We start from the raw sequence: 66,649 nt of genomic DNA on the forward strand, positions 1-66,649 counted from the left end.
CTGTAAGCACCAATATTTTTTTTAAAAAAGGGCTTATTTCTTTAATATTTCCAACTGCTGCCCATGCTCCACTAATTACCCACGCCATCTGTAAAATAAAGAGATTCCATCAGTAAACAATTAAGGTGGGGGCAGCATATTATGGGCAGCAAAGGAGAACAATATTAAATGGGGTCTATAGACCAAAAAACAGAAAACACAGAAAGAAAAGGAGGTTATCAACAAGGTCATAAAGAAAAAAACGAGAGCAAAAACCGAAGATACAAACGTTACCAAAATCAGGGGTAGGGAGGAGGAGAGAACAAAAAAAAAAAACAGATTGTAAGTGTGGAGAAAAACAGGGGTTCCCCATCTCATTTCTTTTACACAGTCAATGTAATCAAGGGAGCTTTTCCTCACATTTTTTCTAAGGAGCAATGCGAAAGAATCAATTTTCGGTATTACGCATATTCTTTACTTTTAAATGTTTTGTGTGTGTATGAAATTGAAATGCAAGTAACGACACAAAATAGGAGATACAAGCTCACCGAAACTGTTCGAGCCACCGGAGTCCAGGGATGGAGTGTTGGGTTTCCTTCGGGAACTTTGCATAATAGTATTATGGTTAGTTCTTATTTTAGGGTTTTGAAATAAAAATAAAAGAAGAGGAGGTGATGGGTAGCATCCATCGAAGAAGAAGAGAGTAAAGAAGTGAAGAACGACGCTGGTGGGGTGTTAGCAAATGAAGATTAGGGCAAATTTTCATCTAAAGTATATATATATTATTTCATTAAAACGGCCGCGTTTCAGTGGGTTAGTCAACCCGTGTTTTGTGAGTGGGATAATAGCGTGTGAAATCCATCAGTTTTAGAAATGATACGTTTTAGTCCTCAAATATAGTCTTTTAAGTTTTTAATTCGGTCTTTATACTTTATTCTCTTATAATTTTAGTCTTGAATGTATTGTATTTATTATGTTGTTTAGACATCACTTTTAATTTTTTCAAGTTTCGTTTTAGTCTCGATGTCGAAGTTTGCATGTTTATAATTCTGTCTATTTATTTTAAGTGCATTTAATTTTAGTCCTAGTGTTAATTTCTTTAATTTTCGTTGTTTAGACATTAGGATTCTATATTTTTACATGTTAGTCCTGTAGGCTGTTTTGTAATTTTTTCTATTTTTTATGCCTGATTTTAATTTTTTTGGGTTAATTTTATTTAGGTCCTTAGGTTGTGCGTGTTTTATATTTTAGTTAATAGTCTATTCGCTTCTATTTTATTTCGAATTAAGCTTTAATTTTTGATTTATTTTAGTTTAACCCTTTTCATGTTTAATTTTAGCTTAGTAATTTAAAATTTATGCAATTAGGTCCCCGAACTTCGATTCGATTTTTGATATTGACATAATTAAATAGGTTAAATAGAGCTTCTATTTTAGCTTAGATTTCAAACTAGTCTTTAAATTTAGGGGATAATTCGAGTTGGCCCTCGCATAAACGCTCGAGGGACCACTTCGGTTATTCGATTCAATATTAGAGCCTACATTTTTAGGTTTCAGCTGGCATGATTTTCAAGCTTCAAGATGACAAAGTCAGTGAAACTGTGAATGACAAGTCAGCTAATGTTGATATGGGAGATAAGGGAACAGAGAGTAGGGAATTAAAAGGTGCCACATCTGATCTTGATTCACTGGATGGTGTGGATGAAAATGAAAAAGCAGGTGACACTTATGCTGCGGAGGAGGTGGAGGATAACATGAATGGTGAAGCAAAAGATTCATCAGTTGCAAGGGACATAAAGCATAATGGTGAGATTGATGAACTGAAAAATACGATGTCTGAGCTAAGTAAACCTGTGGAAGGGACAGTTGATTCTGCATCTGGAAACTTATCTTTTACGGAAAAGTCCACAGGTGAGAGGAATGAGCAGATTCAGGCTGGTAAAACTGATATGAGAACAGAGCCTCATGATGGTTTTCAATCTCAGCTTCCTGATGAAATGGCTCAAGATATTCATTTTTTGACCGAAAAATCTGAAAAGAAAGCAGAGAAAGATCATAAAGATAAGCAAATCACCATCGTGGCTCCAGAGCATGAAGTGCAACATGCTCCCAGGATCTTCTCTGTCTTCCAAAAGCGAAGAGTTTAGGAAGAAAGTAGACATAGATCAGGAGCCTAAGCCAAACACCTATGTGACTAGAGAAGGTGAAATTCTACCAGCTCCAGCATCATCAACACCTGTTAAATGTACAAATCCTGCTACCCCTTCTCATCTGCTGGCCTTGGGCGTGCTGCTCCGCTATTGGAACCTGCACCCAGGGTGGTGCAGCAGCCTCGTGCAAATGGAAGTGTCTCTCAGGCCATTCACAACAATTGAAGATCCTGGTAATGTTGAGGCCGAGGAGAGTGATGAGACACGTGAACAGCTACAGTTTTAGGGTTAAGTTTTTGCGGCTTGCAAAGGCTTGGGCAGACTCCCCATAATGTTGTTGTGGCACAGGTTCTATACAGACTTGGATTAGCTGAGCAGCTCCGGGGGAGAATGGGGGCCGTGTCGGTGCCTTTAGCTTTGACCGTGCAAGTGCTACCCTGTACAATTCTGGTGCTTGGAAAGACAGGAGTTGGTAAAGTGCTTCAATTCAATATTGATGAAGTCAAGTTGGTATCGATGCTTTCCAGACAGGTACAAAGAAGGTTCAGGATGTTGTGGGTACGGTACATGGTATTAAGGTCCGTGTAATTGATACACCAGGCCTTCTTCCTTCCTGGTCTGACCAATGCCAGAATGAGAAGATCCTTCGCTCTGTTAAAAGTTTCATCAAGAAAACACCTCCAGATATTGTGTTGTACCTTGATAGGTTGGACATGCAAACCAGGGATTTTGGTGATATACCCCTCTTGCGTACCATCACTGAGATCTTTGGTCCATCTATATGGTTTAATGCAATTGTGGTTTTGACTCATGCAGCTTCTGGTCCACCTGATGGTCCAAATGGTACTGCTTCTAGTTATGACATGTTGTCACTCAACGTTCTCATGTTGTCCAGAGGATTCGTCAGGCAGCTGGGGATATGCGGCTCATGAATCCTGTTTCGTTAGTGGAGAATCACGCTGCATGTAGAACAATAGGGCAGGTCAGAGTATTGACTAATGGTCAGGTCTGGAAGCCTCATTTGTTGTTGCTGTCCTTTGCATCCAAAATTCTGGCTGAAGCAAATACACTTTTGAAGTTGCAAGATACTCCTCCAGGAAAGCCTTTTGCTACTCGAACAAGAGCACCTCCTTTACCTTTCCTTTTTTCATCACTTCTTCAATCAAGACCAAGTTAAGCTGCCTGAAGAGCAGTATGGTGATGAGGATGGATTAGATGATGATTTGGATGAATCCTCAGACTCTGAGGAAGAACCGGAATATGATGAGTTGCCACCTTTCAAGCGTTGACTAAAGCACAAATAGCAAAGCTTAGTAAAGCTCAGAAGAAGGCAGGAATCTCGGTTACTCTCTTGGGTGATGCATTGTCGGCTGGTGTGAAAGTTGAAGACAAATTGATTGCTAATAAGCAGTTCCAGGTAGTCATGACTGGAGGTGCCATGACTGGTCGTGGTGATCTTGCTTATGGGGCAGCTTGGAAGCCCAATTGAGGATAAAGATTACCCCCTGGGTCGCTCCTTGTCTACTCTTGTCTATCTATAATGGATTGGCATGGAGATCTTGCCATCGGATGCATACAGTCACAAGTGCCCATTGGACGGTCTACAACCTAATAGCTCGTGGCAATCTGAATAACAAGGTGCAGGACAAGTCGGTTTGCGACTAATAGTTCGGAACAGCTACAGCTTGCTTTGATTGCTCTCTTTCCATTACTGAAAAAGCTATTTGATTTTCCCCATCAATGCAATATGGGCAATAATGAGAATTAGGATGCAGTGGATAAGACATTTTAAAATGGCCATCTCTATGTGGGTCTTTGAAGAGTGTGAGTGAAGCTCTGAAAGTAGGGTGCTGAAATTTTCCATCATTTTTCTTTTAATCTTGCTCTGATTATATAGTGATTGTAGTTTCTTTGTTTAGATTTTGCATAATAGGTTATTTTTTGTTCCCATGAAACCATGTCCAATCAACAAGTGCTTCTTTTCTCACTTGCCTACATCATTAATATATATGGCTCAACTACCAACATAAATGATTTATGTGCGAACGTAGCACAGGATTGTAATATGGCTCAAGATTGTATATTCTTCTGTTCTGCTCATTAAAATGACGGTCAACTGTGAAACTCTAGCTTGATAAAACAACACAAATCTTATTAGCGGAGAGCTTGAATATGTATTAAGCCTGAGACTACTTTGCCGCCGAGCCTCCGACACAGTAGGGGCATTTGGTACACATAATGCAAGATTATCCATTCGAAATGTTATATTATCTTGTTTGGTTTGATTCAGCAGAAATGTAAGTTTATAGTGTCTGATTGGAGGAATATAAGATTATTTAGATGTATATCATATAGTTTTTTGTATTCAAATATTTATAATTTAATATTAAAGTTTTACTTTTTGTAGAAAAAAATACATTTAATATAATTAATATAATTATATCGAATTTATATTTTAAAATAAGTTTATAAGTATCATATTTATTTATATAAAATATAATATAATATGAAAAAATAATGTTGTGGGAGTGGATAAAGATATTGTTTTTTAATGTATAAGGTTCATTTTTTAATAACTCAAAGTTAAATATTATTTTAAATAATTATTTTTTTACAATAATATCATTTTCATCTCATCAAATTAGAAAATGATTAATATATTTAATATTAAAAATATAAAATAATTTTAATACTCAAATTATAAATATTTTACTAAATCAAACTCTTTGTATATTATATTATGTTTATAATTTTGAGTAAACATCAATAATAAAAATTGAGAATTATTCATGTGAAAACAATTTTATTATTTTAGGGTTATTCTTATCCAAAATAATGAAAATGGTATAATATCTAAGAATTTGAATGTAATAACATTTAACCAAAAATACTATTATCGATAATAAATTATTACCCGATAAAGATCATTCCTCTTAGTAATAATGATATTTTCCACGAACTCAACGTCCCTTTAATGTATTATATGAGTACGACCTTCGTAAATTCATATCATACAAGGGGTTTCCTTACAATTTACTTTTAACACGGCCGTGTAAAAAATTTGAAACGAACGACTTTCGAGATAATTTTATAAGATTATATTTTTTAATATTTCAGCTTTGGGATATATTTTTAAAAGAACAGAGTTAAAATCAAATATAGACGAGTTACACTTTACAAAAATATAAACTATTATTTTTATTATTATACTAAAATTAAAGAAATTAAATATGTAATTTTTAATATATATTGAATTGCACGTTATGTTCGTATTAAATTATATTTTCAATATAATCTAAAATATTTAAGTCTATATTTTTTATTATTTTAAAATTAAAAAATTGAATAAATAAAGTATGATACATATAAATTATATTTCATCATAGTTCAAAATATTATAACAATGGCCTGGTAGTTGTTGGCCCTTTACCGGTGATCCTGTTGAAGCACAAACAATAACATCTGGTATTCGGCTAGCGGTCAACCTCCGATACCGGCAGATCACGGTCGAAAGTGATGCCTCCAATTTGGTTGTTCAATTGCTCCAGCGTCGGATTGATCTATCAAGGTTGAATCACGACCAGAGATTTAAATAGTGATCCGCGACTGCAATAGCGCCCTCGATATAGCGGTAGCGGTGCCCTCTGAAAACGCTATTATTTGACCGCAACACCTGTAGTCACCGCAATAGCGTCTGCTATGCCCGCGATATAGCAGTAGCAGTGCCTTCCAAAAACGCGACCATGATTTGAATATCTGATCACAGTTTGTTTTTAAATACTTCTGTTTTTTTTCATGAATGCCTAGATTTTATTTTCGATTATGTACTACAGGATGCTATTTCAGTTAATATTAAAGACGTCTTCTTTCAAAAATAAAATTATTGAATTAAAATTAAATGAAATTTGAATAAATAAATTTTAATAAAATTTGAATTATAATTTATATTCATTCACATTCTTTGTAGTTAAACTATTTTAATTTATGGATAAATATTTTTGGATATCTATTATTTGAGTTCACACTAATTATGTATTTTCAAATTTTAATATTTGAATTTAACTTTGGATTAAAAAATTATACAGATTTGAACATTGTTCATTCAAATAATAACATATTTGTATGAATTCTAGTATCCAATATAATTTAAAATTTTATTTTGTATATTCAAATATTTAGCAGATAATAATATTTAATTAGAATTTAAATAACAATAACAATAAAATAATTCAAAAATAAAAACATATTTTAATCTTTAGATACAACTATGAAATTGAATAATTTTAAAAATTATAGATTTTCAACCCGCTGTAATTTGTAAGTTGAAGCTAACATTAATGAAAAAGAACAGAGCTATGCTTGAAGACCCGTATTTCCATGGGTTTGGCCCATGAAGAAAGGTATACATCCATTTGGGAACAAATTTAGTTGCTCTCCATGCGCGTTTGGTCTAATTACTCGTTGTGGTGCTTTGAGATAAAGTTCCCTCTTTTTGAGGGTTTTCTTCATTTGGTCATTCTCCTAATATAACTTATCCGAAAAGAGAGGGTTTTAGAAAAAAAGGTGACGACGGTTTCTCTGCAGTTTTTAAACACTCTTCTGCTAAATTTAATCTAAATTCCAGACTAAACTTCAATCTAAATAAAAAAAAGATGGGTCTCAAGCAAGAAGATATACTTCTCAATAACAGCACGAAGAAGTAATTTTTTCTTCCATATTTATGTTATTTTTTACCAAATGTGATTTTATTTTGTTTAATTTCTAACTTCAATTTTTTGTTTATTGGGAAAACCCGATAGCTTAAATGCTTCTAAGATAGCAGTGGACAAGCAAAAGCTTGCTGCTCCAATCAAAACAGCTATCGACAAGTTTTAACTTCTCCCGGAGTTTTTAAAGATGGTTTGATGTTAATTTGTTATTTTTTTCTATGTGAAGTTGTATATGTTTTTGAACTGAATTTTGGGTTCTGGGTGAATAGGTTAGAGGGTTAGTGAAGCAGCACTTGGATTCATTTAATTATTTCGTTAATACTGTTGGGAAGCACGGTCTTTCCCGCTTTGTGAAGTTAAGATAGACACTTAGAGATTAAGGATATTAAAGAGAGCACAAGAGTATAATTCTCCAATTTGGAGATTCTTCCACTATACAAAAGAATAGAAAGATTACAAGGATGTGTTCACAAAATTTGACTCACACTTGGTGGCTCACTCAAGCTTGAGGATAAAGACTTCCCAAGCTATCTCTCTTCTCTCTCAAAGAGGCTCTCTAACTCTCTAGTTTCTCAAGCTTGAATTTCTTGGATTTTGGATGGTTAGGAATGAAGTCTCTCACCCCTATTTATACTACTCCACCTCCACAATGAATGTAACACCCCAACCCGTACCCGACCCGAATACGAGTCCGAGATGTCACATTAACTTTTAAAAACGATATTGTTACAAAATATTAAAACATTTTAACTCATTTTAAGAAATGAGATCATATATTGTTGAATTGTGTTTGTTATAAATTTTGAGTAAAAAACATATTTATGAACAGTAAATACGGTATGAACAATACCGTATGAACAATGATGAACATTACCTGCTACAGTACCCGAATGTTAAAAATTTCCAGATTATCAAAGGGGAACCGATTCCCCTGCTACAGGGAATCAATACCCTGCTACAATATTGCTACAGTACTGCTACAGTACTTCCGTAAAATACGTATATAAAACTCGTAAAAATTTAACCATTCATTAATATACATTTACTATTACATTTATACGTTTAAAACATTACAGAAGTCGATCAGAGCATATATACTAAACGACTTTATTTACATGCCAACACCTATATCATATAAACATACATACTGTGTAAGGTTCTTCTGATTTGATCTTTGAGCAGAGATATGTTGTTACTTTGAACTTAGCTTTGATCCTCATGCTTCTCAGTACCTACGTGTAAATCACTTACAAGCTAAGTCATAGACTTAGTGAGGCATAAACATAATAATAATGCATTTAATATACATATGAACATATAATCAAATCATTCAATCATGTCACAAGTATTTTAGTGTAAACAATAATAATACACTTACCTTTAATAACCATTTATAAGCCCATGTACATTATTGAGAACTCGAGGTATGTGAGTACATTGAGGTTGTGCACTATTATGCTGTCACCACAGCTCGTATAAATGTCCCGAAGGACCTATCCAGAGGTCACAAGGAACCTCGGTAACTATCCAGAGGTCATAAAGAACCTCGACAACTGTCCATAGGTCCCGAAGAACCTAGGTAAACTGTCCATATGTTCCTTAGAACATATGTATACTGTCCATATGTCCCGAAAGACATAGGTAATTCTGTCCATATGTTCCATAAAACATAGGTAAACCCTCGATTCTTGGCATGCCAACTATACCTATAGCTCTCATGTTACATAACATGGGCATTATCATTTATATCATTTCACACATTCACAGGCACATTTCACTTTTCATATGATTTCATAATCATATGTCAATTTTCTTATAACACTTCTCTTGTGTTCATATGACATGTAAATCATTGGTATCTCTTGTTCTCATATGATTCCTATACATCACATATATCACATTCATAACACATATTCATATAAGCTCACGGTTATTATCACCTATCATGACATTTCACATAAATCATGTAACTCATATACTTTTCATATAACCATTACATACATACACACATACATGTCATCATTTATGTTTTTATCATACTCCTATAGTATTATCCTTTATTTCTCTTAGCTCTTGTTCATATGATCTCTTAGATTCATACAAAAACACATCAATACATATAGTCACGTAAATCACTTTTGTATAACTTATATCAACTTTTCATGTCATTTCACACTTTGTTACATTGCTTATATTTTACTCTTATGTCTTCTCATATACATATATTCTCATATACATATCAATAACACATATACTCATGAACACATATAAATCATAACAAACACATACTTCTATGAATTCATGCATTTTACTATTAGAAATAGACTTATCACAAGTCTTATTTTCCATTGAACATCATATACTAAATAATGTGCACTCACCTTAGCCTTGTTTTGATTCAATCTTAATCCTTTGATTATTCCGGAACTTGTTTAGGCTCAATATCTACATAAATATAATATTTCAAAACAACTATCAGAATCCTAAACTATAAACTTGATGTTAATAACTTAAATCGGTTTAATGAACCAAATTCCATTTTTTTCATTTAGGGGGGAATCTGTCCCCCCTGCACAATCTGGAATTTTCGTTCAAGCCCAGAAAATCATTGTTCATTGCACGAAAATTCTCTATTTCCACTTCAATTCTTCATATTTCATCCCCTTTTATATTCTTAACTCAAATATACATACTTAAACTAATTTATATCCATTTATTTCATCTTAAACCTCAAAATTCTATTCTCCATATAGAAATCAATAATCATACTAAATTTTCCATGTTATCTAAACTTAATTCTAACACTTCTAACTTCTTATTCTCATAGATGACAACTCAAATTCAACTTAAAATTCAACTTATCAACTATATTTCAATATTTCATTCAAGAACTCAAAATCTTTAATCTCTCCTATACTTTTCATCTTATTGTTTTAGAACAAATTAAGCTTTCCTTAAGCTTAATTATCATCTAATGATCAAAACCCAACCTTAAATTTAACCAGAAATTAACTAAATAGAAGACTCACCTTTGAGCTTGGAGATACGGGAGGAGAGGAAGAAGGAAGAAGAAGTTATGGAGAAATCTTTTCCTTATCCTTATCCCCCACATAAATATATATATCATTATCATATCATATTTTTAATTAATTTCTAAATAAAATGACCATTTTGCCCTTCACTTCATTTAATAATTACTAACAATAATTCATAAAATATATTCAAATAAATCATTAAACTATTCAACCATTTTATTTTAATCACCAAATTCTGAAGTTTTACAATTTAGTCACTAACCCGTAGTTTGGGATGTTACAATGAATGGTGGAGATTACTTATATCCAAGGGTAGAGAATAATTATCTGGAATGCTCCACACACTCTAGGAAGCTCTACACACTCTAGGAAGCTCTACACTCTTCCACTCCCTTCCATATTCTTCCATACTCTTCCATAAGGTTCAACACATCTCTAGAATATTTTAGAGGATTCTACACTCTTCCACAAGCTTCTAGAGAGTTATACACTTCTCTAGAGTTCTCCGGAATGTTTTAGAAAATTCTACACTTCTCCAGAAAGCTCTAGAATTTTCTAGAACCTCTCCAATTAAGGAGAGATCCAACAAATACTGGGATAAAGAAGATTGTTCGTGCCAATGACCGGATTGTAGCCGATCTTGACCCCAGTATTTACCTCAGGTTTGAAAGCATTTTTTGTTTATTTTTTGGGTTATGATTGTTATAAATTATATTTTGCCAACTAGCTGATGCAGGTTCCGTTTGATTGTAGCTAGTTGTTATTATTATTATTATTATTATTATTATTATATTTGCTTTTAAAAGCAAGATATAATCTTTTGAACAGTTAAAAATAAATAAAAGAAAGGCTGTTTTGGAATGATCACATGCTATATTACTTTTATATGGAATATTAACTTCGGATGTGTTATGGCTTAACTATTTTCTGTTTGTAATAAAATATGAGGAATTTTATTGTCAGTAGCATTTGAGCAAGCTAAGAGCAAGCGATGAAATAGTGATATTAACAACCTCAGGGAGCCTTAGCTGTTTTTCTTCCATGCTATAGTTTGGTTGCCTTGTATTTGGTCCCTGGAATTCTGGTTATGACTTATCTGCATGCAGTGAACTAAGTTTCCTATTGGCATAATTTGGATTTAGACTTTTTTCCGCCTCTACTTCAATTGTAACTGGTGTTCTGGTGCAGGTTCAAAGATGTTAGAATTGGTGATCCCTCCATGACGGTTGATGGGATCAGTGAAAAAATCAATCCTCATACATGCCGATTGTCAGATATGACGTATGTACTAAATACATTCATACATTTCTATGTTCAACTATTTCATATAGGCATTTTTGGAATTATTGAATTTTTTCCTGGTGTTATAACAACTGAAACTTTAAATGGAATAGTGAGTAGTGCATATTGTTCTCTTTCATCTTGCTAATGTGGCGTTAATTTAAGGTATTCTGCACCGATATTGGTCAGCATAGAGTACATTCATGGGAGTCATGGGCAGAAAACTAGACTAGAAAAGGTACATCAGATGCTTTTTTGATGTGTGTATGATGCAGAAAGATAGGTGCTTTGAATGTAATATAAAATATTCTTCCTTGCAGAATAATCTTGTTATCGGAAGAATGCCCATCATGCTAAGGAGTTGCTGCTGCGTGTTGTATGGGAAAGATGAAGCTGAACTTGCAAGGCTTGGTTTGTGTTCACTAAACTCAAAACAATGGTTGTTCCTTTCTCACTTTCTTATTATATAATCTAAGATCCTTTCTCTCTCATTATACTGCTTAAACGTATACCCCCTTTCATTTCTTCCGAAAATCAGAAACACCACCCTTTGTTTTGTTATTATTGCTTTCTGTTTAACATTTACATTTATTGCGTTTTTAACAATCTTTTTTCAAAGAAAACGTAATAAAGCACCTTTAGTATGAACGTGGGATCTGATTTGTTTTTGGAAAGATGATGTTTTGATCGTAAAGATATGGAAGGATCTATTTTCATTTTTGTTGGTGTCATAACAATTTTTATGAGAAACAATTGTTTATTGTTTTAAAAACAGTTATGACTATTTATTTTGAAAAATTGGTGGATTTGGAATTACTTTTTACTAAATTGGATAGAGTCTCCATCGACCTTTGGGTTAGGAGGGTCGAATACTTAAAAATGTCTTTTAAAAACAATTTTAAGAAAAATCATTTTTTAAGACAAAAGCTGGTATGCGTCACCAAAGATTCAATTAAATGGATTCGGAAGTCGGTTACGCATGGGGAAGGATTAGCACCCCACAACGCCCAAATTTTGGTACCTAAACGATTATATGTTATTTAAATATCGGGAATTACAAACTCGAAAATATATTTAAATTACGATCCTTTTATTCATTCAAATTTATTTAAAAAATGTCAAATTTCGAATAATTAATTTCTTTTTGTGTGAATAATCTTCGGGAATACATTTCCTTTGCAGTTATGATACTTTCCCATAAATTTCTCTCACAAAAGATGTTATTTAACAATTTTTCGCAAATATAAAATACCATAAAATAAAACAAAATAAAAGTAAAAAAATAGTGAAAATACTCGAAATAAATAAACGTAGAATAAATAAAATTATTGAATACAAAATAAGCATTTATAAGATAAATCCTTGAAAAGATACATTCCCTTGTATTTGGGAGATGTTTTCGTAGATTTCTCTCAAAATTAAATTTACATTTTCAAACAATAAGGATTGGAAACATGCAAAATAAAAATAATCACAATAACAAGCAATAAACATATTTATTTATATGTGATACAAGTGAACACATAACAAATAAAAAGATACACACAAAATATAAAATATTCATACATAAATGACTAAAATAAAAATAAGTAAACATTACAATCCAAAATACAAGAAAAATAAGTACATAGGATAATTTCCGGGACCAAAATGATATTTAACCAAACTTGAAGGGCTAAAATAGCTAAAATAGAAATTTAAGGACTAAAATGGTAAAAATAGAAACTTAAAGGGCTAAATAAGTAAAAACGTAAATTGAAGGGGCTAAAATATAAATAAAATAAACCAGACTCCTATAATCGAAAATATTAAATAGTACAGGTACTAGAAGCGAAAATAACTCATAAATAAAGCTTAGGACTAAAATGAACTAAACATGAATATAACAAACCCAATGAACAATAAACCCAAAACACATAGGCATTAAAAATGGTGACTAGAACGAACTCGGGGCAAAACATATGCTTTAAAACATAAAATACACAATTTTACACATTCACAAATATTAGGACTACAATAGAATATTATGCAATTAAAGGTTCCAAAATCTAAATATAAAAAAATATTATAATCCAATTATAGGGACTGAAATAGGAAATAGTAAAATCATGAAACAAATATCTAAACATCGAAAAGTAAAAAACAAATAAGCAAATAGGACTAAAATGAAACACAAAACAAATAAAGTGCTCGAAATAGAAGAATGAAACTTCATTCAGTGATATAATTACATGTATTACAAAGATAGAGGGACCTTAAATGCTATTTTACCATTTTTTAAAAATGCAGACCTCTATTGGCCTAAACAACGTTGTTCGGTGTGTGGGTTATATACCCCACTTAAGGGTTAAGAAACCCTATCCTCTCATTTGTTTTCTCAGCCCCCCAAAACAGAGAGAGAGTCCCCAAAGACTCTATCAATTTTTCTTCATCGGAGAGGAAAAACGTCCGCCGTGGATGGCGCCTCGCGGCGGCGCACGACGGCCCATGGAGGTCAGAACAAGCCAAATGAATCCAAAATGCTCTCTTTTCCACCACTTACCCGAAAATCACCCTCACTCGACCTAAAAACACCCACAAGCCTAGATCTAGCCTTTACCTTTCGAAGAACATGCAACTCCAACGACCCTTGGGTTTCCCGATGCTTCCCCGTCAAAGGTAAGGGTTTTGTACTTCTCTTTTTTGTATTTTTTAGTTGTTGATGGATCTTAGACTTTCCTCTCAGTTTGTTTGCTTTGGGTTCGAATCTCTCACCCTCGTTTTTCTCTAGTTTATTTCTCTGGATTTTTTCTTTTTCAACACCGAATCTCTCCCCCTCACTCTTTTTTGGTTCGAATATGTCTTCTTTTTTATCGTTGCATGTGGAGATCGATAGTGGGTAGTGGGTATGATTTAATCCCGTAATTTTCGGGATTTATTTTTCTTTTTGACTTTTGTTTGATTATTTGGTAGGTTTCGGTGATGGCTCCGATGGTGACCTCGGCTTGAACGACTCTTCGGTGTCTTGGCAGCGGCTCACGCGTAGCCAGAGAAGTCGAATTGTTGTTGGCGGTAGCTGTTAAGGGATTAGGGTAGAAACCCTAATCTGCTTAGAGTTTAGTTGGGCCGGATTAGGTCGGTTCTGGGTATTGGGTCTGGATCCTTGGGTCGGGTTCCAGTTGTAACCGGGTTGGAGTACTCTGGATCTGGTTTAGTGTTGGGTCTTGTTGTAATGTGGGCCTACAAACATTGTAACCAAAATTGTTAATAATAATAATAATTATTATTATTATTATTATTATTAATTATAAATAATATTTATATAGACCCAAACAAAAACGAGTGTCTACAGCTGCCCCTCTTTGCACATTCTTGTGTTAACAAGAATAGGGCAAAGACGAAATAGACAACCAGTTTTTATCCAATGATCTTTTTTTGGTTTTGAAAATTTAATATTGTTTGATTTGGGGAGACAACAATGCTCATACGTGATGAAGAGTTCGGGTCGTCTAAGGGTGACAAGACTCCTACATAATGAGGAAATCTAGACAGGAGATGACATTGCTCATACTATGATGAATCTTGGTCATCTTTAGGAAGGGTGATAACACTGTTCATACTATGATAAGTCTTGATTATCCATGGTTGACACTGCTCATATACGATGAGTCTTGGTCAGATAAAAGTGATAACACTTGGTTATCTAGAATTGACACGGGTCCTACGTGACGAGGAGATCTAGTCATGTGATGACACTGCTCATCTGTTCATGAGTCTTGGCCATCTAAAGGTGATAACACGATTCCTCTCTGCTAGGGACGACTGGTTATCTAAGTTGACATAACTCCTACATAATGAGGAGATCTAGTCAGGTGATGACACTGCTTATCTGTTCATGAGTCTTGGTCATCTAAAGGTGATAACACGGTTCCACTATGATGGGGACGGCTGGTTATCTAAATTGACACAGCTCCTACATAATGAGGATATCTGGTCAGGTGATGACACTGCTCATCTGTTCATGAGTCTTGGTCAGGGAATTTTAGTTTCAAAAGAAACTGATTCATAGATGATGTTTCAAAAGAAGCTGTCTCAAAGGAGACAAAATTTTGTTTCCTAAGAAACAAGCTCAAAGATTTTTCTTCAAAAGAAACTGTCTCGATTGAGAAGATACTTTGTTTATTTCTCTAATATGAAAGTTCAATTTTTCACCATCCATAGTTTTGATCATTTCCATTCTAAACGGTGGAACCATCATGACAATTTCAAAGGACAGAGTAAGGTCGTCTCCCTTGCCTAATAGCTGGAAACTGAAAGAAATTTTTACCACCGGGATTGTGGTTGAAGGCTACTTGGCATTGATGACTGTCGTCTTCTTCTGGTTTATGCATGATACCGACTTCTTCTCAGACAAATTTGGTGTAAGGTCTCTAAGGGACAGGGAGGATCAAATGATAGGTGCTTTATATTTACAAGTACGCATTGTGAGCCAGCCTCTAATATTTTGACTATATCACGTAGCTGGTCTTATGTTGAGCGTTTCGGATTGCTACTGGTCACTGCCTTTGTTATTGCACAATTGATTGCTACTTTATTTGATGTATATGCAAACTGGGGATTTGCAAGGAATGTGATGGGGATGGGTCGGTGTCATATGGCTTTATAGTGTTGTTTTCTACATCCCACTTGATCTAATGAAGTTTGTCATTTGTTACATCTAAAGTGGAAGTCAGTGCGGAAGTTAGTACATTACTCCTAGCGATTAGATGATCATAGATAAGAATCTACTATTAGGTTACTCCTCGGATCAATGAATCATCATTTAAGTCTCGAATGTTGCACGATCTTTGAGCAAGTCTCATTTTGAACTCTGAACTCCTTTTAGCCCTCGGTGCATGTCTTTGTACGCGACCGCTTGACTGAAAACTTTTATATTTTCTTTGAGAAAATTTCCACTTGAGTATCCTCTTGCGGATCAACACTTTTGCATTATGTCATAACGATGCAATGCAATGCAAAGAATGATGAAAAATGACACAATCAAAAGAAAAGAAATAAGTTAGTGTACACAAACAAAAGAAAAGAAATTAATTAGTACAGGTAAGATAATCGATACAGATAAAAATGTTATTCAAATATGAATAAAACACCTACCATATCTACCCGAACATGCTTTAATTAAATAACATTCCTACCCGGACATGCTATCTACCCCCAATGATAATTTTCAAGAAAATAATCCTAATCGCATGATATCTAGTTCGCATGCTGTTATTCAACAGAATTTAGAGTAAAAATAAAAGGTTTAGAAACACTCCTCCTTTGTGTACACTTAATTTAGGTACCTATTGACGGACATAGGTTCGACATGAATTTCATAGGGGTTGATTACTATGGCTCACTATATACAGTGTTTCAGCTCTATGAGAAAAAAGTACTCGAATTGTCCTTAATGTCGGTGCCCCTTGGGCTGCCAAACCCTCAATCCTAGCCCATTACAGGTTCGTGAGGATCAAGTTCAATTCGTGAGGATCGAGTTCAATTCGAGAGGATGTAACACCCCCAACCCGTACCGACCCGGATACGAGTCTGAGGTGTCACATTGACTTTTTAAAACATTTTCTTGTATAAAACAGTGAATAATTTTAAAACTTTCACTAAATAAGACTGGATAATTTACATAAAATAAAATCATAAGATTTTATAAAACTTATTAGTGCATAGAGGATTCAAATCTTTATTTACATGCCAACTACAATCAGTATTACAAAATACTTACTATTAAATTCTTTTCTGATCTGATCTTTGGAAATGAGAAACTGACATGTCTTGCTTAACTTTTATCATTCTTCTTCTTCTCGGAACCTACGTGTGAAACAATCACACGCTAATTCATTGACTTAGTGAGGCATATAAAGCATATAATAGAAACCATAGAACATTTCATATAACATAATGCATACATGTACATATACCATCATTATCATGATCTCTATCATTCTCAACATCAATATCATTATCATGATCTCTATCATGATCAACATCAATATCATTATCATGAACCCATTTAAAACATGTCATATTGTACTTAACATTTGTAACATATCATATAATACATTTCACCAAGAAATATACACAGTATCACATATAAATCTTGTAATGTATTTTATATAAGCAAGCATATGCATCACATACAATGTATTTATGTTATCTCTTTAATAGTCCATGTATTATTCCATGTATAGTTTTGATATCTTTTGTAGGCTCATATACAATACTGATATCTTTTATAATATCATGTATTAACCCATGTATTGACCCATGTATTAGCTATGTATTATCCCATGTACAGTACTGAGAACTCAAGGTATGTGAGTACTATGAGGTTGTGCACACATATGCTGTCACCACAGCTCGTATAACTGTGTCCCGAAGGACCTATCATCCCGAAGGATGTCATTTGTGTCCCGAAGGACCTGTCATCCCGAAGGATGTCATCTGTGTCCCGAAGGACCTGTCATCCCGAAGGATGTAATATGTGTCCCGAAGGACCTGTCATCCCAAAGGATGTAATCTGTGTCCCGAAGGACCTGTCATATATCCCGAAGGACATATGTAACCCTCGACTCTTGCATGCCAAGTATACCACTAGCTCTCATATCACATAACATGGGCATTATCATTTATATAATTTCACATCACTTGTATCATATAAACATGTAATCTCATAACTTATTATCATATAGCTTGTATAACATTCTTGTATGATCTCATAGATCATTGTGTAACATTCTTGTATGATCTCATAGATCATTGTGTAACATTCTTGTATGATCTCATAGATCCCTTTTCATATAACCTATATCACATAGGTTCATATCATATCATATATATCACATGTGCATGTAATCATATAGATCGTCTCATATAGTTTATATCATTTCTCATGTGTTCATATATACATGTATGTCATATCTTATTCACATATGAATGTATTCACATATATTAGTTTCACGTATCTCATATTTTATTCTCATATGTTCACATCAATCATGTCACATAAAATAACATGTCAGACATATCACACAGTTGATATCATATTTTTCATATATTCATGTAGTTCAGTCTCACATATCGCATATACATGTAATCATGTAAATCATGTCACATATAATAACATAGGACACATATACCCACTTTCATGTACTCATGCACACATAAGCATCATACTTGTACTTATGAAATCATGCATTCCAACATGGGAAATAGACTTATCGCAAATCCTACCCAATGATGTATAAGACATCCATATATAATGTTATGCATGCATAATAAATCAATAACATTTTATGAGTCACTTCTTACCATAGTAACTCCGTCACTGGCTCATCGCAAGCCAATGTTTATTCTATAACATAAGTACAAATTAAATTTGCACTCACCTTGACACTTTATATATCCAAATGATGTTCCTTAATATAATCCTCAACAATCCTTTTATACTTGACTTGTCTTAGTCACAAATCAATCACAATATGTACAAATCACAATTTTATAACGATACATATGTTAGTATTGTACTAACATAAATACATCCCCAAAACAAAATCCATAATATACTTGAAACTCATTTTCTATCAAAATACTTAACACTTAATAATTCCTTTTTAATATTGTCACCAACTTTTCCAATTTATATAAAATGGTCATTCACTATTTTATCACTTAAATTTTAAATACCATAAATTCCAGTAATTCCAGAAATTCCATAAATTCAAGAAATTCCAGTACTGGAATTATTACCAACCAATTACTTTTACAAAGGTACAATTACCTTTGAGCACCCCAACTATGTAATTGTTGCATTTAAATCAACAATCCTTTTTAAACTTCCAAAATGATCATATTTCACATCTAAATGCTCATTTCAATCCCAAAACAACAATTTCCAGCATAGTTCATCAACTATTAGACAATTATACAATCAATCCCAACTTTTTCCAAAATTACGAATTGGTCCCTCAACTTTTCAAAAATTACAAAATGGTCCCCAAATTTTTCTAAAGCTTGTAAAATACTTTCTACATCATTTCCAGACCTTATATAATTTTTCCATAATTTTTCTCATCTTTTAAGACCAAAGCCTAATGGTTTAAAGTTCCAAAACTAGGGTTTTCATGATTTTACTCGATTTTGATTCGATTCAAGCATGAAATCAACTTTCAATCAACCTTATAACATCTCTAAAATCAAATCCCTAATCAAATTTCATCATAACACAAAGTTCCCCAACTTATAATTTGGCCGAATTTTACATAATAATTTCTAGAAAGATCGAACATGTTTTAACCATAAATCAAGCTTGAAAATGAATCTATAACCTCTGATTCATCAAGATTTATCATCAATTTCATGAATCCTATCATGAACATAAACCCTTAAATTTGGGATCTTTGAAATTCAGCAAGATTAGAAAGCAATATTGGTACCAAATGATAGCGTTTTTCGCGTAGATCACTTTCCTAGTTCACGACATAACCCGAATCCCAAAGAAATTGGCTCAAAAATGAAAAAGAAATATTTTCTTACCTTGGAAGAGAACTCACGTGAAGATGCTGGAGAAGATGAACATTAGCATGATATTTCTTCTTCTTTCTTAATATTTAATGAATTAAAAATTCATTAAATGTAAAATTACCACTTTACCCTTAATATAACTTCATAATTACCATAAAACCTAGATATTTATCCTTATCATCTTTCAAATCATAGAAATATCAACCTTATCATATTTCATTAGTCAAAGATGAACAAATTAGTTTTCCACTTTACCGTTTTGCCCTTGTAATTTCCAAAAATTACAATTCAGTCACCTTAATCCAAAGGTTCAAATTAAACATGAAATAAAACCATTAAATATTATTTTCCAACATTTTAAAAATGTGAAAAATAACATTTTTATTTTATTATTTTCGTGACCCATTTGTAACTTTTTAAAATTACATTTTGGTCCCTGAACATTTAAAAGTTTATACTTTGGTCACCAAACTTTACCAAATTTATAATTTGGTCACTAAATAAATCTATTTATGGAATAAAATTATTTTTGGAAAAAATACCATTTATGTCTTTAAACTTTTCCCAATTTTCTACTTTGATATTCAAACTTTCAAATTTTACATTTTGATCACTAGCCCACTTTTTGGGATGTTACAGAGGATACATTCCCTTATGTCCATGCAGAGAAACAATTTATCTCACTTAGACATAAAGTATATGAACCCCAAAGATTACTTGCTAAAACCCGTGCGGAGAAACAAATTATCTCACGTAGGCTAAGCTTTCACCTCAACTTAAAAAGGACAAAGCTCGTAAGTGAGTTTATGTTAAGCAAATGCACGTATTGTGTGTGAGGAGAAACTCACAAACCTTAAACATGACAAAAGATGAAACTTTCACAAGCTCCAAAAATATGTTTAAATCGGAAGACCACTGAAAAAAATTGATTAGTTAAAAGTAGGATAAGGCATAATATGTAGAAACCCACAATAAATAAAAGGATCGAAAATTAAATTCGCTTTAAGTTTGTAATTCCAAACAACGTATAATCGTTCATGACCTGACTCTCGAAGTCCCCAACAGAGTCGTCAAGCTGTCATAACCATTTTTATGAGAAACAATTGTTTATTGTTTTAAAAACAGTTATGACTATTTATTTTGAAAAATTGACGGATTTGGAATTAATTTGAATTAAATTGGATAGAGTCGCCATCGACCTTTAGGTTAGGTAGGTCGAATACCTAAAAATATCTTTTAAAAACATTTTAAGAAAAATCATTTTTTTAAGACAAAAGTTGGTATACGTCACCAAAGATTCGATTAAATGGATTCGAAAGTCGGTTACGCATGGGGAAGGATTAGCACCCCACAACGCCCAAATTTTGGTACCTAAACGATTATACGTTATTTAAATATCGGGAATTACAAGCTCAAAAATATATTTAAATTACGATCCTTTTATTCATTCGAATTTATTTAAAAAATGTCAAATTTCGAATAATTAATTTCTTTTTGTGTGAACAATCTTCGGGAATACATTTTCTTTGTAGCTAGGAGACTTTCCCAAAAATTCCTCTCACAAAAGATGTTATTTAACAATTTTTTGCAAATATAAAATACCATAAAATAAAACAAAATAAAAGTAAAAAAACAGTGGAAAATACTCGAAATAAATAAACGTAGAATAAATAAAATTATTGAATACAAAATAAGCATTTATGAGATAAATCCTTGAAAAGACACATTCCCTTGTATTTGGGAGATGTCTTCGTAGATTTCCCTCAAAATTAAATTTCCATTTTCAAACAATAAGGATTGGACACATGCAAAATAATAATAATCACAATAACAAGCAATAATCATATTTATTTATATATGATACAAGTGAACCATAACAAATAAATATATACACACATAATATAAAATATTCATACATAAATGACTAAAATAAAAATAAGTAAACATTACAATCCAAAATACAAGCAAAATAAGTACATAGGATAATTTCCAGGACCAAAATGATATTTAACCAAACTTGAAGGCTAAAATAGCTAAAACAAAAATTTAAGGAATAAAATGGTAAAAACATAAACTTAAAGGGCTAATTAAGTAAAAATAGAAATTGAAGGGGCTAAAATATAAATAAAATAAACCAGGCTCCCATAATCGAAAATATTAAATAGTACATTTACTAGAAGCGAAAATAACCCATAAATAAAGCTTAGGACTAAAATGAACTAAACAATAATATAACAAACCCAATGAATAATAAACCCAAAACACATAGGCATTAAAATGGTGACTAGAACGAACTCGGGGTAAAACATATGCTTTAAAAAATAAAATACACAATTTTACACATTCACAAATATTAAGGACTACAATAGAATATTATGCAACTAAAGGTCCTAAAATCTAAATATGAACAAATATTATAATTGTAACACCCCAATTTAGGGGCTAAGTTTTATAATTATAAAGTGGTGGATTTAATTGGTATTTTGTAAGAAAAATGAGGATTAAATTGTAAAATTATAAAGTTGGCAGACCATTTTAAGTAGTGCAGGAAGTTCAGTGGCTAAACTCATAGTTTAACCATTTTTCTTTAGGAGAGATTTATAAACTCTCTCCCCGTGCTGCAGATTGTATTTTTTTCCAGTTTTCCTCTTCCCCTCAACCCCCTTTGAACTCCGATCTACTCACTGTCCGGCGTCCGTTTGATGAACCGAAACCACCATCGTGTTCGTTGTTGACCGATGAACAAAACCCCTCAAACCTTTCATCGTGAATCGTCGTCGTTCAACGTTAATTTCAGTCGGAAGTATCGTCAGTTGTAACTCGATTTCAGTTGGTTTTTCATCGATTCACGACGATCCGACGATCCATTTTCGACACCTCCCGCACCATCGTGTTCATTGCATCGTTCCGAGTCCACCGGTGATTTCCGTTTCTCCGTCGCCGACGGCGCGTGGAGGGGTGAGACCGTCAAAGTTTCCAACGTTTCGAAATCGAGCTCTCTACCGTTCTAAATTGTGAACCGATCTTGGTAAGTGTCTCAAAATGCCTTAAATTAATTTTTAGGAAATTTCCGGGAAATTTTCCGATACCGTATCATTGTTCACGCGCCGCATGCGCCGCCACTGCGCGTAGGGGGTGCTAATTTTGTAATTAATTTCTGTTAGGGTGATATTTATGTAAAATTCAAGTGTTAGTTTTGTAAATATTTTAAGAAGGTTGCTAAATTTGTAATTAATTTCTGTTAGGGTGATATTTATGTAAAACGGTTGACCGTTGACATGCGTTGACCGGCGTTGACCACTGTTGACCAGAACTTTGACTGGCGTTGACCGGGCATTGAACGACTGTTGACTTTGATCGGGTATACCTATTCTGACGTTTTTCGATGTCCTAAATCCGTTTTTGGGGTCTGTTTCGCTAAATTTGAACCCGGTAAGTTGGTTTTCACTGATTTATCACCCAATTCGATCTGTTTTTCAGAATTAAGCTCCGTTTTTTATGTAATTTCTGTTGATATGCATCTGAGGAATTATTGGAAGATGATTTCAACATCAATGGCGTTCGAATGGAATTTGTATGGTCGATCAGTATGGCATGGAAATCGAGGTAATACTTTACTACCTCTTTATGCTTTATAGAACATGTTGATATTGGTAAATGCATGAATGGAAATGTTTGGGCTCAAATGTGTAATTAATAAAGTTCTACACTCGATACGAATGCAGTAGAAAGTTGGTAACTGAATAGGGCTCAGATGACTATTATAAGAAATTAGAGGACAGTTGGAATTAAATTACAAGTGTTGGAATTAAGTGATAAAGGAATCAGCCATGGATATGTAGATTATAATTTATCTCATTAAAGGTACTTAGATGATAAATTATAAGAATATTTCGATTAGGTAAAATTACAAAAATGCCCCTATGTTGTAAACTGATAAGAATTATCCTTGGAAGTTGAAAAATAACTCTAAAAAGACTTATTAATCTGATAAAACTATAAATGTGTATAAGAAATGCTAGTTTGATTAGAAAATTTGGATATCAGTTTTTAACCCCAAGAGGGTTTGTGCAAGATACTAGAAGTCTGTTAAGAGAATCATTTCAAGATCAGAGAATGTTCAAGAAAACAATTAATCATAGGATCTCTAAATTATATTATTTTTGTTAAGAGTTAATACCGAAATTATCTGGTTAAGAAATTACGAAAATTCCCTTGAGAGGTAAAATAGTCCGAGTTGACCATGAATGAGAAAGTACTTTGAGGATTCATACTTAACTCGATTAAGTACATATTTGATTGTTAAGATTCTGACTTAGTGCAGAAAAATTCCTGATATTCCGTTTGTAAAATCTGATAAGGCACTTGACCTAAAAATATCCGAGTTATGAGTGAATACCTGAAGAACAATTTATCGAGGGTATTCTTTTGTCAGAATTGTTCGAATGGACTGAAATAATTGATAAGTTTGAATTTAATAGTAAGATCGGACGGAAGGAAATGATTGAAATACACTGAATTTGTAAAATGACTAAAATACCCCTGGAGTGGAAATGACCCAAGAATATCCTCAAGCTTTGAAATGAATAGAAAAACATTGAGCACCAAAATGATCAAAATACCCTTACGGACTAGATTAAGTAGATGTTTTGGATTAATTAAGGAATCCAAGTAAATATGGGTGTTGTGCTACCATTAAAAGTTATGGAACAACTTAAGAGAGACGATCAACCTTAATGATATGTCAGTACCTGAACGACATAAATATTACTTGAATGTGTGTTCATCTTCTCAAGTTTGGCTTGATTATAATTTTGGAAGTAACCAGCTCAGCTTAACTCTGGATCGCATTCGATACTAAGAAGTGGATATTCGTTAGACAAATCAACCAAGAAGACCAAATTAAACTGAACGGAAGTACAATATGTATCCGAAATTCAGAAACGTCTGAATTACTCTGGAAAACTCTGAGGTAACCGAGATAGACTTGACTAATAAATGAACTTAGCAACCTCAATGATTGAGGATTAAGTAAATGATTTGGATAAGTTTGGAAACTTTGATGATCTTACAAGATGTATCATCCCTATGGGTTATGAACCATAAATCAAGTACATCGGCATTTCCTGATATAGTTGAAACATGGAAATGAAATAAAGACCATTAGAATATTTGTTTGTCTCCTAAAGACCCATTCAGCGATGACTCAAAAGATGATTTATGGACAAGAATTATTGGTATTAAAGAGTGAATACCTGGAAGGGCAACGAATGGACCGGTCAACATGCATTAGTTTTGGGAGTTTTTCAGCTTGAGTTATTTCAATATTCCGATAGATCGACACGGACTGTAAATGTCCGGAACCTTCATTTCTTCCTTATCAGTTCAAATTACATTCTGAATAATTGATGATTCCGTCAGTTAATGAACTCGTCCAATAGTGATTATAAATTCTGGCATTCTATCGGTATACTGAAGATCCGTGTTTCTCTGCCGATAAGATTATCCAATCTATATGAATAATATATGTAAACTCTAGTGTGTTCCCTAGTTACATGAATGTTTTATCTTATTTATGTTCTGCTTTCTGGTCTGAATTCTATTTTGATACTTGACCTGGATTCTGTTTTGATATTTGACCTGAATTATGTTTTGATTTCTGATATCTCCGTTTATTGACGAAAAATGTTTATGGAGTGTTCGGTTGGAGAAATTACTATGGTTTTATTAAATGTTTTATGGGATGGCGTTCTTGGAGGAAGTTACCGTTACCGTTACCGTTACTGTTACTATAGGCTCCTCTACTTTGTGCTCAGGGCCTTACTTGGTGTGTAGGTGAGTGTATGGTTCTAGGGAACCTACACATTATGGAGTGTTCGGTTGGAGGGATTAATATGGTTTTTGAATAAAAAAAATATGTTTTAAACTGTCACTATTTTAAAAAGAAAAGATATGTATCTTTTCACTGGTTTTGCGGGAATACACTAGATAACCTATTCAGATCTCCTGAACTCAGTCATCCGAAATATTTCTCTGGACTGAAAGCTCACTATCTGTTACTACCTGAAATATCCATAGGATCTCTGCTCAGCATAAAGATCTGTAGATGTTTGAACCGAAAAGGAAATATATGTTTATCTGTATCTGCACGTTTTTCAGCATCATCTGGTAGTTCTGTATTACTGAGCTTTCCAAAGCTCACTCTATTACTCACCATTGCAGGTTAAAAGAATTGTACCAGTGTAGTTATCGACTTCAGTAAGGGAATTCTTCCGGCGTTGTTACAGAGTATGATACATGTGATTAGTTGACATGTAATTGTATTTTGTTTTATATACGAGTCTGAAATTTTATTTTATTTTTAAATATTGATAAATGATTTTATAAGTACATGTTTTAATAAAAGTTTTAAATTTTCCGCTATTTTTACAGTGGGTCGCTCCGGTGGCCCTAATGTGACACTCCAGATCGGATTAGGTTACCCGCATCGGTTTGAGGGGATTACATTTAGTGGTATCAGAGTTATGGTTTGAGTCAAAATTTTCAAGATAGACTAGCCGGTCAAATTTCAAAAGATGTCTGATCAGTACATGCCCCTAGACTATAATCGTACCTCTCTGAGCCGGAACTCTAGGGCTGAGTCCCTATCTGTAACGAGTAAACCGAAGTTTCTATCCTTTAAGGCTATACTTGTAGAAAAAGAGATACCAGTAACATCTGTCTAAACGCTATAAATTACCTCACAAGCCATGTGAGAGTTATTCATCTGAGAAATTATGATTCGACTCCGGAAATGAAATTGAGTTATGCTACTGCTCTATGAGCCTATTTTCGTAACCAAGGTTGAATTGATTCTTCAAGGAAATTTTCTTTCGGATTCTTTTATTGAAATGAGGAAAAGTTCTGATAAGAATGTATGTTCAGCTGGTTAAGGATTAGTAAAGAACTCGCATTTTTGTAAAAGTTACTTGAAAGTATGGAAGAACATATGGAAGTTTCATTTCTGTATTTCTGTGACATGAATGAATTTCGAGGATGAAATTCTTTTAAGGAGGGAAGAATTGTAACACCCCAATTTAGGGGCTAAATTTTAGAATTATAAAGTGGTGGATTTAATTGGTATTTTGTAAGAAAATTGAAGATTAAATTATAAAATCGTAAAGTTGGCAGACCATTTTAAGTAGTGCAGGAAGTTCAGTGGTTAAACTCATAGTTTAACCATTTTTCTTTAGGAGAGAATTATAAACTCTCTCCCCGTGCTGTAGATTGTATTTTTTTCTAGTTTTCCTCTTCCCCTCAACCCCCTTTGAACTCCGATCTACTCACCGTCCGGCGTCCGTTTGACGAACCAAAACCACCATCGTGTTCTTTATCGACCGATGAACAAAACCCCTCAAACCTTTCGTCGTGAATCGTCATCGTTCAACGTTAATTTTATTCGGAAGTATCATCAGTTGTAACTCGATTTCAGTTGGTTTTTCGTCGATTCACGACGATCTGACCATCTGTTTTCGACACCTCCTGCACCTCCTGCACCATCGTGTTCCTTGCATCGTTCTGAGTCCACCGGTAATTTCCGTTTCTCTGTCGCCGATGACGCGTGGAGGGGTTAGACCGTCAAAGTTTCCAACGTTTCGAAATCGAGCTCTCCACCATTCTAAATTGTGAACTGATCTTGGTAAGTGTCTCAAAATGCCTTAAATTTATTTTTAGGAATTTTTCAAGAAACTTTCCAACACCGTATCACTGTTCACGCGCCGCCACTGCGCGTAGGGGGTGCTAATTTTGTAATTAATTTCTGTTAGGGTGATATTTAAGTAAAATTCAGGTGTTAGTTTTGTAAATATTTTAAGAAGGTGGCTAAATTTGTAATTAATTTCTGTTAGGGTGATATTTTTGTAAAACATTTGATTGTTGACCATTGACCTGCGTTGACTGTTGACCGGCGTTGACTACTGTTGACCAGAACTTTGACTGGCGTTGACCGAGCATTGAACGACCGTTGACTTTGACCGGGTATACCTATTCTGATGTTTTTCGACGTCCTGAATCTATTTTTGGGGTAAGTTTCGCCAAATTCGAACCCGGTAAGTTGGTTTTCACTGATTTATCATCTGATTCGATCCATTTTTCAGAATTAAGCTCCATTTTTTATGTAATTTCTGTTGATATGTATATGAGGAATTATTGGTAGATGATTTCAAGATCAATGGCGTTCAAATGGAATTTATATGGTCGATCAGTATGGCACAGAAATCGAGGTAATACTTTACTACCTCTTTATGCTTTATAGAACATGTTGATATTGATAAATGCATGAATGGAAATGTTTGGGCTCATATGTGTAATTAATAAAGTTCTACACTCGATACGAATGCAGTAGAAAGTAAGTAACTGAATATGGCTCAGATAACTATTATAAGAAATTGGAGGACAGTTGGAATTAAATTACAAGTGCTGGAATTAAGTGATAAAGGAATCAGCCATGGATATGTAGATTATAATTTATCTCATTAAAGGTACTTAGATGATAAATTATGAGAATATTTTGATTTGGTAAAATTACAAAAATACCCCTATATTGTAAAATGATAAGAATTGTCCCTGGAAGTTGATTAATAACTCTGAAAAGACTTATTGATCTGATAAAACTACAGATGTGTATAAGAAATGCTAGTTTGTTTAGAAAATTTGGATATCAGTTTTTAACCCCAAGAGGGTTTGTGCAAGATACTAGAAGTCTGTTAAGGAAATCATTTCAAGATCAGAGAATGTTCAAGAAAGTAATTAATCATAGGATCTCTAAATTATATTATTTTTTAAGAGTTAATACCGAAATTATCTGGTTAAGAAATTACGAAAATACCCTTGAGAGGTAAAATAGTCCGAGTTGACCCTGAATGAGAAAGTACTTTGAGGATTCGTACTTAACTCGATTAAGTACGGATTTGATTGTTAAGATCCTGACTTAGTACAGAAAAATTCATGATATTCTGTTTGTAAAATCTGAGAAGGCACTTGACCCGAAAATATCCGAGTTATGAGTAAATACCTGAAGAACAATTTATCGAGGGTATTGTTTTGTCAGAATTGTTTGAATGGACTGGAACAAATGACAAGTTTGAATTTAATAGTAAGATCAGACGGAAGAAAATGATTGAAATACACTGAATCTGTAAAATGACTAAAATACCCCTAGAGTGGAAATGACCCAAGAATATCCTCAAGCTTTGAAATGAATGGAAAAACATTGAGCACCAAAATGATCAAAATACCCTTATGGACTATATTAAGTAGATGTTTTGGATTAATTAAGGAATCCAAGTCAATATGGGTGTTGTGCTACCATTAAAAGTTATGGAGCAACTTAAGAGAGCCGATCAACCTTAATGATATGTGAGTACCTGAACGACATAGATATTACTTGAATGTGTGTTCGTCTTCTCAAGTTTGGCTCGATTATAATTTTGGAAGTAACCGGCTCAGCTCAACTCTAGATCGCATTCGATACTAAGAAGTGGATATTCGTTAGACAAATCAACCAAGAAGACCAAATTGAACTGAACGGAAGTACAATATGTATCCGAAATTCAGAAACATCTGAATTACTCTGGAAAACTATGAGGTAAACGAGATAGACTTGACTAATAAATGACTTAGCAACCTCAATGATTGAGGATTAAGTAAATGATTTAGACAAGTTTGGAAACTTTGATGATCTTACAAGATGTATCATCCCTATGGATTATGAACCACAAATCAAGTACGTCGGCATTTCCTGATATAGTTGAAACATGGAAATGAAATAAAGACCATTAGAATATTTGTTTGTCTCCTTAAGACCCATTCAGCGATGACTCAGAAGATGATTTATGGACAAGAATTGTTGGTATTAAAGAGTGAATACCTGGAAGGGCAACGAATGGACCGGTCAACATGCATTAGTTTTGGGAGTTGTTCAGCTTGAGTTATTTCGATAATCCGATAGATCAACACAGACTGTAAATGTCCTGAACCTTCATTTCTTCCTTATCAGTTCAAATTACATTCTGAATAATTGATGATTCCGTCAGTTAATGAACTCGTCCAATAATGATTCTAAATTATGACATTCTATCGGTATACTGAAGATCCATGTTTCTCTGTCGATAAGATTATCCAATATATATGAATAATATATGTAAACTCTAGTGTGTTCCCTAATTACATGAATGTTTTATCTTATTTATATTCTGATTTTTGATCTGAATTCTATTTTGATACCTGACCTGGATTCTGTTCTGATATTTGACCTGAATTATGTTTTGATTTTTGATATCTCCGTTTATTGAAGGAAAATGTTTATGGAGTGTTCGGTTGGAGAAATTACTATGGTTTTGATAAATGTTTTATGGGAGGGTGTTGCTGGAGGAAGTTACCGTTATTGTTACTGTAGGCTCCTCTCCTTTGTGCTCAGAGCCTTACTTGGTGTGTAGGTGGGTGTATGGTTCTGGGGAAGCTACACATTATGGAGTGTTCGGTTGGAGAGATTAATATGGTTTTTGAATAAAAAAATATGTTTTAAACTGCCACTATTTTAAAAAGAAAAGATATGTATCTTTTCACTGGTTTTACGGGAATACACTAGATAACATATTCTGATCTTCTGAACTCAGTCATCCGAAATATTTCTCTGGATTGAAAGCTCACTATCTGTTACTACCTGAAATATCCGTAGGATCTCTGCTTAGCATAAAGATCTGTAGATGTTTGAACCGAAAAGGAAATATATATTTATCTGTATCTGTACGTTTTTCAGCATCATCTGGTAGTTCTGTATTACTGAGCTTTCCAAAGCTCACTCTATTACTCACCATTGCAGGTTAAAATAATTGTACCAGTGCAGTTATCAACTTCAGTAAGGGAATTCTTCCGGCGTTGTTGTAGAGTATGGTACATGTGATTAGGGGGCATGTAATTGTATTTTGTTTTATATACGAGTCTGAAATTTGTTTTATTTCTGAATATTGATAAATGATTTTATAAGTACATGTTTTAATAAAAGTTTTAAATTTTCTGTTATTTTTACAGTGGGTCGCTCTGGTGGCCCTAATGTGACACTCCATATCGGATCAGGTTACCCGCATTGGTCTGAGGGGGTTACAATAATCAATTTATAGGGACTGAAATAGGAAATAGTAAAATCATGAAACAAATATCTAAACATCGAAAAGTAAAAAAAATAAGCAAATAGGACTAAAATGAAACACAAAACAAATAAAGTGCTCGAAATAGAAGAATGAAACTTAATTAACTGATATAATTACATGCATTACAAAGATAGAGGGACCTTAAATGTTATTTTACCATTTTAAAAAAACGCAGACCCCTCTTGGCCTAAACGACGTCGTTCGGTGTGTGGGTTATATACCCCAAGAAACCTTATCCTCTCATTTGTTTCCTTAGCCCCCAAAACAGAGAGAGAGAGTCCCCAAAGGCTCTCTCAATTTTCCTTCATTAGAGAGGAAAAACGTTCGCCGTCGATGGCGCCTCACGGCGGCGCACGACGGCCGGAACAAGCCAAACGACTCCAAAATGCTCCCCTTTCCACCACTTACTCGAAATCACCCTTACTCGACCTAAAAACACCCACAAGCCTAGATCTAGCCTTTACCTTTCGAAGAACATGCAACTCCGACGACCCTTGGGTTTCCCGACGCTTCCCCGTCATAGGTAAGGGTTCTCTACTTCTCCTTTTGGTATTTTTTTAATTGTTAATGGATCTTAGACTTTCCTCTCGATTTTTTTGCTTTGGGTTCGAATCTTTCACCATCGTTTTTTTCTAGTTTATTTCTCTGGATTTTTTCTTTTTCAACACCGAATCTCTCCCCTCCCTCTTTTTTGGTTCAAATTTGTCTTCTTTTTTATCGTTGCCTCTGGAGACCAATAGTGGGTAGCGGTATGATTTAATCCCGTAATTTTCGGGATTTATTTTTCTTTTTGACTTTTGTTTGATTATTTGACAGGTTTCGGTGATGGCTCCGATGGTGACCTCAGCTTGAACGACTCGTTGTCGTTTGTGCAGCAATTGCTAAGGGATTATGGTAGAAACCTTAATCTGCTTAGAGTTTAGTTGGGCCGGATTAGATTGGTTCTGGGTATTGGGTCTGGATCCTTGGGTCGGGTTCCAGTTTTAATCGGGTTGGAGTACTCTGGATCTGGTTTAGTGTTGGGTCTTGTTGTAATGTGGGCCTGTAAACATTGTAACTAAAATTCTTAATAATAATAATAATTAATATTATTAATAATAATAATAATATATAATATTTATATATACTCGGACAAAAACGGATGTCTACAGTTGGCATGTGGATCGATATAGCTTTTTTATGTTCGGGTTTTAAGAATTGATGGGTTTTCGTTTTGTGAGTGTTTTCTTATGATTGATTGTTTATTGGTTATTGAGATGTTGTTAAATGACTCGTCTTTTATGGTTTTTGGTGAGTTTAGGTTTTTGAAGCAATATTCGTGAAAATGGAAAACGGGGGAGCAATGGTTGATAGTTCTGTTACGGGGGATAATAAAATTTGGGAAGAAAGGGTTGCCAATGAGAAAGTTGATGTGGGGGTTGTTGGGGATTTCGGTGAAATAAAGGGACGAGAAGATGAGGATTTTGAGGAGACAATTGTAACACATGTGAATTTGCAAGAATTGGAAGAAAAATCCGTGCTCGATGACAATGGTTTAGTTGCCAATGCAATTGGAAATTTTCAAGAGTCTATTGAGGTTCTGACCAGTGCCGGCCCTGAGGCCAGGCGGGGAGGGCGACCGCCTAGGGCCCAGGTTTGGAGGGGGTCCATTCTTCCCAAATATTTTTAACCTCGCAAAGCACAAAATCACGTCAAAAATAAATATACAGGAAAAGCATGACTCTCAATCTATCTTGGAGGGGGCCCATTCTTCTCAACTTTCTATCTTGCTTCCTGTAAGCACCAATATTTTTTTTAAAAAAAGACCTATTTCTTTAATATTTCCAACTGTTGTCCATGCTCACTAATTACCCACGCCATATGCAAAATAAAAGAGATTCCATCAGTAAACAATTAAGGTGGGGGCAGCATATTGTGGGCAGTAAATGAGAACAATATTAAATGGGGTCTCTTGACCAAAAACATAAAACACAGAAAGAAATGGAGGTTATCAACAAGGTCAGAAAGCAAAAAACTAGAGCAAAAATCGGAGATACAAACGTAACCAAAATCAGGGGTAGGGAGGAGGAGAGAACAAAAAAACATATTGTAAGTGTGGAGAAAAACAGGGGTTCCCCATCTCATTTCTTTTACACAGTCAATGTAATCAAGGGAGCTTTTCCTCACAGTTTTTTCTAAGGAGCAATGCGAAAGAATCAATTTTCAGTATTGCACATATTCTTTACTTTTAAATGTTTTGTGTGTTTATGAAATTGAAATGCAAGTAACGACACAAAATAGGAGATACAAGCTCACTGAAACTGTTCGAGCCACCGGAGTCCAGGGATGGAGTGTTGGGTTTCCTTCGGGAACTTTGCATAATAGTATTAGGTTTAGTTTTTATTTTAGGGTTTTGAAATAAAAATAAAAGAAGAGGAGGTGATGGGTAGCATCCATCGAAGAAGAAGAGAGTAGAGAAGTGAAGAACGACGCTGATGGGGGTGTTAGCAAATGAAGATTAGGGCAAATTTTCATCTAAAGTATATATATATTATTTCATTAAAACGGTTGCGTTTCAGTGGGCTAGTCAACCCGTGTTTTGTGAGTGGGATAATAGTGCGTGAAATCCATCAGTTTTAGAAATGATACGTTTTAGTCCTCAAATCGAGTCTTTTAAGTTTTTAATTCGGTCTTTATACTTTATACTTTATTCTCTTATAATTTTAGTCTTGAATGTATTGCATTTATTTATGTTGTTTAGACATTTCACTTTTAATTTTTTCAAGTTTCGTTTTAGTCTCGAGGTCGAAGTTTGCATGTTTATAATTCTGTCTATTTATTTTAAGTGCATTTAATTTTAGTCCTAGTGTTAATTTCTTTAATTTTCGTTGTTTAGACATTAGGATTCTATATTTTTACATGTTAGTCCTGTAGGCTGTTTTGTAATTTTTCCATTTTTTATGCATGATTTTAATTTTTTGGGTTAATTTCGTTTAGGTCCTTAGGTTGTGCGTGTTTTGTATTTTAGTCAATAGTCTATTCGCTTCTATTTTATTTCGAATTAAGCTTTAATTTTTTATTTATTTTAATTTAACCATTTTCATGTTTAATTTTAGCTTAGTAATTTAAAATTTATGCAATTAGGTCCCCGAACTTCGATTCGATTTTTGATATTGACATAATTAAATAGGTTAAATAGAGCTTTCATTTTAGATTAGATTTCAAACTAGTCTTTAAATTTAGGGGATAATTCGAGTTGGTCCTCGCGTAAACGCTCGAGGGACCACTTCGGTTATTCGATTCAATAATTAATTAAAATAAAAAAATGATTAATATTAGAGCCTACATTTTTAGGTTTGAGCCCCTAGGTTCTTTAATTTTCATAATTTGACACCGTAAGTTAGAAAAAGCCTTAATTTATTTTAGAATAATTAGGATTAAATAAAATTTTGTTTGATTGCATTGTTTTTTTAAAACTTAAGGCATTGTTCACTTATTATTGGCCGAAATTTATTCTTGAATTTTAAGTTATTTTTTTAAGGGCCCTTATCTCTTATTTTGCCTAGGGCCCTTAAAATGTCAGGACCCTTAAAATGTCAGGACCGGCACTGGTTCTGACTGAGGTTAGAGCTCAGGAGAATGTGATTCCAAGTGAGGTTGGAACTCAGGCGGATGTGGCAGAGTTGGTGGTTGAGCAGAAAGAGAAGGAACTGTTGAGTGGGGAGAGTGTTGGTGGCGGTGTGGTGTTGGATAAGATTGACGTTGGAGGGACTGAAATGGGAGCAAAGACTGATGAATTGAATGGTAGCGAGGAAGTGCCGGAAATTAGAAGTACTGGAAAAACAGATGTTCTGAGGGATGAGGAAAAAGGAAATCTGAAGTCTGATACTGTAACTGAGATGCCTGTAAAAGGAGAAACTGATATGGCACATTTAGAGGGAACATTGGCTGATGAAAAGTTGGACACTCTGGAAAGTGATAGGGTGGAGGAAGATGTGAAATCAGAATCTAATTTGGAGGTTTTGAATCAAGAGGGTAAGGGTGAGGAGTCAAGAGAGGATGTAATGGCTACTAATTATCAAGAACAAAAGGTGCTGGAATCTGCTGATACTTCAGCTGGCATGATTTTCAAGCTTCAAGCTGACAAAGTCGGTGAAACTGTGAATGACAAGTCAGCTAATGTTGATATGGGAGATAAGGGAACAGAGAGTAGGGAATTAAAAGGTGCCACATCTGATCTTGATTCACTGGATGGTGTGGATGAAAATGAAAAAGCAGGTGACACTTATGCTGCGGAGGAGGTGGAGGATAACATGAATGGTGAAGCAAAAGATTCATCAGTTGCAAGGGACATAAAGCATAATGGTGAGATTGATGAACTGAAAAATACGATGTCTGAGCTAAGTAAACCTGTGGAAGGGACAGTTGATTCTGCATCTGGAAACTTATCTTTTACGGAAAAGTCCACAGGTGAGAGGAATGAGCAGATTCAGGCTGGTAAAACTGATATGAGAACAGAGCCTCATGATGGTTTTCAATCTCAGCTTCCTTATGAAATGGCTCAAGATATTCATTTTTTGACCGAAAAATCTGAAAAGAAAGCAGAGAAAGATCATCAAGATAAGCAAATCACCATCGTGGCTCCAGAGCATGAAGTGCAACATGCTCCAGGATCTTCTCTGTCTTCCAAAAGCGAAGAGTTTAGGAAGAAAGTAGACATAGATCAGGAGCCTAAGCCAAACACCTATGTGACTAGAGAAGGTGAAATTCTACCAGCTCCAGCATCATCAACACCTGTTAAATGTACAAATCCTGCTACCCCTTCTCATCCTGCTGGCCTTGGGCGTGCTGCTCCGCTATTGGAACCTGCACCCAGGGTGGTGCAGCAGCCTCGTGCAAATGGAAGTGTCTCTCAGGCACATTCACAACAAATTGAAGATCCTGGTAATGTTGAGGCCGAGGAGAGTGATGAGACACGTGAACAGCTACAGTTTATTAGGGTTAAGTTTTTGCGGCTTGCAAATCGGCTTGGGCAGACTCCCCATAATGTTGTTGTGGCACAGGTTCTATACAGACTTGGATTAGCTGAGCAGCTCCGGGGGAGAAATGGGGGCCGTGTCGGTGCCTTTAGCTTTGACCGTGCAAGTGCTACCCTGTACAATTCTGGTGCTTGGAAAGACAGGAGTTGGTAAAAGAGCTACCATCAATTCAATATTTGATGAAGTCAAGTTTGGTATCGATGCTTTCCAGACAGGTACAAAGAAGGTTCAGGATGTTGTGGGTACGGTACATGGTATTAAGGTCCGTGTAATTGATACACCAGGCCTTCTTCCTTCCTGGTCTGACCAATGCCAGAATGAGTAGATCCTTCGCTCTGTTAAAAGTTTCATCAAGAAAACACCTCCATATATTTTGTACCTTGATAGGTTGGACATGCAAACCAGGGATTTTGGTGATATGCCCCTCTTGCGTACCATCACTGAGATCTTTGGTCCATCTATATGGTTTAATGCAATTGTGGTTTTGACTCATGCAGCTTCTGCTCCACCTGATGGTCCAAATGGTACTGCTTCTAGTTATGACATGTTTGTCACTCAACGTTCTCATGTTGTCCAGCAGGCTATTCGTCAGGCAGCTGGGGATATGCGGCTCATGAATCCTGTTTCGTTAGTGGAGAATCACGCTGCATGTAGAACAAATAGGGCAGGTCAGAGAGTATTGCCTAATGGTCAGGTCTGGAAGCCTCATTTGTTGTTGCTTTCCTTTGCATCCAAAATTCTGGCTGAAGCAAATACACTTTTGAAGTTGCAAGATACTCCTCCAGGAAAGCCTTTTGCTACTCGAACAAGAGCACCTCCTTTACCTTTCCTTCTTTCATCACTTCTTCAATCAAGACCACAAGTTAAGCTGCCTGAAGAGCAGTATGGTGATGAGGATGGATTAGATGATGATTTGGATGAATCCTCAGACTCTGAGGAAGAACCGGAATATGATGAGTTGCCACCTTTCAAGCGGTTGACTAAAGCACAAATAGCAAAGCTTAGTAAAGCTCAGAAGAAGGCATATTTTGATGAGTTAGAATATAGGGAAAAACTTTTTATGAAAAAGCAACTGAAGGAAGAGAAACAGCGGCGAAAGATGATGAAGAAAATGGCTGCTGCAGCTAAGGATCTGCCAAGTGAGTATGGTGAAAATGCAGAAGAAGAAAATAGTGGTGCTTCTTCTGTTCCGGTTCCCATGCCAGATTTAGCGTTGCCTGCTTCTTTTGATTCAGATAATCCTACTCATCGCTATCGTTCCCTTGATTCCTCCAACCCATGGCTTGTGAGGCCTGTTCTAGATACTCATGGTTGGGATCACGATGTAGGTTACGAAGGTATTAATGTAGAAAGACTGCTTGTTGCTAAAGATAAATTTCCTATTTCATTTTCTGGCCAGATTACCAAGGACAAAAGGGATGCCAATGTCCAAATGGAATTGACAAGTTCTTTAAAGCATGGGGAAGGTAAAGCAATTTCAGTGGGGTTTGATATGCAGACTGTTGGAAAGGACATAGCCTATACACTGCGCAGCGATACCAGGTTTAGTAATCTCAAGAAGAATAAGGCTACAGCAGGAATCTCGGTTACTCTCTTGGGTGATGCACTGTCGGCTGGTGTGAAAGTTGAAGACAAATTGATTGCTAATAAGCAGTTCCAGGTAGATGACTGGAGGTGCCATGAATGGTCGTGGTGATCTCGCTTATGGGGGCAGCTTGGAAGCCCAATTGAGGGATAAAGATTACCCCCTGGGTCGCTCATTGTCTACTCTTGGTCTATCTATAATGGATTGGCATGGAGATCTTGCCATGGTATGCAATATACAGTCACAAGTGCCCATTGGACGGTCTACAAACCTAATAGCTCGTGGCAATCTGAATAACAAAGGTGCAGGACAAGTCGGTTTGCTACTAAATAGCTCGGAACAGCTACAGCTTGCTTTGATTGCTCTCTTTCCATTACTGAAAAAGCTATTTGATTTTCCCCATCAAATGCAATATGGGCAATAATGAGAATTAGGATGCAGTGGATAAGACATTTTTAAAATGGCCATCTCTATGTGGGTCTTTGAAGAGTGTGAGTGAAGCTCTGAAAGTAGGGTGCTGAAAATTTTCCATCATTTTTCTTTTAATCTTTGCTCTGATTATATAGTGATTGTAGTTTCTTTGTTTAGATATTTTGCATAATAAGGTTATTTTTTGTTCCCATGAAACCATGTCCAATCAACAAGTGCTTCTTTTCTCACTTGCCTACATCATTAATATATATGCCTCAACTACTAACATAAATGATTTATGTGCGAACGTAGCACAGGATTGTAATATGGCTCAAGATTGTATATTCTTCTGTTCTGCTCATTAAAATGACTGTCAACTGTGAAACTCTAGCTTGATAAAACAACACAAATCTTATTAGTTTTTGGGTTCAAGCCTTGTAGGATGGAGAGCTTGAATATATAATATTAAGCCTGAGACTACTTTGCCGCCGAGCCTCCGACACAGTAGGGGCATTTGGTACACATAATGCAAGATTATCCATTCGAAATGTTATATTATCTTGTTTGGTTTGATTCAGCAGAAATGTAAGATTATAGCGTCTGATTTGAGGAATATAAGATTATTTAGATGTATATCATATATAGTTTTTTGTATTCAAATATTTATAGTTTAATATTAAAGTTTTACTTTTTGTAGAAAAAATACATTTAACATATAATTAATATAATTAGTATATCGAATTTATATTTTAAAATAAATTTATAAGTATCATATTTATTTATATAAAATATAATATAATATGAAAAAATAATGTTGCGGGAGTGGATAAATATATTGTTTTTTAATGTATAAGATTCATTTTTTAATAACTCAAAGTTAAATATTATTTTACATAATTATTTTTTTACAATAATATCATTTTCACCTCATCAAATTAGAAAATGATTAATATATTTAATATTAAAAATATAAAATAATTTTAACTACTCAAATTTATAAATATTTTACTAAATCAAACTCTTTGTATATTATTATTATGTTTATAATTTTGAGTAAAACATCAAGAATAAAAATTGAGAATTATTCATATGAAAACAATTTATTATTTTAGGGTTATTTTTGTCCAAAGTAATGAAAATGGTATAATATCTAAGAATTTGAATATAATAACATTTAACTAAAAGAATACTATCATTGATATTAAATTATTACCTGATAAAGATCATTCCTCTTAGTAATAATGATCTTTTTCACAAACTCAACGTCCCTTTAATGTATTATATGAGTGCGACCTCCGTACGTTCATACCATACAAGGGGTTTTCTTACAATTTACTTTTTAACACGGTCGTGTAAAAAAATTGAAATGAACGACTTTCGAGATAATTTTATAAGATTATATTTTTTAATATTTCAGCCTTGGGATAGATTTTTCGAAGAATAGGGTTAAAATCAAATATAGACGAGTTACACTTTACAAAAATCTAAACTATTATTTTTATTATTATACTAAAATTAAGGAAATTAAATATATAATTTTTAATATATATTGAATTGCACGTTATATTCGTATTAAATTATATTTTCAATATAATCTAAAATATTTAAATATTTTTTATTATTTTATAATTAAAATTTTGAATAGATAAAGTATGATACATATAAATTATACTTATAATCATAAATTATATTTCATTATGTACTACAGGATGCTGTTTCAGTTAATATTAAAGATGTCTTCTTTCAAAAAAATATTTTTATTATTAAATTAAAATTAAATAAGATTTTGAATAAATAAATTTTAATAAATATTGAATTATAATTTATATTCATTCACATTCTTTGTAGTTAAACTATTTTAATTTATGGATAATTTTTTTTTGGATATCTATTATTTGAGTTCACACTAATTATGTATTTTCAAATTTTAATATTTGAATTTAACTTTGGATTAAAAAATTATAACAGATTTGAACATTGTTCATTCAAATAATAACATATTTGTATGAATTCTAGTATCCAATATATAATTTAAAATTTTATTTTGTATATTCAAATATTTAGCAGATAATAATATTTAATTAGAATTTAAATAACAATAAAATAATTCAAAAATAAAAACATATTTTAATCTTTAGACAATGAAATTGAATAATTCAAAAATTATAGATTTTCAACCCGCTGTAATTCGTTAGTTGAAGCTAACATTAATGAAAAAGAACGGGGCTATGCTAGAAGACTCGTATTTCCATGGGTTTGGCCCATGAAGAATGATATACATCCATTTGGGAACAAAGGTTTGAAGTTTTAAGCCAGGTTTTAGAAACAAAAAGTGACGCGGTTTCTGGAGACCACCATACCTACCTGTTCGAGAACAACATTTTCTAATGATTGGAATCGACGTGTGGCGGGAGGAGATTAAGAAGCAAAGGTAAAAACAAAATTTTGTGGTGCTGGAACTGATTGAACAAAGGGAGCTGCTCTGTCAGAACTAATCGAAGAGGGGTGTAATCTAAATTCCAGAAAGCTCACAAAAATTCAATCAAAATAAAAAAAAATGGGTCTCAAGCAAGAAGATATACTTCTCAATAATAGCACGAAGAAGTAATTTTTCTTCCATATTTATGTTATTTTTTACCAAATGTGATTTTATTTTGTTTAATTTCTAACTTCAATTTTTGTTTATTGGAAAACCCCATAACTTAAATGCTTCTGAGATAGCAGTGGACAAGAAAAAGCTTGCTACTCCAATCAAAACAGTTGTCGACAAGTTTCAACTTCTCCCGAAGTTTTTAAAGGTGGTTTGATGTTAATTTGTTATTTTTTTCTATGTGAAGGTGTATATGTTTTTGAACTGAATTTTGGGTTCTGGGTGAATAGGTTAGAGGGTTAGTGAAGCAACACTGGGATTCATTTAATTATTTCTTTAATGCTTCTAAACACTTAGAGATTAAGGATAGTAAAGAGAGCACAAGAGTATAATTCTCCAATTTGGAGATTCTTCCACTATACAAAAGAATAGCAATATTACAAGGATGTGTTCACAAAATTTGACTCACACTTGGTGGCTCACTCAAGCTTGAGGATAAAGACTTCCCAAGCTATCTCTGTAACACCCCCAACCCGTATCCAACCCGGATACGAGTCCGAAGTGTCACATTGACTTTTCAAACCTTGACTCTTAAGAAAAATCCCGGGAAATTTAAAACTTTATTTAAAACAAAATACAGACTTTATCAGAGTGCTCGTACTTAATGACTTATTACATGCCAACACTTTATACATAACCAAATACATACTTTGTCAAATATTTCTGATATGATATTTTGGTAAGGAAAACTGACCTGTCTTGCTCCGCATTACTCTTTACTCTTTTCGAAACCTACGTGTGAAACAATCACACGCTAAGTCGAAGACTTAGTGAGGCATAACAACTTATAATGCACTTTATAACATATACCGATACATGCATGTTCTGTTCTATCATGTTATAGCAATTCCATGCATTTTTCATATCATATAAAATCATATCAGATTAATTACAGTAAATACATACATACACATAATTCATCATTAACAGTTTATCATGTAATCACATACTTTGTCAATCAAACACTATACACACACAACATCATATCATTTCTATAGCATTTATCATACCACTAACATATATTTGTCCATATCTCTGGATTAGCCCATGTACATATGTGAGAACTATCGATATGTGAGTCTATAGAGGTTGTGCACTGATGCTGTCACCACAGCTCGTATAATTGCACCGAAGTGCCGCGTAGAATTGCACCGTAGTGCCATATAATAATGTCCATAAGGACCACATAGAATTCCTTAAGAATCATATACATATGCTAGGGATCATATATGTGTCTTTCCAGACTTCACACATGTTCCAAAGAATATACATATGTCCCGAAGGACCGCGTAGAATTGCACCGTAGTGCCATATAATGATGTCCATAAGGACCACATAGAATTCCTTGAGAATCATATACATATGCTAGGGATCATATATGTTTCTTTCCAGACTTCACACATGTTCCAAAGAATATACATATGTCCCGAAGGACCGCGTAGAATTGCACCGTAGTGCCATATAATGATGTCCATAAGGACCACATAGAATTCCTTAAGAATCATATACATATGCTAGGGATCATATATGTGTCTTTCCAGACTTCACACATGTTCCAAAGAATATACATATGTCCCGAAGGACCGCGTAGACCCTCGACTCTTGGCATGCCAACTATACCCCTAGCTCTCATGACACATAACATGGGCGTTATCATTTATTTCATTTCAAATATTCACATAAACTTGTAATTCACTTTCACATATCACGTATCACATAGCTTCTTTTCATATTATCACATAGTCACGTAGTTCACTTACACGTAGATCATTTCCATATAATTCACATGTCACATATATCATGTTTTCATATAATTTCTATCATTTCTCACCCAATCACCTTTATTCATATAACCATACTTATCATATCTTGTTCACATAAGATCATATACTTCATATAATATATAGAAACACCTAGAACACTTTCACGTAGCTTATAGTCATAGGTCTTATCTCATAACATATACTTGTTTTCACATATATATATTTCATATCATTTCTTATACCATCACATAATTCATTTAACATACATAACATATTATGTAACATTATAATAGAAATACCTATAAGTCATATCACTTAGAGCACATATATACTTATAGTCACATTGCTTATATCTTAATCTTATGCCTTCTCTTAGACATATATATTCACATGTTCAGGTAATCCACCATTTCATCACATAATTATGTATTCATATAACTCATTTCATTTCATTTCATATTTATCTATATATATATATCCTCAAGATTTATCCTAATATAAATCATATAGCACTCTTATAATTCATATTCATATTCATCTAGGGCAGACTTATAAACATATCTCACTTCTATTATTTCTTTATATATATAATCTAATCTGTTTACTTAATTCAATTTCATATAACTCCTATAATCTTCTCATATAACTTCATAAATTTCTATCATACAACCCATGTGTTATAGTTTTATTTAAACATATGAATCTTTCTCATCTAGCTTGTCTTATATGTTCATCTTATCATTTATGTTCAAATCTCCTAGTTAGTGTACTATTCTCACTTCATCCTATAGATCAATATTATCCAGCTTATTTTACTTATCATATAATAATAATTATATTTTACTATGATCACATAGTTTATATCTCATATAATTCATAACCTTTCTTATGTAATTACTTATACTTTATCATCTAACACACAAAAGAACAGATCAATCCATATAATCAAGCATACATACATGCATATTCAACTCATGCCTTTAATCATGCATTCATGTGTAACACTTCAGGAAATAGACTCATCGCAAGTCTTATTCCCATCGCACATCATATACTATTGAATATGCACTCACCTGGTCTCACTAGTCAATTCCAATCTCTTATCTTTCCCTTGATCGATCTTACTTGCCAAACGTTCCAGAATTGCTTTATGCGTAGAATCTACATAAATGTACATTTCGAGGCAATCATTAGATACCTACACCTTGTAATTGGATACTAGCAACTTAAACGAACTTATTAAACCCATATTCCCAATTTCCTTTAGGGGGAATCGGTTCCCTACTATGGGGGTATCGATTCCCTAATGACATTCTAGAAATGTTGTTCGTTTGAAGGGGTATCGGTTCCCCTTGAATGGGTACCGATTCCCCTTGCCCATAAATCATATTTTCAACCCGAAAATTACTTCATTTCCACTCAAACACTTCATATATCATCCCCTTTTCATTCTTAACTCTAGTACACATACTTAAACCAATCTATATTCATTTATTTCACCTTAAACCTAAAAATCCTATCTTCCATATGAGATTCAAAAATCATACCAAATTTTCAATGTGTTCAAATTCCAATTCTAACACTTCATACTTCTTAATTAGATTGATGACAAGTCAAATTCATCCATAAAACTTCAACAACCATACCATATCAAAATTTCATCTTAAAACTCATATTGCAAATTCCTTCATAATTCCTTTATCTTATTGTTTAAATCCCATATAAGCTTTCCTTAAGCTTATTTAATACCCAAAGAATCAAAACTAAGCTTAAAACTCCAGAATTAACCAACTAAAATTAAACTTACCTTTGCCTTGCTCTCCCACGTATGAAGAAGAAGAAGAAAGGAGCAGAGAACTCTGGATACTTCTCAAATTTCCCACGTTTATATTACCTTAAAAAAAATTATAAAAATCTTTCTGATCAAATGACAATAATACCCTTAATTTCCTTTAATAATTACCAAATAACCTTCAATATATATTCAAATAATCATTGAATTCTTTCATTCTTCTACTTTAGTCACCAAATTCTGAAACTTTACAATTTGGTCACTAACCCGGTATTGCGGATGTTACAATCTCTCTTCTCTCTCAAAGAGGCTCTCTAACTCTCTAGTTTCTCTAGTTTCTCAAGCTTGAATTTCTTGGATTTTGGATGGTTAGGAATGAAATCTCTCACCCCTATTTATACTACCCCACCTCCACAATGAATGGTGGAGATTACTTATATCCAAGGGTGGAGATTAATTATCTGGAATGCTCCACACACTCTAGGAAGCTCTACACACTCTAGGAAGCTCTACACTTTTCCACTCCCTTCCATATTCTTCCATACTCTTCCATAAGGTTCAACACATCTCTAGAATATTTCAGAGGATTCCACACTCTTCCACAAGCTTCTAGAGAGTTATACACTTCTCTAGAGTTCTCCGGAATGTTTTAGAAAATTCTACACTTCTCCAGAAAGCTCAAGAATTTTCTAGAACCTCTCCAATTAAGGAGAGATCCAACAAATACTGGGATAAAGAAGATTGTTCGTGCCAATGACCGGATTGTAGCCGATCTTGACCCCGGTATTTACCTCAGGTTTGAAAGCATTTTTTGTTTATTTTTTGGGTTATGATTGTTATAAATTATTTTTGCCAACTAGCTGATGCAAGTTCCGTTTGATTGTAGCTAGTTGTTATTATTATTATTATTATTATTATTATTATTATTATTATATTTGCTTTTAAAAGCAAGATATAATCTTTTGAACAGTTAAAAATAAATAAAAGAAAGGCTGTTTTGGAATGATCACATGCTATATTACTTTTATATGGAATATTAACTTCGGATGTGTTATGGCTTAACTATTTTCTGTATGTAATAAAATATGAGGAATCTTATTGTCAGTAGCATTTGAGCAAGCTAAGAGCATTTGAGCAAGCTAAGAGCAAGCGATGAAATAGTGATATTAACAACCTCAGGGAGCCTTATCTGTTTTTCTTCCATGCTATAGTTTGGTTGCCTTGTATTTGGTCCCTGAAATTCTGGTTATGACTTATCTGCATACAGTGAACTAAGTTTCCTATTGGCATAATTTGGATTTAGACTTTTTTCCGGCTCTACTTCAATTGTAACTGGTGTTCTGGTGCAGGTTCAAAGATGTTAGAAGTGGTGATCCCTCCATGACGGTTGATGGGATCAGTGAAAAATCAATCCTCATACATGCCGATTGTCAGATATGACGTATGTACTAAATACATTCATACATTTCTATGTTCAACTATTTCATATAGGCATTTTTGGAATTATTGAATTTTTTCCTGGTGTTATAACAACTGAAACTTTAAATGGAATAGTGAGTAGTGCATATTGTTCTCTTTCATCTTGCTAATGTGGCGTTAATTTAAGGTATTCTGCACCGATATTGGTCAACATAGAGTACATTCATGGGAGTCATGGGCAGAAAACTGGACTAGAAAAGGTACATCAGATGCTTTTTTGATGTGTGTATGATGCAGAAAGATAGGTGCTTTGAATGTAATACAAAATATTCTTCCTTGCAGAATAATCTTGTTATCGGAAGAATGCCCATCATGTTAAGGAGATGCTGCTGCGTGTTGTATGGAAAAGATGAAGCTGAACTTGCAAGGCTTGGTTTGTGTTCACTAAACTCAAAACAATGGTTGTTCCTTTCTCACTTTCTTATTATATAATCTAAGATCCTTTCTCTCTCATTATACTGCTTAAACGTATATCCCCTTTCATTTCTTCCGAAAATCAGAAACACCAGGTACCCTTTGTTTTGTTATTATTGCTTTCTGTTTATCATTTACATTTATTGCGTTTTTATCAATCTTTTTTCAAAGAAAACGTAATAAAGCACCTTTAGTATGAACGTGGGATCTGATTTGTTTTGGAAAGATGATGTTTTGATCGTAAAGATATGGAAAGATCTATTTTCATTTTTGTTGGTGTCATAACCATTTTTATGAGAAACAATTGTTTATTGTTTTAAAAATAGTTATGACTATTTATTTTGAAAAATTGGAGGATTTGGAATTAATTTGAACTAAATTGGATAGAGTCGTCATCGACCTTTGGGTTAGGTAGGTCGAATAATTAAAAATGTCTTTTAAAAACAATTATAAGAAAAATCATTTTTTAAGACAAAAGCTGGTATGCGTCACCAAAGATTCGATTAAATGGATTCGGAAATCGGTTACGCATGGGGAATGATTAGCACCCCACAACCCCCAAATTTTGGTACCTAAACGATTATATGTTATTTAAATATCGTGAATTACAAAATCGAAAATATATTTAAATTATGATTCTTTTATTCATTCGAATTTATTTAAAAAATGTCAAATTTCGAATAATTAATTTCTTTTTGTGTGTACAATCTACGGGAATACATTTCTTTTGCAGTTAGGATACTTTCCCATAAATTTCTCTCACAAAAGATGTTATTTAACAATTTTTCGCAAATATAAAATACCATAAAATAAAACAAAATAAAAGTAAAAAAATAGTGAAATACTCGAAATAAATAAACGTAGAATAAATAAAATTATTGAATACAAAATAAGCATTTATGAGATAAATCCTTGAAAACACACATTCCCTTGTATTTGGGAGATGTCTTCATAGATTTCCCTCAAAATTAAATTTTCATTTTCAAACAATAAGGATTGGAAACATGCAAAATAAAAATAATCACAATAACTAGCAATAAGCATATTTATTTATATGTGATACAAGTGAACACATAACAAATAAAAATATACACACATAATATAAAATATTCATACATAAATGACTAAAATAAAAATAAGTAAACATTACAATCCAAAATACAAGCAAAATAAGTACATAGGATAATTTACGGGACCAAAATGATATTTAACCAAACTTGAAGGGCTAAAATAGCTAAAATATAAATTTAAGGACTAAAATGGTAAAAATAGAAACTTGAAGGGCTAAATAAGTAAAAACAGAAATTGAAGGGGCTAAAATATAAATAAAATAAACCAGTCTCCCATAATCGAAAATATTAAATAGTACAGGTACTAGAAGCGAAAATAACCCATAAATAAAGCTTAGGACTAAAATGAACTAAACATGAATATAACAAACCCAATGAACAATAAACCCAAAACACATAGGCATTAAAAATGGTGACTAGAACGAACTCGGGGCAAAACATATGCTTTAAAACATAAAATACACAATTTTACACATTCACAAATATTAAGGACTACAATAGAATATTATGCAATTAAAGGTCCCAAAATCTAAATATAAACAAATATTATAATCAAATTATAGGGACTAAAATTGGAAATAGTAAAATCATGAAACAAATATCTAAACATCGAAAAGTAAAAAAAATAAGCAAATAGGACTAAAATGAAACACAAAACAAATAAAGTGCTCGAAATAGAAGAATGAAACTTCATTCAGTGATATAATTACATGTATTACAAAGATAGAGGGACCTTAAATGCTATTTTACCATTTTTAAAAAATGCAGACCCCTTTTGGCCTAAACGACGTTGTTCGGTGTGTGGGTTATATACCTCACTTAAGGGTTAAGAAACCCTATCCTCTCATTTGTTTTCTCATTCCCCCAAAACAGAGAGAGAGTCCCCAAAGACTCTCTTAATTTTCCTTCATTGGAGAGGAAAAACGTCCGTCGTGGATGGCGCCTCGCGGCGGCGCACGATGGCCCATGGAGGTCAGAACAAGCCAAACGACTCCAAAATGCTCTCTTTTCCACCACTTACCCAAAAATCACCCTCACTCGACCTAAAAACACCCACAAGCCTAGATCTAGCCTTTACCTTTCGAAGAACATGCAACTCCAACGACCCTTGGGTTTCCCAATGCTTCCCCGTCAAAGGTAAGGGTTTTGTACTTCTCTTTTTGGTATTTTTTTAGTTGTTGATGGATATTAGACTTTCCTCTCGGTTTGTTTGCTTTGGGTTCGAATCTCTCACCCTCGTTTTTCTCTAGTTTATTTCTCTGGATTTTTTCTTTTTCAACACCGAATCTCTCCCCCTCACTTTTTTTTGGTTCGAATATGTCTTCTTTTTTATCGTTGCATGTGGAGATCGATAGTGGGTAGTGGGTATGATTTAATCCCGTAATTTTCCGGATTTATTTTTCTTTTTGACTTTTGTTTGATTATTTGGTAGGTTTCGGTGATGGCTCTGATGGTGATGATGGTGACCTCGGCTTGAACGACTCTTCGGTGTCTTGGCAGTGGCTCACGCGTAGCCAGGGAAGTTGAACTGTTGCTTACGGTAGCTGTTAAGGGATTAGGGTAGAAACCCTAATCTGCTTAGAGTTTAGTTGGGTCAGATTAGGTCGGTTCTGGGTATTGGGTCTGGATCCTTGGGTCAGGTTCCAGTTGTAACCGGGTTAGAGTACTCTGGATCTGGTTTAGTGTTGGGTCTTGTTGTAATGTGGGCCTACAAACATTGTAACCAAAATTGTTATTAATAATAATAATAATTAATAATAATTATTATTATTATTATAAATAATATTTATATAGACCCAAACAAAAACGGGTGTCTACAGCTGCCCCTCTTTGCACATTCTTGTGTTAACAAGAATAGGGCAAAGACGAAATAGACAACCAGTTTTTATCCAATGATCTTTTTTTGGTTTTGAAAAATTGATATTGTTTGATTTGGGGAGACGACACTGCTCATACGTGATGAAGAGTTCGGGTCGTCTAAGGGTGACAAGACTCCTACATAATGAGGAAATCTAGACAGGAGATGACATTGCTCATACTATGATGAATCATGGTCATCTTTAGGAAGGGTGATAACACTGCTCATACTATGATAAGTCTTGATTATCCATGGTTGACACTGCTCATATACGATGAGTCTTGGTCAGATAAAAGTGATAACACTTGGTTATCTAGAATTGACACGGGTCCTACGTGATGAGGAGATCTAGTCATGTGATGACACTGCTCATCTATTCATGAGTCTTGGCCATCTAAAGGTGATAACACGATTCCTCTCTGCTAGGGACGACTGGTTATCTAAGTTGACATAACTCCTATATAATGAGGAGATCTAGTCAGGTGATGACACTGCTCATCTGTTCATGAGTCTTGGTCATCTAAAGGTGATAACACGGTTCCACTATGATGGGGATGACTGGTTATCTAAATTGACACAACTCCTACATAATGAGGATATCTGGTCAGGTGATGAAACTGCTCATCTGTTCTTGAGTCTTGGTCAGGGAATTTTAGTTTCAAAAGAAATTGATTCAGAGATGATGCTTCAAAAGAAGCTGTCTCAAAGGAGACAAAATTTTGTTTCCTAAGAAACAAGCTCAAAGATTTTTCTTCAAAAGAAACTGTCTCGATTGAGACGATACTTTGTTTCAAAAGAAATAATCTCAAAGATGATCAATAGTCTGCTTGTTCCTGATAGTGGAGGAAATGCTTTCAGAGGATCTGATAATTCGCATCAGGATGTTAAATCCCCAAAGATGCCCTAATATTTGATGTTGAATCTCCAAAGATGCCTCAACATTTGATGTTGAATCTTCAAAGATGTCCTCATTGTTTATTGTTTCTTACTTCAACACTGATTCTAAGCATGAGTTTTATGTCAAATACCAAGATCCTCTCTAGAGAGATTCTCTTGTTTGAAAAGTATTTTTCTTCTTCTTTTATTTTCAAGATCTGAAAATATCAATTAGAAGAGTTTTGAAAAATGTTTAATCAAAGATTTTGAAAATATTACTCCTTTCTATGTTTTACAATTGACAAATCATAAAACAAGAGTTCATTAGATATCAAAGAATTAATTACACTGTTAGACCTTCAATAAATTATAGCTATTTGACAAGTGTCAAGATCAAAGCTATCTTTGGGAAATGGTTAGGTAAGGAGAGGATAAAATGTCTCAGATTGTTGGTTTTTGTCAATGGTTTGGCCTTCTTGTTTATTTGATGCTTACTGATTTGATGGGGTAACTTGTATGCTCCTCTACTGGAAGTGTTCTTCGACTCCCTGCTCTCATGTTCCAATCATGTTATACGAAGCCTTATCAAGGAATTTGTGCGATCATCTCGGCTGCACAATTTTTATATTCGAGCTGCCTTTTCAGGTTTTCAACTCGAATCCTCCTTTGTTTTTAAAACGTTATTCAGAATTTACATCTTGAACACCCCTTTGTTATTCTTCTCTATCATGCATTAAAGATTTTAGAAAACCTTTTGCAAATAAAGATTAATCCTGATGGGCGGGATGAAATCTGAAGATAGTCTCTTATGTTTAGAAATTCATGTATGATTAGAAGGGACTTTTAAGGAACGTAATGTAGGTCATGGTTCACGGTTATGAAAGAAATGAATAAAAGGCCCAAACTAGTGTTTAAGGGTCATTAAACCAAGGATCAATTGATACCTTCAATTTTGGTCTTGCTCAACTTGAATCTGCTCATATGTGTTTCTCTTGATGTTCTTTGGATCTTCGAGTGAAGTGATTCTGGAATGATTGTGCTTGATCAATATCATGGTTTGAAGGTTGATGCGCCATTTGACTCGAGAGAATCTTTACATGTGCTTATTGTCCCTTTTTCTTTGTTTATTTTCTCTTTGTTATTTGTTTCTTTTCTTTTTTGCTATTTCTTTGCTTCTTTTCCCTTCATTTTGCTTGGATATTCGCACTTGGCACTTGGTTCACCTTTCGATATCTCCTCTGGATTGAGGTCTTCACTCATGTGAGCAGATTTCTTTCACCTTGCCCCCCAGTGTGGAGGGTGATCTTTGGTTAGGGTTTAATCAGAAGAAAATTACTATAGGCTCAAAAGGGGACAACAAGGGATGTATATATACATATGTGGATAAATGAAACAAAGTCGTTCATCATCTCATATACAGAAGTCCTTGCATAAGAGGTATCCCCAGGGGATAAATTTTCAAGAATAACTTTTATTCACATGAAAACAATGTAATTAATGCATGATAGAATTATTTTGAATTAATTCTCTATTTCTGCTTCTTGCTCCCAGCATGCCTCAATTGTACAAGTTCAACTTCAGAAAATTGATGTGAGATGCCCCAAGTTGTGTCTTCTGGTAGGAAGGTTCATGATCAAGTGAACATCTTGTGCTCAATGCCTTAGGTTTTATTGGTATAAATATATCATTTTTGCGTCTAAAAAGACGATGGTGTGACTTTATTGACTCAAAGGTATGGGTATGACTCTTTGTATCTCCATGAATTATTCTAGGTCAAAAAACTCAAGGGATTTTATTTTGTTTTAGACAGGATAAGAAACGTCTGATCTTGCCATATGTCAAAAATCTATAATTCTTGAAGAATTAAAAGAATCCGTAATTCATTTGATATTCGAAGAACTAAAGATTTAAAAATCTCTCAATTATTCAACCTTAGAAGGTAGCATAAGTTCAGTCGTTTAAAAGATCAAACAAATATAAAAGATAGAACCAAAACGATTTAAACAAAACAATACTCTCAATGCTAATGGTAAATGCAATGCCCCCATCCTTTTTCGATTGTCCATGCCCCTGAATCCATCAGGTTCTGGATCTTACGTTTCAGTGCCTTACAATTCTCAAAGGAATATCTGGAGCTTCCTATGTGGTAACTATACACGATATTAACATCTTAGCCCTCGGGAAATGGGGACTCTTTTCTCAGATCATTCTGGAAGGCTCAGTCCTACAACCAGCTAAACAAGCTCTAACTGTACTGATTTTAGCTTCTTTCTTCCATGTGGTATCACGTGCTTAGGACCACTTCATTGAATCCTCCACAGATTAATTACATGTTTTTTATAAATGATGTATATAAAAATGCCATGCAAAGCAAAAGGTATCGATTTCCAAAAGTAACCATTCTTAGAAAGAGTTCCATTCCTCCAAAAGAACTTTCATCTTTACAAGAGAGACCAATCTATGAATGCAGTTTGGTCCTTTTATTTAGCTCCATGATCTCAACCATGATCCCAACAACTTTATCCTCTTTCCAAAAATGACTCTGAATCCAGACGGTGAGTAGTTGAAAGCACCTCTGAATCGCCTTCCCTCCAATTTACGATAATTATTTAAGGATCGGAAGGTCTTTTTATTGGATCTGCTCTACTATCCAATCTTCAACTTTACTTGTAATCTTCACAAGCTTGTTTCTGAAATATTGGACTTTCGAAAATCTAGAATGAATTCTATCCACCTGGAGGCTCTCGAAATTGAATAGAGTAGTATAATCTACTATTGTTGGTGTCAAATCTTGTTTATTGAAAGTGAAGCATGCAGAATTCCGGCATCAAACCAAAACTTTAAGTAACAACTTATCTATCTTTACATAGAGGAGATGGTACATATTTCTTGTGAAGCTTTTAATTGGTAACTATTTCCCAAATCTCTATAAGCTCTTGTAGATCATTCTGCTTGAAATTTCCATAAGAATATGTGAACATCGGTGGTATATAATCCCCAGGCAAACTATCTCTTTTTTTCCCTTTGTGCTTCTTCAGACCAAGCTCAGACCGTTGGATTGAGTTCTTCCTTGTTATAAAAATTCTTTTCCATTTCAATTATCACGCTTCTAATCTGATGACTACTTGGTTAATCAACACCTTTTTTATTTATGATGATCATGCAGAATGCGAAGATGCAAATACAAATGCAAAATTGATGATCCTCTTAAATACAATGCATCATATAGAATGCAAATATGCAAATGCAGATGCAAAATTGATGATCGTCTAAAATGCAATGCATCATGCAGAATGCAAAGATGCAAATGCAGATGCTAAATTGATGATCGTCTAAAATGCAATGCATCATGAAGAATGCGACAATGCAAATGCAGATGCAAATATGCAAATGCAGATGCAAAAATGTAGATCCCAACGATGAATTTCGTAGAACAATTTTTTCCAAAATTAAAAGCTTTCACAAGACAGTCCACTTTACAGACATGTCTTCACTTAGATGTTTGAGTCTGAAGTAGACCATTATTTCTTTTTATATCCACATCTTTGAAAATGATGACCATGGCAATCGAATCTCACATGTTGTCTCAGCAGGGTGCTATTACCAAGCAAATGATTGTCATTGAAGAAACGACCGGCATGAATGTCCTTTGTAGTGATAAGATGGGAGTATTGACTCTTAACAAAATGAGTATTGATAAAAACTTGATTGAGGTGTTTGCAAAGGATGTCAATAAGGAGTATGTTGTTCTGCTCGCAACAAGAGCCTCTAGAACTGAAAATCAAGATGTCATTGATGCTGTCATTGTTGGAATGTTTGATTGATTCAAATGGTAACTGGCACTAAGCAAACAAAGGTGCCCCTGAACAGATCTTAACCCTTTGAAATACAAAATAAGATGTTAAAAATAAGGTTCATTCTATCATAGATAAGTTTGCAGATCGGGGACTTTGGTCATTAGGTGTTGCAAGACAGCAAGGGCCAGAAAAAATAAAAGAAGGTGTTGATACTCCTTGGCAATTTATTGGTTTATTACCTCTGTTTAATCATCCAAGGCATGACAGAGCAGAGACCATTCTTGGATCTCTTAATCTTGGTGTCAATGTCAAGATGATTACGGGTGATCAACTTGCCATTGCAAAGGAAACTGGCCGACAACTTGGAATGGGAATAAACATGTAACCATATGCTTCTTTGCTTGGTTAAGACAAGGATGCAAGCATAGCTAGCATCCCCATGGAAGAGTTGATTGAGAAGGCAGATGGGTTTGTTGGAGTCTTTCCGGAGTACAAATACGAAATTGTGAAGAAGTTACAAGGGAGAAAACACATTTGAGGAATGACTGGAGAGGGTGTCAACGATGCTCTTGCTTTGAAGAATGTTGATATTGGTATCACTGTGGCCGATGCTACTAATGCAACACGGACTGCTTCAGACATTGTTCTTACAGAACCTGGACTAAGCATTATTATCAATGCGGTGTTAACTAGCAGAGCCTTTTTCCAGAGGATGAAGAACTACAATATCTATGCAGTCTCCCTCATTATCCGTATTGTGTTTGAGTTTATGTTTATTTCTCTCATATGTAAGTTCAATTTTTCACCATCCATAGTTTTGATCATTGTCATTCTAAACGGTGGAACCATCATAACAATTTCAAAGGACAGAGTAAGGTCGTCTCCCTTGCCTAATAGCTGGAAACTGAAAGAAATTTTTACCACCGGGATTGTGCTTGGAGGCTACTTGGCATTGATGACTGTCGTCTTCTTCTGGTTTATGCATGATACCGACTTCTTCTCAGACAAATTTGGTGTAAGGTCTCTAAGGGACAGGGAGGATCAAATGATAGGTGCTTTATATTTACAAGTAAGCATTGTGAGCCACCCTCTAATATTTTGACTATATCACGTAGCTGGTCTTATGTTGAGCGTTTCAGATTGTTACTGGTCAATGCCTTTGTTATTACACAATTGATTGCTATTTTATTTGATGTATATGCAAACTGGGGATTTGCAAGGAATGTGATGGGGATGGGTCGGTGTCATATGGCTTTATAGTGTTGTTTTCTACATCCCACTTGATCTAATGAAGTTTTTCATTTGTTACATCTAAATTGGAAGTCAGTACAGAAGTCAGTACATCGCTCCTAGCAATTAGATGATCGTAGATAAGAATCTACTATTAGGTTACTCCTCGGATCAATGAATCATCATTTAAGTCTCGAATGTTGCACGATCTTTGAGCAAGTCTCATTTTGAACTCTGAACTCCTTTTAGCCCTCGGTGCATGTCTGTGTACGCGACCGCTTGACTGAAAACTTTTATATTTTCTTTGAGAAAATTTCCACTTGAGTATCCTCTTGCGGATCAACACTTTTGCATTATGTCATGACGATGCAATGCAATGCAAAGAATGATGAAAAATGACACAATCAAAAGAAAAGAAATAAGTTAGTGTGCACAAACAAAAGAAAAGAAATTAATTAGTACAGGTAAGATAATCGATACAGATAAAAATGTTATTCAAAGATGAATAAAACACCTACCATATCTACCCGAACATGCTTTAATTAAATAACATTCCTACCCGGACATGCTATCTACCCCCAATGATAATTTTCAAGAAAATAATCCTAACCGCATGATATCTAGTTCGCATGCTGTTATTCAACAGAATTTAGAGTAAAAATAAAAGGTTTAGAAACACTCCTCCTTTGTGTACACTTAATTTAGGTACCTATTGACGGACATAGGTTCGACATGAATTTCATAGGGGTGGATTACTAGGGCTCACTATATACAATGTTTCAGCTCTATGAGAAAAATGTACTCGAATTGTCCTTAATTTCGGTGCCCCTTGGGCTGCCAAACCCTCAATCCTAGCCCATTACAGGTTCGTGAGGATCGAGTTCAATTCGAGAGGATGTAACACCCCCAACCCGTACCGACCCGGATACGAGTTTGAGGTGTCACATTGACTTTTCAAAACATTTTCTTGTATAAAACAGTGAATAATTTTAAAACTTTCACTAAATAAGACTGGATAATTTACATAAAATAAAATCATAAGATTTTATAAAACTTATTAGTGCATAGCGGATTCAAATCTTTATTTACATGCCAACTACAATCAGTATTACAAAATACTTACTATTAAATTCTTTTCTGATATGATCTTTGGAAAGGAGAAACTGACATGTCTTGCTTAACTTTTATCATTCTTCTTCTTCTCGGAACCTACGTGTGAAACAATCACACGCTAAGTCGTTGACTTAGTGAGGCATATAAAGCATATAATAGAAACCATAGAACATTTCATATAACATAATGCATACATGTACATATACCATCATTATCATGATCTCTATCATTCTCAACATCAATATCATTATCATGATCTCTATCATTATCAACATCAATATCATTATCATGAACCCATTTAAAACATGTCATATTGTACTTAACATTTGTAACATATCATATAATACATTTCACCAAGCAATATACACAGTATCACATATAAATCTTGTAATGTATTTCATATAACTAAGCATATGCATCACATACAGTGTATTTATGTTATCTCTTTAATAGTCCATGTATTATTCCATGTATACTTTTGATATCTTTTGTATGCCCATATACAATACTGATATCTTTTATAATATCATGCATTAACCCATGTATTGACCCATGTATTAGCTATGTATTAGCCCATGTACAGTACTGAGAACTCAAGGTATGTGAGTACTATGAGGTTGTGCACACATATGCTATCACCGCAGCTCGTATAACTGTGTCCCGAAGGACCTATCATCCCAAAGGATGTCATCTGTGTCCCGAAGGACCTGTCATCCCGAAGGATGTCATCTGTGTCCCGAAGGACCTGTCATCCCGAAGGATGTAATATGTGTCCCGAAGGACATGTCATCCCAAAGGATGTAATCTGTGTCCCGAAGGACCTGTCATATATCCCGAAGGACATATGTAACCCTCGACTCTTGGCATGCCAACTATACCACTAGCTCTCATATCACATAACATGGGCATTATCATTTATATAATTTCACATCACTTGTATCATATAAACATGTAATCTCATAACTTATTATCATATAGCTTGTATAACATTCTTGTATGATCTCATAGATCATTGTGTAACATTCTTGTATGATCTCATAGATCATTGTGTAACATTCTTGTATGATCTCATATATCCCTTTTCATATAACCTATATCACATAGGTTCATATCATATCATATATATCACATGTGCATGTAATCATATAGATCGTCTCATATAGCTTATATCATTTCTCATGTGTTCATATATACATGTATGTCATATCTTATTCACATATGAATGTATTCACATATATTAGATTCACGTATCTCATATTTTATTCTCATATGTTCCCATCAATCATGTCACATAAAATAACATGTCAGACATATCACACAGTTGATATCATATTTTTCATATATTCATGTAGTTCAGTCTCACATATCGCATATACATGTAATCATGTAAATCATGTCACATATAATAACATAGGACACATATACTCACTTTCATGTACTCATGCACACATAAGCATCATACTTGTACTTATGAAATCATGCATTCCAACATGGGAAATAGACTTATCGCAAATCCTACCCAATGATGTATAAGACATCCATATATAATGTTATGCATGCATCATAAATCAATAACATTTTATGAGTCACTTCTTACCATAGTAACTCCGTCACTGGCTCATCGCAAGCCAATGTTTATTCTATAACATAAGTACAAATTAAATTTGCACTCACCTTGACACTTTATATATCCAAACGATGTTCCTCAATATAATTCTCAACAATCCTTTTATACTTGACTTGTCTTAGTCACAAATCAATCACAATATGTACAAATCACAATTTTATAACGATACATATGTTAGTATTGTACTAACATAAATACATCCCAAAACAAAATCCATAATATACTTGAAACTCATTTTCTATCAAAATACTTAACACTTAATAATTCCTTTTTAATATTGTCACCAACTTTTCCAATTTATATAAAATGGTCATTCATTATTTTATCACTTAAATTTTAAATACCAGAAATTCCAGTAATTCCAGAAATTCCATAAATTCAAGAAATTCCAGTACTGGAATTATTACCAACCAATTACTTTTACAAAGGTACAATTACCTTTGAGCACCCCAACTATGTAATTGTTGCATTTAAATCAACAATCCTTTTTAAACTTCCAAAATGATCATATTTCACATCTAAATGCTCATTTCAATCCCAAAACAACAATTTCCAGCATAGTTCATCAACTATTAGACAATTATACAATCATTCCCAACTTTTTCTAAAATTACGAATTGGTCACTCAACTTTTCGAAAATTACAAAATGGTCCCCGAATTTTTCTAAAGCTTGTAAAATACTTTCTACATCATTTCCAGACCTTATATAATTTTTTCATAATTTTTCCAAAATTTTTCTCATCTTTTAAGACCAAAGCCTAATGGTTTAAAGTTCCAAAACTAGGGTTTTCATGATTTTACTCGATTTTGATTCGATTCAAGCATGAAATCAACTTTCAATTAACCTTATAACATCTCTACAATCAAATCCCTAATCAAATTTCATCAGAACACAAAGTTCTCCAACTTATAATTTGGCCGAATTTTACATAATAATTTCTAGAAAGATCGAACATGTTTTAACCATAAATCAAGCTTGAAAATGAATCTATAACCTCTGATTCATCAAGATTTATCATCAATTTCATGAATCATATCATGAGCATAAACCCTTAAATTTGGGATCTTTGAAATTCAGCAAGATTAAAAAGCAATATTGGTACCAAATGATAGCATTTTTCGCGTATATCACTTTCCTAATTCACGACATAACCCGAATCCCAAAGAAATTGGCTCAAAAATGAAAAAGAAATATTTTCTTACCTTGGAAGAGAACTCACGTGAAGATGCTGGAGAAAATGAACATTTGCATGATATTTCTTCATCTTTCTTAATATTTAATGGATTAAAAATTCATTAAATGTAAAATTACCACTTTACCCTTAATATAACTTCATAATTACCATAAAACCTAGATATTTATCCTTATAATCTTCCAAATCATAGAAATATCAACCTTATCATATTTCATTAGTCAAAGATGAACAAATTAGTTTTCTACTTTACCGTTTTGCCCTTGTAATTTACAAAAATTATAATTCAGTCACCTTAATCCAAAGGTTCAAATTAAACATGAAATAAAACCATTAAATATTATTTTCCAACATTTTAAAAATGTGAAAATAATATTTTTATTTTATTATTTTCGTGACCCATTTGTAACTTTTTAAAATTACATTTTGGTCCCTGAACATTTTCAAAGTTTATACTTTGGTCACCAAACTTTACCAAATTTATAATTTGGTCACTAAATAAATCTATTTATGGAATAAAATTATTTTTGGAAAAAATACCATTTATGTCTTTAAACTTTTCCTAATTTTCTACTTTGATCTTCAAATTTCAAATTTTACATTTTGATCACTAGCCCACTTTTTGGGATGTTACAGAGGATACATTCTCTTATGTCCATGCGGAGAAACAATTTATCTCACGTAGACATAAAGTATATAAACCCCAAAGATTACTTGCTAAAACTCGTGCGGAGAAACAAATTATCTCACGTAGGCTAAGCTTTCACCTCAACTTAAAAAGGACAAAGCTCGTAAGTGAGCTTATGTTAAGCAAATGCACGTGTTGTGTGTGAAGAGAAACTCACAAACCTTAAACATGAAAAAAGATGAAACTTTCACAAGCTCCAAAAATATGTTTAAATCGGAAGACCACTGAAAAAATTGATTAGTTAAAAGTAAAAAAAGGCATAATATGTAGAAACCCACAATAAATAAAAGGATCGGAAATCAAATTCGCTTTAAGTTTGTAATTCCAAACAACGTATAATCGTTCATGACCTGACTCTCGAAGTCCCCAACAGAGTCGTCAAGCTGTCATAACCATTTTTATGAGAAACAATTGTTTATTGTTTTAAAAACAATTATGACCATTTATTTTGAAAAATTGACGGATTTGGAATTAATTTGAACTAAATTGGATAGATTCACCATCGACCTTTGGGTTAGGTAGGTCGAATACCTAAAAATATATTTTAAAAACATTTTAAGAAAAATCATTTTTTAAGACAAAAGTTGGTATGCGTCACCAAAGATTCGATTAAATTGATTCGGAAGTCGGTTACGCATGGGGAAGGATTAGCACCCTACAACGCCCAAATTTTGGTACCTAAACGATTATACGTTATTTAAATATCGGGAATTACAAACTCAAAAATATATTTAAATTATGATCCTTTTATTCATTCGAATTTATTTAAAAAATGTCAAATTTTGAATAATTAATTTCTTTTTGTGTGAACAATCTTCTGGAATACATTTTTTTTGCAGCTAGGAGACTTTCCCAAAAATTCCTCTCACAAAAGATGTTATTTAACAATTTTTCGCAAATATAAAATACCATAAAATAAAACAAAATAAAAGTAAAAAAAATAGTGGAAAATACTCGAAATAAATAAACGTAGAATAAATAACATTATTGAATACAAAATAAGCATTTATGAGATAAATCCTTGAAAAGACACATTCCCTTGTATTTGGGAGATGTCTTCGTAGATTTCTCTCAAAATTAAATTTCCATTTTCAAACAATAAGGATTGGACACATGCAAAATAAAAATAATCACAATAACAAGCAATAAGCATATTTATTTATATGTGATACAAGTGAACACATAACAAATAAAAATATACACACATAATATAAAATATTCATACATACATGACTAAAATAAAAATAAGTAAACATTACAATCCAAAATACAAGCAAAATAAGTACATAGGATAATTTCCAGGACCAAAATGATATTTAACCAAACTTGAAGGCTAAAATAGCTAAAACAAAAAATTAAGGACTAAAATGGTAAAAATAGAAACTTAAAGGGCTAAATAAGTAAAAATAGAAATTGAAGGGGCTAAAATATAAATAAAATAAACCAGGCTCCCATGATCGAAAATATTAAATAGTACAAGTACTAGAAGCGAAAATAACCCATAAATAAAGCTTAGGGCTAAAATGAACTAAACATGAATATAACAAACCCAATGAATAATAAACCCAAAACACATTGGCATTAAAAAAGGTGACTAGAACGAACTCGGGGTAAAACATATGCTTTAAAACATAAAATACACAATTTTACACATTCACAAATATTAAGGACTGCAATAGAATATTATGCAACTAAAGGTCCCAAAATCTAAATATGAACAAATATTATAATTGTAACACCCCAATTTAGGGGCTAAATTTTATAATTATAAAGTGGTGGATTTAATTGGTATTTTGTAAGAAAATTGAGGATTAAATTGTAAAATTGTAAAGTTGGCAGACCATTTTAAGTAGTGCAGGAAGTTTAGTGACTAAACTCATAGTTTAACCATTTTTCTTTAGGAGAGATTTATAAACTCTCTCCCCGTGCTGCAGATTGTATTTTTTCCAGTTTTCCTCTTCCCCTCAACCCCTTTGAACTCTGATCTACTCACTGTCCGACGTCCGTTTGACGAACCGAAACCACCATCGTGTTCGTTGTCGACCGATAAATAAAACCCCTCAAACATTTCATCGTGAATCGTCGTCGTTCAACGTTAATTTCAGTCGGAAGTATCGTCGGTTGTAACTCAATTTCAATTGGTTTTTCGTCGATTCACGACGATCCGACCATCCGTTTTCGACTCCTCCCGTACCATCGTGTTCATTGCATCGTTCCGAGTCCACCGGTGATTTTCGTTTCTCCGTCGCCGACGGTGCGTGGAGGGGTGAGACCGTTCTAAATTGTGAACCGATCTTGGTAAGTGTCTCAAAATGCCTTAAATTAATTTTTAGGAAATTTCCGGGAAATTTTCCGACACCGTATCATTGTTCACGCGCCGCATGCGCTGCCACTGCGCGTAGGGGGTGCTAATTTTGTAATTAATTTCTGTTAGGGTGATATTTGTGTAAAATTCAGGTATTAGCTTTGTAAATATTTTAAGAATGTTGCTAAATTTGTAATTAATTTCTGTTAGGGTGATATTTGTGTAAATCAGTTGGCCGTTGACCTGCGTTGACCGTTGACCGGCGTTGACCACTGTTGACCAGAACTTTGACTGGCGTTGACCGGGCATTGAACGACCGTTGACTTTGACCGGGTATACCTATTTTGACGTTTTTCAATGTCTTGAATCTGTTTTTGGGGTCCGTTTCGCTAAATTTGAACCTGATAAGTTGATTTTCACTGATTTATCACCCAATTCGATCCGTTTTTCAGAATTAAGCTCCGTTATTTATGTAATTTCTGTTGATATGCATCTGAGGAATTATTGGAAGATGATTTCAACATCAATGGCGTTCGAATGGAATTTATATGGTCGATCAGTATGGTATGGAAATCGAGGTAATACTTTACTACCTCTTTATGCTTTATAGAACATGTTGATATTGGTAAATGCATGAATGGAAATGTTTGGGCTCATATGTGTAATTAATAAAGTTCTACACTCGATACGAATGCAGTAGAAAGTAGGTAACTGAATATGGCTCAGATGACTATTATAAGAAATTGGAGGACAGTTGGAATTAAATTACAAGTGTTGGAATTAAGTGATAAAGGAATCAGCCATGGATATGTAGATTATAATTTATCTCATTAAAGGTACTTAGATGATAAATTATGAGAATATTTCGATTAGGTAAAATTACAAAAATACCCCTATGTTGTAAAATGATAAGAATTGTCCTTGGAAGTTGATTAATAACTCTGAAAAGACTTATTAATCTGATAAAACTACAGATGTGTATAAGAAATGCTAGTTTGATTAGAAAATTTGGATATCAGTTTTTAACCCCAAGAGGGTTTGTGCAAGATACTAGAAGTCTGTTAAGGGAATCATTTCAAGATCAGAGAATGTTCAAGATTATCCAATCTATATGAATAATATATGTAAACTCTAGTGTGTTCCCTAGTTACATGAATGTTTTATCTTATTTATGTTAAGCTTTCCGATTTGAATTCTATTTTGATACCTGACCTGGATTCTGTTTTGATATTTGACCTGAATTATGTTTTGATTTCTGATATCTCCGTTTATTGACGAAAAATGTTTATGGAGTGTTCGGTTGGAGAAATTACTATGGTTTTATTAAATGTTTTATGGGATGGCATTGTTGGAGGAAGTTACCGTTACCGTTACTATTACTACAGGCTCCTCTGCTTTTTGCTCAGGGCCTTACTTGGTGTGTAGGTGGGTGTATGGTTCTGGGGAACCTACACATTATGGAGTGTTCGGTTGGAGGGATTAATATGGTTTTTGAATAAAAAAATATGTTTTAAACTGCCACTATTTTAAAAAGAAAAGATATGTATATTTTCACTGGTTTTGCGGGAATACACTAGATAACCTATTCTGATCTCCTGAACTCAGTCATCCGAAATATTTCTCTGGACTGAAAGCTCACTATCTGTTTCTACCTGAAATATCCATAGGATCTCTGCTCAGCATAAAGATCTGTAGATGTTTGAACCGAAAAGGAAATATATGTTTATCTGTATCTGCACGTTTTTCAACATCATCTGGTAGTTCTGTATTACTGAGCTTTCCAAAGCTCACTCTATTACTCACCATTGCAGGTTAAAAGAATTGAACCAATGCAGTTATCGACTTCAGTAAGGGAATTCTTCTAGCGTTGTTACAGAGTATGATACATGTGATTAGGGGACATGTAATTGTATTTTGTTTTATATACGAGTCTGAAAATTTATTTTATTTCTAAATATTGATAAATGATTTTATAAGTACATGTTTTAATAAAAGTTTTAAATTTTCCGCTATTTTTACAGTGGGTCGCTCCGGTGGCCCTAATGTGACACTCCAGATCGGATCAGGTTACCCATATCGGTTTAAGGGGGTTACATTTAGTGGTATCAGAGCTATGGTTTGAGTCAAAATTTTCAAGATAGACTAGCCTGTCGAATTTCAAAAGATGTTTGATCAATACATGCCCCTAGACTATAATCGTACCTCTCTGAGCCGGAACTCCAGGGCTGAGTCCCTATCTGTAACGAGTAAACCGGAGTTTATATCCGTTAAGGCTATACTTGTACAAAAAGGGATACCAGTAACATCTGTCTAAACGCTATAAAGTACCTCACAAGCCATGTGAGAGTTATTCATCTGAGAAATTCTGATTCGACTCTGGAAATGAAATTGAGATATGCTACTGCTCTATGAGCCTATTTTCGTAACCAAGGTTGAATTGATTCTTCAAGGAAATTTTCTTTCAGATTCTTTTATTGAAATGAGGAAAAGTTCTGATAAGAATGTATGCTCAGCTGGTTAAGGATTAGTAAAGAACTCGCATTTTTGTAAAAGTTACTTGAAAGTATGGAATAACATATGGAAGTTTCATTTCTGCATTTCTGTGACATGAATGAATTTCGAGGACAAAATTCATTTAAGGAGGGAAGAATTGTAACACCCCAATTTAGGGGCTAAATTTTAGAATTATAAAGTGGTGGATTTAATTGGTATTTTGTAATAAAATTGAGGATTAAATTATAAAATCGTAAAGTTGGCAGACCATTTTAAGTAGTGCAGGAAGTTTAGTGGCTAAACTCATAGTTTAACCATTTTTCTTTAGGAGAGAATTATAAACTCTCTCCCCGTGCTGCAGATTGTATTTTTTCCAGTTTTCCTCTTCCCCTCAACCCCATTTGAACTCCGATCTACTCACCGTCCGGCGTCCGTTTGACGAACCAAAACCACCATCGTGTTCTTTGTCGACCGATGAACAAAACCCCTCAAACCTTTCGTCGTGAATCGTCGTTGTTCAACGTTAATTTCAGTCGGAAGTATCATCGGTTGTAACTCGATTTCAGTTGGTTTTTCATCGATTCACGACGATCTGACCATCCATTTTCGACACCTCCCGCACCATCGTTTTCCTTGCATCGTTCCGAGTCCACCGGTGATTTCCGTTTCTCTGTCACCGATGGCGCGTAGAGGGGTGAGACCGTCAAAGTTTCCAACATTTTGAAATCGAGCTCTCCACCGTTCTAAATTGTAAACCGATCTTGGTAAGTGTCTCAAAATGCCTTAAATTTATTTTTAGGAATTTTTCAGGAAAATTTCCGACACTGTATCACTGTTCACGCGCTGCCACTGCGCGTAGGGGGTGCTAATTTTGTAATTAATTTCTGTTAGGGTGATATTTATGTAAAATTCAGGTGTTAGTTTTGTAAATATTTTAAGAAGGTGGCTAAATTTGTAATTAATTTCTGTTAGGGTGATATTTGTGTAAAACATTTGATTGTTGACCATTGACCTGCGTTGACCGGCGTTGACTACTGTTGACCAAAACTTTGACTGGCGTTGACTGAGCATTGAATGACCGTTGACATTGACCGGGTATACCTATTCTGATGTTTTTCGACGTCTTGAATCCATTTTTGGGGTCCGTTTCGCCAAATTCGAACCCGGTAAGTTGGTTTTCACTGATTTATCACCCGATTCGATCTGTTTTTCAGAATTAAGCTCCGTTTTTTATGTAATTTTTGTTGATATGCAACTGAGGAATTATTGGTAGATGATTTCAAGATCAATGGCGTTTAAATGGAATTTATATGGTCGATTAGTATGGCACAGAAATTGAGGTAATACTTTACTACCTCTTTATGCTTTATAGAATATGTTGATATTGATAAATGCATGAATGGAAATGTTTGGGCTCATATGTGTAATTAATAAAGTTCTACACTCGATACGAATGCAGTAGAAAGTAAGTAACTGAATATGGCTCAGATGACTATTATAAGAAATTAGAGGACAGTTAGAATTAAATTACAAGTGCTGGAATTAAGTGATAAAGGAATCAGCCATGGATATGTAGATTATAATTTATCTCATTAAAGGTACTTAGATGATAAATTATGAGAATATTTTGATTTGTTAAAATTATGAAAATACCCCTATGTTGTAAAATGATAAGAATTGTCCCTGGAAGTTGATTAATAACTCTGAAAAGACTTATTAATCTGATAAAACTACAGATGTGTATAAGAAATGCTAGTTTGATTAGAAAGTTTGGATATCAGTTTTTAACCCCAAGAGGGTTTGTGCAAGATACTAGAAGTCTGTTAAGGGAATCATTTCAAGATCAGAGAATGTTCAAGAAAGCAATTAATCATAGGATCTCTAAATTATATTATTTTTGTTAAGAGTTAATACCGAAATTATCTGGTTATGAAATTACGAAAATGCCCTTGAGAGGTAAAATAGTCCGAGTTGACCCTGAATGAGAAAGTACTTTGAGGATTCGTACTTAACTCGATTAAGTACGGATTTGATTGTTAAGATCCTGACTTAGTGCAGAAAAATTCTTGATATTCCGTTTGTAAAATCTGAGAAGGCACTTGACCCGAAAATATCCGAGTTATGAGTAAATACCTGAAGAACAATTTATCGAGGGTATTCTTTTGTCAGAATTGTTCGAATGGACTGGAATAAATGACAAGTTTGAATTTAATAGTAAGATCGGACGGAAGGAAATGATTGAAATACACTGAATCTATAAAATGACTAAAATACCCCTAGAGTGGAAATGACCCAAGAATATCCTCAAGCTTTGAAATGAATGGAAAAACATTGAGCACCAAAAAGATCAAAATACCCTTATGGGCTAGATTAAGTAGATGTTTTGGA

At 33.9% G+C, this 66,649-nt stretch overlaps 1 long non-coding RNA gene and 3 pseudogenes across 1 annotated transcript; all 4 read left to right on the forward strand.

Moving 5' to 3' along the window:
- Window positions 1-3,896, forward strand: part of LOC120190214 — a 5,327-nt pseudogene extending 1,431 nt beyond the window's left edge.
- A 6,564-nt stretch (window positions 3,897-10,460) lies between these two features.
- On the forward strand, window positions 10,461-11,368 carry LOC120190456. Its single transcript, XR_005522620.1, has 3 exons — window positions 10,461-10,534; window positions 11,061-11,153; window positions 11,319-11,368. It is a non-coding gene; the product is annotated as an uncharacterized LOC120190456 (long non-coding RNA).
- A 20,852-nt stretch (window positions 11,369-32,220) lies between these two features.
- LOC120190216 lies at window positions 32,221-38,123 on the forward strand (annotated as a pseudogene).
- Window positions 38,124-53,374: 15,251 nt separating this feature from the next.
- On the forward strand, window positions 53,375-54,926 carry LOC120190217 (annotated as a pseudogene).
- The last annotated feature ends 11,723 nt before the right edge of the window (window positions 54,927-66,649 follow it).

Source organism: Hibiscus syriacus, unplaced genomic scaffold (genome assembly GCF_006381635.1).
Source record: "Hibiscus syriacus cultivar Baekdansim isolate YM2019G1 unplaced genomic scaffold, ASM638163v2 tig00116962_pilon, whole genome shotgun sequence".
Classification (NCBI taxonomy): Eukaryota; Viridiplantae; Streptophyta; class Magnoliopsida; order Malvales; family Malvaceae; genus Hibiscus; species Hibiscus syriacus.